Source organism: Hemitrygon akajei, chromosome 3 (assembly GCF_048418815.1).
Source record: "Hemitrygon akajei chromosome 3, sHemAka1.3, whole genome shotgun sequence".
NCBI classification, from domain to species: domain Eukaryota; kingdom Metazoa; phylum Chordata; class Chondrichthyes; order Myliobatiformes; family Dasyatidae; genus Hemitrygon; species Hemitrygon akajei.
This window is the reverse complement of record NC_133126.1, coordinates 147,365,076-147,437,164: the sequence shown is the minus strand read 5'-3', so window position 1 is coordinate 147,437,164 and position 72,089 is coordinate 147,365,076. Positions and strand designations below refer to the sequence as shown.

General features: G+C 39.6%; 1 protein-coding gene, 1 long non-coding RNA gene and 1 other non-coding gene across 4 annotated transcripts; 2 read left to right on the top strand and 1 right to left on the bottom strand.

The window, feature by feature from the left end:
- The first annotated feature begins 21,640 nt into the window (after nt 1-21,640).
- On the top strand, nt 21,641-36,074 carry LOC140724191 (uncharacterized). Its single transcript, XR_012098059.1, has 3 exons — nt 21,641-21,929; nt 26,888-26,972; nt 35,444-36,074. It is a non-coding gene; the product is annotated as an uncharacterized lncRNA (long non-coding RNA).
- A 2,383-nt stretch (nt 36,075-38,457) lies between these two features.
- slitrk3a (SLIT and NTRK-like family, member 3a) lies at nt 38,458-46,284 on the top strand. Of its 2 annotated transcripts, none has more exons than XM_073041018.1 (3): nt 38,458-38,936; nt 40,420-41,354; nt 42,747-46,284. In XM_073041018.1, exon 3 carries the CDS (start codon nt 42,824-42,826, stop codon nt 45,443-45,445), a length of 2,622 nt encoding a protein of 873 aa, XP_072897119.1. In that variant the 5' UTR covers nt 38,458-38,936; nt 40,420-41,354; nt 42,747-42,823; the 3' UTR covers nt 45,446-46,284. The 2 variants fall into 2 exon arrangements, with proteins under 2 accessions (XP_072897119.1, XP_072897120.1); XM_073041019.1 differs by lacking the exon at nt 38,458-38,936 and adding an exon at nt 39,911-40,031.
- Nucleotides 46,285-48,974: 2,690 nt separating this feature from the next.
- Nucleotides 48,975-49,101, bottom strand: LOC140725840 (U6atac minor spliceosomal RNA). Its single transcript, XR_012098489.1, has one exon. It is a non-coding gene; the product is annotated as a U6atac minor spliceosomal RNA (small nuclear RNA).
- Between the last annotated feature and the right edge of the window lie 22,988 nt (nt 49,102-72,089).

Sequence of the window (72,089 nt, the reverse complement as noted above, 5' to 3'; positions counted from 1 at the left end):
CTGAACAAGAAGGTACAGCAGTGCCACCACTTCCTAAGAAGATTGAGGCAAGCAAGACTCCCATCCCCCAATTTAACTGTTTTATAGGAGCACCATTGAGAGTGTCCTGACACGTCGCATCTCCATCTGGTATGGGAGCAGTTGAGTATCAGACCAGAAGTCCCTACAAAGGACTGTGAGAATGACAGAGAGGATCATAGGTGTCTCCCAGCCATCCACTGGGGACATTTATCAGGAGTACCCTTAAGACCATAAGACACAGAGCAGAATTAGGCCATCTGGCCCATCGAGTCTGCTCCGCCATTCAATTATGGCTGATACTTTTTTCTATCTCCTTCTCAACCCCAGTTCCCAGATTTATCCCCATAAACCTTGATGCCATGTCCAATCAAGAACCTATCAACTTCTGCCTTAAAAACACCCAACGACCTGGCCTCCACAGCTGCACGTGGCAACAAATTCCACAAATTCACCACCCTTTGGGTAAAGAAATTTCTCTGCATCTCTGTTTTGAAAGGGTGCCCCTCTATCCTGAGGCTGTGACCTCTTGTCCTAGACTCTCCCACCATGAGAAACATCCTTTCCACATTTACTCTGTCTAGGCCTTTCAAAATTCAAAAGGTTTCAATGAGATCGCCCCTCATCCTTCTGAATTCCAGCAAGTACAGACACAAAGCCATCAAACATTCCTCATATCATAACCCTTTCATTCCTGGAATCATTCTTGTGAAACTCCTCTGGACCCTCTCCAATGCTAGCAGATCATTTCTAAGATGAGGCGCCCAAAACTGTTCACAATACTCAAGGTAGACCTCCAAGTGCCTTATAAAGCCTCAGCATCACATCCTTGCTCTTGTATTCTAGACCTCTTGAATGAATGCTAACATGGCATTTGCCTTCTTCACCACCGACTCAACCTGGAAGTTTACCATCAGGGTGTTCTGAAAAAGGACTCCCAAGTCCCTCTACATCTCAGATTCCTGGATTTTCTCCTCCTTTAGAAAATAGTCTGCACATTTATTTCTACTACCAAAGTGCATGACCATGCATTTTCCAACATTGTATTTCATTTGCTACTTTCTTGCCCATTCTCCTAATTTAAGTCCTTCTGCATCCCACCTGTTTCCTCAACACTACATGTCCCTGCATCAATCTTTGTATCATCTACAAACTTGGCAACAAAGCCATCTATTCCATCACCTAAATCATTGATATACAGCTCAAAAGTATTGGTCCCAACACCAACCCCTGCGGAACACCACTTGTCACTGGCAGCCAACCAGAAAAGGATACTTTTATTCCCACTCACTGCCTCCTACCAATCAGACAAAGCTTTAACCACATTAGCAACTTTTCTGTAATACCATGGGCGCTTAACTTGGTAAGGAGCCTTATGTGTGGCACCTTGTCAAAGACCTTCTGAAAGCCAAATATTCAACATTTAATGCATCCCCTTCATCTATCCTACTTGTAATCTCCTCAAAGAATTCCAACAGGTTCATCAGGCAGGATTTTCCCTGAAGGAAACCATGCTGACTTTTACTATCTTGTCCTGTGTCACCAGTTACTCCATCACCTCATCTTTAACAACTGACCCTAACAACTTCCCAACCACTGAGGTCAGGCTAACTGGTCTATAAATTCCTTTTTGATGCCTTCCTCCTTTCTTAAAGCGTGGAGTGACATTTGCAATTCTCCAGTCCTCTGGCACCATGCCAGAGTCCAATGATTTTTGAAAGATCATTTCTAATGCCATCACAATCTCTAACGCTACCTCTTTCAGAACCCTAGGGTGAAATTCATCTGGTTCAGGTGACTTATGTACCTTTAGGTCTTTCAGCTTTTTGAGCACCTTCTCTCTTGTAATAGTAACTGCACTCACTTCTCTTCCTTCACACACTACAACATCCGGCATACTGCTAGTGTCTTCCACTGTGAAGGCTGAAGCAAAATACTCATTTAGTTCATCAGCCATCTCCTAGTATCCATTATTATCTCTCCTGTCTCATTTTATAGTGGTCTGATGTTCACTCTCATTTCTCTTTTATTTTTAACATACTTGAAAAAACTTTTACTCTCCACTTTGATATTATTTGCTAGTTTGCTTTCATATTTTATCTTTTCCCTTCTGATGGTTTTTTTAGCTGCTCTCTGTAGGTTTTTTTTATAAATTTCCCAGTCCTCTATCTTCCCACTAATTTTTGCTTTGATGTATACCCTTTCTTTTGCTTTCACATTCGCTATGACCTCCCTTGTCAGCCACAGTTGTACTATTTTACCATTTGAGTATTTCTTCATTTTTGGAATATCTGTGTCCTGCACCTTCCTCATTTTCCCCAGAAACACACGCCATTGCTGCTCTGCTGACATCCCTGCCAGCAGCTCCTTCCAATTTACTTTGGCCAACTCCTCTCTCATACCACTGTAATTTCCCTTACTCCACTGAAATACTGCTACAATTGGCTTTACTTACTTCCTATCAAATTTCAAGTTGAACACAATCATATTGTGATCACTGGTTCAGAAGGGTTCTTTTACCTTAACCTCCCTAATCGCCTCCGGTTCATTCCATAACACCCAAACCAGTATAGCAGATCCTTTAGTAAGCTCAACGACAAACTGCTCTAAAAATCTATCTTTTAGGCATTCAACAAACTCACTCTCCTGAGATCCATTACCAACCTGATTTTTCCAATCGGCCTGCATGTTAAAAGCTCCCATGACTACCATAACATTGCCCTTTTGAATCACCTTTTTGATTTCCTTTTGCAACCTGTGGTCCACCTCCCGACCACTGGGAGGCCTGTATATAAACTGCCATCAACATCCATTTACCCTTGCAGTTTCTTAACTCAACCCACAAAGATTCAATATCTCCCAACCCTATGCAACATCTTTCTGCTGATTTGATGCCATTCTTTACCAGTAGAACCACACCACCCCCTCTGCCTACCTTCCTATCCCTCCGATCTAACGTGCAACCTTGGACATTCAGCTCCCAGCCATCCTTCAGCCATGATTCAGTGATGGCCACAACATCATACTTGGCAATCTGTAATATTGCAACAAGATCATTCATCTTATTTCTTATACTACGTGCATTGAGATACAACACCTTGAGTACTGTGTTTGCTATTCTTTCTGGCTCTGCATCCCTAATCATTTGATACTCATTGTTGACTGCAGCTACGTCCCATCACCTGCCTGCCCTTCCTGATAGTCTGACTGTATGCTATCTTCACTTTTTTACCATCCATCCTTTCCTGAGTCACTTCACTCCGGTTCCCACCCCACTGCCAAGTTAGTTTAAACCCTCCCCAACAGCTCTAACAAACCTACATGCGAGACTACTGGTCCCCCTCAGGTTCAGGTGCAACCTGTCACTTTTGAACAGGTCATATCACACCTAGAAGAGATCCCAATTATCCCCCACTTGTACGTGGCACAGGTAGCAATCCAGAAATCCATGTCCTGCTTCTCAGCTTTCTGCCTAGCTCTCTAAATTCTGTTTTCAGGACCTCATTGCTTTTCCTTCCTATGTCATTGGTACCAATATGTACCAAGACATCTGGCTGGTCCCCCTCCCTCTCCAAAATTAAGGATCCCACCCATTCATCCAGCATCCTGTTTGACTTTCTACCATCAGGCAGAGACTGTGGTCAGAATGAGAACAGTTTCTTCCCCCAGGCCATTAGGCTTCTGAACTCCTGGCCACATCATACTTGAAGTGTTACTGGTTAATCTGTTCTGTAGTTTACAGTGTGTAACCTTAATTCACTTTGGTTTGTTTTTTATTTGTGATTAAATCTGCAGATTTTATCATTAACCTCATAAGTTTTTGTGCTTTGTGTGTGCTATGTGTACTACTGTGCTTCACACCTGGGCTTGACGAAATGTTGTCTCATTTCTATATAAATTATATGGTTATACACATTATATACATGTATATAGTTAAATGGCAATAAACTTCACTTCACTTGACTTGATTACCAGTGAAGCTGGTACATCACCAGAAGAGCAGCATAGCCACGGTTGTAACAGGCCTCATGCTGCGGGCTTGCCTGTTGCAGCAGTCCAGTAGGTGAGCTGCCAGAGGTGGTGCAGCATGGCATCCATGCTGGTTTGAGGCCTGGCCCCTCCTGATGGTGCTACTCTCAAGTGCTCACTCGGTGATTGTGTGCATGCGTATGCTCATCTGGGGACTACTGAGAACGACTTGTTCTTGCTGACAATGCCCATGCACCATCAATTTACAAAACATGTCACTTAGGTACTTGGGCTATATTTTTTTTTGTGTAACTGCATGTTTTCTGCTATCTTACATGTGCTATATGTACCTTGTGCTGTGTATGAATCTTAGTATTGCATTTTGCAACTTGGCCCCAGAGGAACACTGTTTCATTTGGCTGTACTCATGGGTATTCATGTACATTTGAATGATAATTAAACTTGAACTTGAACATAAGTCCTTAGGGCCTGATGAAATATACCCTAAGTTATTGAGAGAGGCAATAGCTGAAATTGCTGGGCTCTTGACCAATATCTTTTTGTTCTCCTAACCGCAGGTGAGGTATTGGAGAACTGGCAAGTAGCTAATGTTGTTCCATTATTCAAGAAGGGAAGTGAGATGAAATTGAAAAATATAGACCAATAACTATCACATCAGTTGGAGGGAAGTTAATGGACAGGATTCTTAGTGACAGGATTTTTGAGTACTTGGAAAACTATGGCTTACTTAGAGACAGTCAGGGCAGCTGTGTGCAGGAAAAGCCATGTCTTACTAACTTGACTGAGTTTTTCAGGAGGGAAGAAAGATGATTGATGAATGTAGAGCTGTGGGTGTTGTCTGCATGGATTTTAGTAAGGTTTTTGGTAAGGTACCTCTTGGGATGCTCATCCAGAAGATTAAGATGCACAGGATCTGTGGTGAATTGCCAGTTTGGTCTGTTTGCCCAAAGAAGAGAAAGGGTAGTGGCTAAAGGGACTTACTCCAGCTGGAGGTCTGTGGCTAGTGGTGTTCCACAGCAATCTGTACTGGGATTTCTGCTGTTTGTAATATATGTAAATGACCTGGATGAAAATGCAGATGAATGAGTTAGTAAGTTTGCAGATGATATGAAGATTAGTGGCATGGTGAATAGCATAGAAGACTGCCAAAGGATACAGTGGGACATAGATAAAGTGAAACATTGCACCTTGGGAGATCAAATGTAAAGGGACAGTACTCTTTTTGCGGCAAGACCCTTAACAGCATTGTTATGCAGAGGGGTACAAGTCTCTAGCTCACTTAAAGTGTCTACACAGGTTAATAGGGTGGTAAAAACAGTATATGCCATCCTAGCCTTTATTAGTCAAGGAAATTAATTCAAGAGTCAGGAAGTTATGTCGCAGCTTTATAAAATTCTACTTAGGCTCTGTCTGGACTATTGTATATTTATCAGGTTGCCCCATTGTAAAAATGATGTCAAGTTTTTGGAAAAGATGCAAAAGAGGTTTATCAGGACACTGTCAGAATTAAAACTAGATTATAAGTAATTTTTAAATTAAAGCAAATGTTGATTCACATAATTAAATGGAAATTAACAACAAACAAAAAGAAACCCTTTGGGGTATGCACAAGTGCTATAAAAAGAGGTTGGATGAACTTGAGTTGTTTTCTCTGGAGTGGCGAAGGCTGAGGGGAGATCTCATGGAGGCTATGAGATTATGAGAGGTGCAGATAGTGAAGACAGCCAGTATCTATTTCCCAGGGTCAAAATATTGAAAACCAAACGGCATGCATTTAAAGTGAGAGGCCTTAAGTTCAAGGGAGATGTGCCTGGAAAGTTTTTTACACAAAGAATGATAGGTGCCTGGTGTGTGCTGCCAGGGGTGGAGGCATTCAAAGGCTTTTAGATAGGCATATGAATGTGCAGGAAATGGTGGTATTTCGACATTGTGTAGGCAGAAGGGATCATTCTAGATGGGTACTTGATTAATAACTTAATTAGTCTGGCACAAGATTGAGCACTGAAGTGCCTGTACCTATGCTACACTGTTCTGTGCTCTATGTTCTCACTGCTGATGAAGGTTCTCATCCCAAAATGTTGACCATCCTTCAGCCTCCATAGATGCTGCTTGACCTGCTGAGTTCTTCCAGCAGTTTGTTTCTTGGTTTGATAGAATTGAATACATTTAACAAGTCAGTTAATTCAAAGCAGTCTGAATTAGTTGGAACTTACCTGCATAGCTCAGGGGTGTTCCTCTCCACTGAAATGAATGGAGTCACTGAACTTGCATCTGGTCTAACATGGCAAAGATTCAGCCAACATCCAGAGTTTGGAGTTTCATCAATGACCTAAACAGCCCATAGATTGTCTTGAATTGCCAATCTGGCCCTTCCTTCAAAAAGACTGTGTGCCAGTGTACTCAATGATGGGAAAGGCCCCATGGCAATTCTCATTCTGAGGACTGAGGAAGCAGACAAGTGCAAAAGACTAGGTTAAAGCATTTCCAAATATATTCAGCCAGAAGTGTCAATTAAATAATTCATTTTAGCCTCCCCCTGAGGTTCACAGATGCCAATCTTCAGCTAATTCAATTCACTCCATGTAATGGAAAAAATGTTAAGAACACTTGATGCTGCAAAAGCAGTAGATTCTGACAGGACCTTAGCTGGATGCTGATATCTTCTACTCCAGAACTATAATAAAACTGGTTCCTGTATAGCTACATAACTCACAACTATTCAACAATGTTCAAAATAGTCCAGGTATGCCCTGTCTACAAAAATCAAATAAATCCAAATTTGGCTTGTGCAGTTCAGCTTTTCAGCATAACACCTACATTATTAAATGCCTGCAATCATGGAGGCTTTATAATGAAGGACTTACTTACAGCCAGGAAGGAATGGATGGACTTCAACTTGCTTGTGATGTTATTTGGCAATTCTAGGTGCCAAGAATTATATCAATCTAATGTCAGACTGCATACTCTGCATGAGCATGGCCTGCTTCTTTACAAGAAGAGTTATGAAAAAGGCTGAACTTAATGTTTAGCAAATACCTACACTTCCGATTTAAAAGTAAAGGAAAAATCAATGATGAAGGAGCTGAAGTTGGTGGGATTTATCAACTCTTCAGGAGGAACTCCTAAAGAATTGTCCAGAGTTTGTAATGATTGCCACTCGCCAGCCACTAATGCTTCCAGCAAGGCAGGTATGGCTGCAACCATTGAATTTCTTTCTCACTCTCATTAACTTTATTTCTGCAAAAATTTGTAGATTAATACCAGATTGTATCAGGTGATATAGAGTCATTAAAAAGTACAGCACAGAAACAGTCCATTCGGCTTATCTAATCCATGCCAAAACCATTTAAGCTGCCATTCTCCCATCTATCTACAATGGGATGACAGCCCTCCATACTCCTACCATCCATGTACCTATCCAAACTTCTCTTAAATATTGAAATTGAGCTCACATGAACCATTTATTCTGGCAGCTCATTCCACACTCTCACAAACATGTGAAGAAGTTTCCCCTCATGTTCTCCTTAAACTCTTCACCTTTCAACCTTAACACATGACCTCTAATTGTAGTTCCACCTAACATCAGCGGAAAAAGCCTGCTTGCATTTATCCTAACTATACTCCTCATAATTGTGTATACTGCTATCAAATCTTCCCTCAGTCTTTTACTTTCTAAGAAATAAAGTTCTAACCTATTCAATCTTTCTGTCATGGTCCCTTCTGGCAATCCCCCACCTTGCTATTCACCTCAGGAATTGGGCCTCAATCCCCTCATTTAGTTTCCAATCATTCCCAGTTTCCATTAACTACACACACCTGCTTTCCATCAGAAATGCAGGATAAAGACCCTGTGATCACAACAAGGAGCTACCAGTTCTTTGGTTGACTCCGGTGTGAGTAACCTCATTCCATGGTTCTTAGGATGGTCAGGTCTAAGTCTAGCATCATTCCTGGATTCTCTCCTGGATACCGATTCCATGCTTGCTACATCAATAATGCCTCCTGTCTCTGTCTCCACGCATGTGTCCTGCACTTGGGTTCGTCCACCTCCACGCTCGTTTAACATTTTTCTTATAATTTATGTCTTCCAGATCTGGCAATGTCCTTGCAAATTTTCTGTGTACTTTTTCAACCTTATTTAAATCTTTCCTGTAAGTAGGTGATCAAAAATGCACACAATACCCCAAATTAGGCTTCACCGGCATTTTATACAACTTCACAATAACATCGCATCTTCTGTACTCAGTTACTTAATTTATGAAGGCCAATGTGTCAAAAGCTTTCTTTATGACACTATCCACCTGTGATGCCACTTTCACTGAATTAAGGACCTATCCTTTTGTTCAAACACACCTCTCTGTGCCCTACCATGATGGGTCCTATCGAAGTGCAACACCTCACACTTGTCTGCATTAAATTCCATCTGCTGTACTTCAGCATTTTTCTAGCTGATGCAGACTCCTTTCCAAGCTATATAGCCTTTCTTGCTGTCCACTATACTCCCAATCTTGGTGTCATCCACAAATTTGGGGATCCAGTCAACCACATTATCATCAAGATTGTTGATATAGATGACAAACAATGGACCCAGCACCAATCCCTGCAGCAATTCCACTTGTTACAGGCCTCCAGTCAGAGAGGCAACCATCTACTACCACTCTCTGGTTCTCTCACAAAGCCAATGTCTAATCCAATTTACTACCTCATCTTGAATATCATGCGACTGAATCTTCTTGACCAACCTCCCATGTGGCTCCTTGTCAAGTGCCTTGTAGACAATATCCACTGCCTTGCCAACATCAACTTTTCTGGTAACTTCCTTGAAAAACTTTTAAAGAATAGTTATATATGATCTACTGCGCATTAAGCCATGCTGACAATCCTTAATTAGACATAGAAACAGAAAACCCTACAACACAATACACACCCTTCAGCCCACAATGCTGTGTCAAACATGTACTTGTTTTAGAAATTAACTAGGGTTACCCATAGCCCTCTATTTTCCAAAGCTCCATGTACCTATCCAGGAGTCTTTTAAAAGACCATAAGTATCTGCCTCCACCAGCATCGCCGGCAGCCCATTCCACACACTCACCACTCTCCACATAAAAAACTTACCCCTGACATCTCCTCTGTACCTATATCCAAGCAGCTTAAAACTATGCCCTCTCGTGCTAGACACTTCAGCCCTGGGAAAAAGCCTTTGACTATCCACAGTATCAATGCCTCTCATCATCTTATACATCTCTATCAGGTCACCTCTCATCCTCCATCACTCCAAAGAGAAAAGGCCAAGTTCACGCAACCTCTCATAAGGCATGCTCCCCAATCCAGGCAACATCCTTGTAGATCTCCTCTGCAACCTTTCTATTGTTTCCACATCCTTCCTGTAGTGAGGTGACCAGAACTGTGCACAGTATTCCAGGCTGGGTCTGACCAGGGTTCTATACAGCTGTAATATTACTTGTTGGCTCTTGAACTTAGTCCCACAGTTGATGAAGGTCAATGCACCATATGCCTTCCTAACCACAAGTCAACCTGCACAGCAGCTTTGAGTGTCCTATGAACTTGGACCCCAAGATCCCTCTGATCCTCCATACTGCCAAGAGTCTTACCATCAATACTATATTCTGCCATCATATTTGACCTACCAAAATGAGCCACTTCACACTTATCTGGGTTAAACTCCATCTGCCACTTCTCAGCCTAGTTTTGCATCCTATCAATGTCCCGTTGTAACCTCTGACAGCCCTCCACACCATCCACAACACCGCCAACCATTGTGTCATCAGCAAATTTACTAACCCATCCTTCCACTTCCTCATCCAGGTCATTTATAAAAATCATGAAGAGGAGGGTTCCCAGAACAGAATCCTGAGGCACACCACTGGTCACCGGCCTCCATGCAGAATATGACCCATCTACAACCACTCTTTGCCTTCTGTGGGCAAGCCAATTCTGAATCCACAAAGCAATGTCCCCTTGGATCCGATGCCTCCTTAGTTTCTTGATAAGCCTTGCATGGGGTACCTTATTAAATGCCTTGCTAAAATTCATATACACTGTATCTACTGCTCTACCTTCATCAATGTATTTAGTCACATCCTCAAAAAATTAAATCAGGCTCGTAAGGTACGACCTGCCTTTGACAAAGCCATACTGACTATTCTTAAACATATATAATGCCTCTCCAAATGTTCATAAATCCAGCCGCTCAGGATCTTCTCCATCAACTTACCAGCCAGTTAGTCCATGCCTATCCAAGTACTTATATATCCAGTCCTTTAGAATACTTTCCAATAACTTTCCCAGAGCTGATGTCAGACTCACTGGCTTATAATGTATATAGCTTGTATCATACAAAGTCATTGTTGATGCCTGTATCATTTGGCAAATATGTCCTTGATAACTCAATAAGCTTGGTTTGGTTAATGGCAGTATTCCTGAAAGGTTGACATTGAGTTGCTCCACAAATTTGCATTCTGTGTCCTTGCTTCCTTTAATGTCCTGTCCAAGTGTTATTGAGGTATATTGCTATATCCTGTTTTGTATTTGAGTTGATAGACTCCACCGGGATCAACATCAAAACTGCTCTCATTGTATATGATCACATTTTAAACAAATCTCTGTCAATATATTCTCTTCTTACTTCTACATTGTTTGTTCAAGTAGCTACAAAGGACTTAGCTTTGCTTCATCATCTTCCTCAGTGACTTGATGCCCTTGTTAAATAGCATCCCTATAAATAGGATTAGTTTCGCAGAGGGCATTTTGTTTTCCAGCTACCGTACTTACTCAAATCCTGCAAAACTGTCTAAGATCCAATAAATCTATAAACCCTCAACTCCCCCACACAACTTCGAACATCCTGTGCTACTGCTAGCAAATCAGGGCAAAAGTGCAGTGACAAAACACCTTGCAATACAATGCTAAAGAGAAACAATTTACCTTTATTACAAAGGCTCATTACCATAGGTTAATGACTGCATGCTGCGATGGATGAAGCCTCTCTGTTAGACTTGAACTTACAAATGATGCTGCTTAATTTGCTGAAATGTGAATTCATGCAAGAAAGAAGGAATCTATTAATGGTGTGAAAGACAGCTTTGGTTCAGCTGCTTCAACTATCACAATTATTTCAATATAATTTGCACATTTTTGAACTGATGTAAAAGAGGTTAAGAATACTGTACATTTTGAGTCAATGATTTGCTGTTTTCTGATTAATTATTTTAACTGAGGCATCAAATCTTTTAAAAGAAACATATCAGTGCTTTCATTAGAATAGTGGTACAAATGCATAATGTGGTATTTTTCACACAGTCATTTCTATGTCTTGATTTCTATCCACCACAAGACATTAGGAAGAAGATCTCACTTATATAAATTTGTGTCAGGATTTAGGGGAGAAGTGGTGAAAGCTCAGGACAAGTCATCTGAGTCTGTCAGAATATGAAGGACTGAAGTGGGGAGGGGGCAGAATGGACCATCACCAGTATACAGGTCATTATTGTTGGTGGTGAGGAACTAGGGTTCATACCACCAGTGTTCGAACAATGGAACAGACTCTAGGTGAAGCCATTGATAAATTTTTTGGACCATCAGCAAGTCTATAATGCTGAAGGAAAAAGTTCAAGGAAAGTATCCCTATGATACATGGTCCACACAAGAACACCCTAAATGAAATAAAAACCCCATCCTATGTGGTTTCGAACTCTACTCACTCTAGCAATTGCTGCTGGGTTTGTGACACTACTGGTCTTTGTTAAACCTGTAATGAAAATGCTAAGCATGTGCTAATCAGAATGAATTTAACCTTTTGAGTAAGCCTTCTGTTATTCTTTGGCAGGTAGATTCCATGTGTCTGTTTTTAATCCATTTAAAGTCAAAGTCAAAACAAAATTTATTTTACAAAGTACCTTTTGCAAAGTTATTTTACATTACCATATACAACCGTGTAATTCACTTTCCTGCAGTCATTTATAGGAAAATAAGTAAATACAATAGAATTTATGTAAAAATTATACATAAACAAATAAGAAAAATAATACTGGGAACATGAATTAGGAAAGATTTCCTGAGAGTGAGTCTGTCATTGTAGAATCAGTTCAGAATTGAGATGAGTGAAATTATTCACATTGGTTCAGGAGCTTGATGGTTGTTGAGAAATAACTGCTTGTGAACAGTGTAGTATGTGACATAAAGTTTCTGTACCTTCTGTCCAATGGTAGTAGTAAGAAGGGAGCATGACTTGAATGGTGAACATCCATGATTATGGATGCTGCTTCCTTATGTCAGTGCTCCATGTAAATGAGCTCAATGGTGGAGAGTGCTTTGCTCGTGATGGACTGGGCTATGTTCTCCACTATCTGTAGTCTTTTCTGTCCCTGGGCATTGGTGTTTCCATACCAGGCTGTGATGCATCCAGTTAGGATTCCTTCCACCATGCATAATATGGTCATGTTGGGTGCCATCATTCTTTTTCTCCTACACTATTCCTACTTGGTGGAAGGAGGTAAAGAAAACGTTATACCTAAGTGAATCTTCTCTGGTGTTGTTTATAGTACATCAGTGTGAAATTGATTTCAAGGTAGAAGAATATACGAGGCAAAATACAGAAGCCTTGTATTATTTTAGTTATAAATAATAGTAAAACTAGGAAATATTAAAAATTTATATGTAACATTAATAATGATATTCAAACAGATTAATGTAATTAACTTAATCCAGTGCTGATGTTTATCCATAAATCTACAATAATAGATTTAGTGATAGATATAAAATATAGTTTCTCCATTCTGCACTTATATTTTGCAATCAGCCTGTTTAAAGAGCGGGAAACAGATTAATATGGTGACAACACAACAGAATGGAGCTGGGTGCTCAACGTCAACTGGAATATCAAAAATCTGTGTATAAAAGGAGTTCCAGGCAAACAACCTTTGTGGTTGAAAACTATTAAAACCAATTGCTGCCGCTTTCCATGACAGGGTTCTGATTTGCACTTTCCAGCAATTCATTATCCTACCCTAGACTATTATCTTAAATTCTTTCTTGTTCCTCTGATTTTTCTTGAGTTGCTAGGAGTTCCCTGCTTATGTTCTCTAATCTACTCCCTAACTTTCTCTGCTAACATTTCAGCATCTTGATTTTAATCACTTGCCAAGCAAGCATGCTGCTTTATGGAATAAAGGCCTGCTGAAATTTGAAAGACCGATAGTAAGTAGGTTAGATTGGCACCAAATGTCATGTATTTTTAACTTGTATCTGAGATATAACAATAACCATTCCTAGTTGCCCTGAAGCCATTAAGTTGACAATAGAGTATGGTATTGGAGTCAGAGTTAGATGTGACCAATTCTCCTCTCTGAAGGATGTGAATGAATCAATATGTTTTTCTAAATAAAATATGTTCTGACACCAACTCACACATTATCGAATTCATTGAACTCACTTTATCGAGCAAATCTGCAATAAGAACCCAGAGAGGATGATGAGGAAGATCCACAACCATGCTATTCAACATTTTAATTAAGTTCATCTTTAAAAACAATGTAGGGGGAGAATTCTGACCTGTACATTTCAGCTAGGAAGTTAATACGTTTTTATGATAAATTATTTTACATAAATTATATAATATGAGTTTGATACTTTTCAATTATATCTCAATGAATGGTTAAAAGTTCTCCCTAATTTTCTGTCTAATTGAGATTATCAAAATTAACTTATATTAATGTTATATTATACTGTAGAAATGGCATTGATCAGCAAGCCTTAATACCCTGACTGATTTAACTATCATTCAAATTACTAACATACTATTCAGTGTACATTAGAACTTACATCTATCACTTTTTTAAAAATTTAAATTTAATATGCTTTACACTTCAGCCTGGCTAATGTAGCAATATCTCTAAATATGGAATTATATTACACTCTTATGGACTCAAATCAATGCAGGTGTCCTTCAGGAAAGGATCTCACACCACAGAACTCTCTGTCTTTGACAATGTTCCATGTAATATAACAACTTTTACTGTAATGGATGGACCATATTATTATCCATGGGTTTGAAAGTGCCAATGCATCTGCAAATAACTAAACTATGATAACTGGGAAGGAGGAAGGAAAGGACAAAAAAATCAGAAGACATAATGAAAATTCAACATTAATTCATGTTTGACAAATCTTATTGAATTTTTTGAAGAGGTTACTAGGAAAGTTGACTAGGATAAAGCAGTGGATGTTGACTATATGGACTTCAGAAAAGCCTTTGACAAGGTTCCACATGGAAGGTTAGTTAGGAAGGTTCAATCGTTAGGTATTAATATAGAAGTAGTAAAATAGATTCAACAGTGGCTGGATGGGAGATGCCAGAGAGTAGTGGTGGATAACTGTTTGCCAGGTTGGAGTCCGGTGACTAGTGGTGTGCCTCAGGAATCTGTACTGGGTCCAATGTTGTTTGTCGTATACATTAATGATCTGGACGATGGGGTGGTAAATTGGATTATTAAGTATGCAGATGATACTAAGATAGGTGGTGTTGTGGATAATGAAGTAGGTTTTCAAAGCTTGCGGAGAGATTTAGGCCAGTTAGAAGAGTGGGCTGAAAGATGGCAGATGGAATTTAATGCCGATAAATGTGAGGTGCTACATTTTGGTAGGAATAATCAAAATAGGACATACACGGTAAATGGTAGGGCATTGATGAATGCAGTAGAACAGAGTGATCTAGGAATAGTGGTGCATAGTTCCCTGAAGGTGGAATCTCAGGTAGATAGGGTGGTGAAGAAAGCTTTTGGTATGCTGGCCTTTATAAATCAGAGCATTGAGTATAGGAGCTGGGATGTAATTTTAAAATTGTTCAAGGCATTGGTGAGGCCAAATTTGGAGTATTGTGTACAGTTCTGGTCACCGAATTATAGGAAAGATGTCAACAAATTAGAGAGAGTACAGAGGAGATTTATTAGAATGTTACCTGGGTTTCAGCACCTAAGTTACAGAGAAAGGTTGAACAAGTTAGGTCTTTATTCTTTGGAGCATAGAAGGTTGAGGGGGGACTTGATAGAGGTATTTAAAATTATGAGGAGGATAGATAGAGTTGACATGGATAGGCTTTTTCCATTGAGAGTAGGGGAGATTCAAACAAGAGGACATGAGTTGAGAGTTAAGGGGCAAAAGTTTAGGGGTAACACGAGGGGGAAATTCTTTACTCAGAGAGTGGTAGCTGTGTGGAATGAGCTTCCAATAGAAGTGGTAGAGGCAGGTTTGATATTGTCATTTTAAAAAAATTTGATAGGTATATGGACAGGAAAGGAATGAAGGGTTATGGGCTGAGTGCAGGTCAGTGGGACTAGGTGAGAGTAAGCGTTCGGCACGGACTAGAAGGACCGAGATGGCCTGTTTCGGTGTTGTTATTGTTATATGGTTATATGGTTAAGAATTTGAAATGACAGAAAACAAAGATGTATTTGATGAACAAATTGATACAAATTAGGAAACATTTTGATGCCAAGTAATTCTACTTTTCAACAATACTTGACTGAACAGTTAAAAGCTGATTAGATGAAATCTATATAAGCTTTACAATTCATATTAATTAGAGCTTTCACAGCATGTTCCTTCCATTTTGGCAATATCAGTTTTTGAAACCTCAGTTCCAAAATCCATAAGCAACATTGACAAACTCAGTGGAAAATTTAATGCACTACAATTTTTTTGTTTTATCTTTAGGAATGGACTGAAGCTTATTGAAAATATTTAACTTTAATTTTTCACCAAAGCTAATCCAGACTGCAACTGTTACTTAAATTAAGCTTTATTTCAAATGCTAAATGTATTAACACAAGAAATGTCAGGTTGCTAAATAGTGACTGGTTGTTGTTATTAAAGAAAACAAATTCTATTGCTGTTATTGCAGATGGGACTCCCCGCTGTTTGCCAAATGGTAAACCTTTGGCTGGGTCCTCCTCAGTAACCTCCTCCCATTTGCAGACAGCTGCTTCCTCAATCCCAGTATGGATCACAGAGGCAAAATAAATATGATCTTCATTGGATCAATAGAAATATAGGGAGCACAATTAATCACCTTTTTGATTTAACAAAACCTTTTGATTCTGTCAATCACTCAAGAGAGATTGTGGAGGAAGTGACTAAATATATTGCTGAAGGTAAAGCAGTGGGTGTGGTTTATATAGATGTTAGTAAGGCACTTGACTAGGTTCTCCATGGGAGGCTCATTTAGAAAGAGGCATGACATAGAAGGAAATGGCTGTGTGGATTCAGAACTGCCCACAGAAGGCAGAGGGTGGTAGTATGTGGAGTGTATTCTGGTGGCAGATGACCAGTGGTGTTCCCCACGAAGCTGTTCTGGGACCTCTACTCATTATGGTGTTTAAAAATGACTTGGTTGGAGAAGTGGAAGGGTGGGTTAGTAAATGTGCAGATGACATAAAGGAGGGTGGTGTTGTGGATAGTGTAGAAGGCTGCCATGGGTTACAACAGGACAAAGTAGGATGTAGACCTGGCTGAGAAGAGGCACATGGAGTTCAATCTGGAAAAGTGTGAAGTGATTTACCTTGGTAGGATGAGCTAGAAAGCAAAAAGCAGGGTTAGTGGCAGGATTCTTAACAGTGTGGAGGTACAGATGGATCTTAGTGTTCATGTCCATAGATCTCTCAAAGTTGCAGTGCAAGTTGTTAGGGTGGTTAAGAGGCAGGTGGTGTGTTGGTCTTCATTAGTCAGGGGATTGAGTTCAAGAGCCACAAGGTAATGTTGCAGCTCTATAAAACTCTAGTTACACCATACTTGGAATATTGAATATTCATTTTGGTTCCTTCTTTACAACAAGGATAAGGAAGCTCTAGAGAGTGTTCAGAGGAGATTTACCAGGATGCTGCCTGGATTAGAGAACATGTCTTATGAGAGTGTGTGGAGTGACTAGGACTTTTCTCTTTGGAGAGAAGGCGGATTAGCAGTGACTTGATAGAGTTGTACAGGATGATAAGAAGCATAGGTAGAGTGGGCAACCAGGAACTTTTTTCGAGGATGGAAATAGCTCATATGAGGAGGCATAAATTTAAAGTGTTTGGAGGAAAATCTTGAGGAGATGCCAGATGCAGGATTCTTTCACAGTGTGGTAGGTGCAAGGAATGCACTGCCAGGGTGGTGGTAGAGGCAGAGGCATTAAAAACATTTAAGAGACTCTTAGAGAGGCACATGAATGAAAAAAAAATGGAAAGCTATGTGGGAGAGATTAATCTTGGAGTAGGTTAAAGGGTCAGAAAAACATAGTGAACTGATGGGCCTGTACTATGCTGTACTGTTCTATGTTCCATGTTCTAGAGTCCTTTTCAAATGTGACTGCTGTGTGATATTCCTCTGAGTGCTGAGCTTTTGTGGCTTCATTGACTTTTTTCTGCAGCATGTAAGAGAATGGAGCTTGCAATAAATATTCAGAATGGTAACGTTTTCCTTCACAGTACCTGCATTGCAAAATACCATAATGGGACCCTGGAAAACAGCACTATCTTTTCATCTGGAGGTACCTCTGAACAAAGGGGACAGCAATGTTGAAGTTCACTCACAGAGGTTTTGGCCATCTGAGGTAAAGAATGTTTGAAGAACAAGAATTCACACCTTGGGCAAATGTTAAGGTCCACCATGTAGCACTAATCCCTGTCCTCACATGGTTCAGAGACAAAGACAACAGGCCCCTCAGAGAAATGAAGGTGTCTCCACAAAATCTTGCAAATCCACTTCCAAGAACAATGTTTACTGCCATGCCAATTACCCTGGTCCCAACTTTTAATTTTACACACATTGCTTGTCAACTGTTAGTCACAAGAATGAGGTACTTTACACTGCACCCCACTGTGGTCGTGCATTTGGAAAATATATCTGCAGTGGTAGAATAACTTGCGTTCAAAGGTTCAACTTTCAAAGGTACATTTAATGTCAGAGAAATGTATACAATATATGTATGTCCTAAAATACCTTTTCTTCACAACCATCCATGAAAACAGAGAAGTGCCCCTAAAGACAGTTAAATGTTAGAGCCCCAAAGCCCCCCCAGCTCCCCCTCCCAGACGTAAGCAGCAGCAAAGCAACTGGTCCCCCTTCCCCAACAGCAAAGAAAGCATCGGCACCCACCACTGAAAACTCAAGTGTGCAGCAAAGCATCAATAAAGACGCAGACTTGCAGTACCCCAAACACTACTCGTTCACCCGGTACTTGACATACCACAGGCTCCCTCTCTCCCGAATAAGGGAAAAAGAGATGTCACAGCAAGAGGGGAGACATAACAACTCACTGATTTATGATGTTAAAAGTCTGTTGCGTTACTTTTTCTGAGCTCTGTGTCCAAAGAACTCGGGTCTCTAGATATACAGACAGCAGCCAGCTTGCTGCTTTCGATCTTCTGTCTCCCACAACACACCAAGTTGCTGCAGAGGCATTGACTTTTGGTCTGCCCATCTCCAGAGCCACGAGATCCTGGAACTCCAAAGGCAAACTAATCTCTTAGGCCACATCCTTGGCATATCGAAAAACAGCCAGTTGTGAAACCCCAAAAGCAGATCCTAAACCCCAAAGAACTGAAGTCATTGTGTAACTCCAGGTCAGGGTTTCAAAAGAACCCTGAAAGGGAAAAATAGAGATATTAAAGATGGTAAGAGAGCTGTTTCTGAAGATGTAAGCAAAGGAGTTGCCGGTAGGCGCCATTGCCTCTCCTAAGCTCCTCCTGCTTAGTGTGCAGGTTGTAATATGTGACGGTGAAGCTCAATAGTAAATGTGTGAGGGTAAGGTCAAGTATATGAAGATTAGTCCCAAATTGATAAAAAGCAATGGTAGGAGAGAGATGGAGTGTAGTGTACTGAACAGTGCATGAGTCAAGTTGTGCATTTGGTGGGAAATCTAGAAGTATTCATTGACTTTGATCATTGATGTGTTTGGGTTTTTGTATTTCTTCCAATGCTTCATCCATGTCCTTGGGCTTTGACTTTTTGTATTGATTCCTCAAAAAAAAATTCCTTCCATTGTCACTTTAGTTAGATGGCTTCTAACTCCCTTCAAGCATAAGGCCTATCTCCTCCCAACCGTCTCATCTGCTAAGGTCACCAGTAATTAATCAGGAAATCTCACTACCAACTCTCGCCAACCTTCAGTCATTTCTTCCAGCCAGCAACTCCTCCAGAGTATCTTCCATCACCAGTTTAACAAATTAACTCTACCTCTGAGATCTTACTTTGCTTTAAGCAGTGCCAGCTGTCTTGAATTCCTGCCGGTTATACACAAAACCAGGCCGTGTGATTTTGCATTAAGACATTAAATGCATAGTACATGCTGACTGATGTCTGAATTCATTATAATTAGCAGGCAACATGAATTCTGTGAACAACATGCCCCTGCTGCATTGGCACATCCCAGATGAGGTACATTCTACACCATTGTCCACTTTAGTTCCATGATATATCAGAATTCAATGCATTTTTGAATGTACAGTATGATGAGGCTGAACTTTTTAATAAAAGCATACTTCCCTTACGGCATTTCAATTACACATGTGCGAATTGTGAAGGCAGAAAATAACTAACTAAATGCTAATTAAATAGTAACTTTACATTCATCTACAGAAATCCATATGTAGCCCTCCTTTCTCCTACCCCCACTATCCTGCACCTGACTATACACTCCTTGCACATTTCCACACACACACACACACACACACACACACACACACACACACACACACACACACACACACACACACACACACACACACACCTGAATACATACACACACACCCAAACACACAGATACACACACACATCCAAAAACACAGACACACACAAATACACATACACACACACGCATCCATACACCCAAATACACATTCATACACATACATACATGTACACACACCCAAATACATATTTATACACATACCCACACACCCAAATACAGTTTCATACACATCAGACACCCACACACAAACCCAAATACACATATATGCACACCCACACACATACATACCCACATAACCAAATACACATTCATACACACACACACACACACACACACATAAATACACATAGGTATACACACACATACACATACACAAGCAATTGCACTAACACATTTATTTGGTTTCAAGGTTATTGATAGAAACATAGAAAACATAGAAAATAGGTGCAGGAGTAGGCCATTCGGCCCTTCGAGCCTGCACCGCCATTCTGTATGATCATGGCTGATCATCCAACTCAGAACTCTGTACCTGCTTTATGTCAGTGATATGTCAATGAAGCACAGTATACCAGAAACAAAAACTAATTTTGCAGTGACCCTGAGCAAACTTTATGAGTCTGACACTAACCAATGATAGTTTGAATATACATATGTACTTACTAATCTAAATATTAAATAACCTTGGTTCACACGTAACTGTCCCTCATGTATGATGAAATTAATGACATCCACAGGTCATATTGACTTTTTTGCCACCCCTTCATATTCCAATTCCTTCCAACAATCACTTCTCATTCCGGTTATATTTCCACATTTGAACAGAGTTAAGGTATGGGTATCACAATATAATGATCTCAGTGTATAAATACATTGAACATGATAACATGATTTACAAAGCAGTGAAATTCAGTTTGATGAATTGACTTTTATGTAATTAAAAACAAAAAATGCTGGAATTGTCGTTATATGGATTTTAAAGGCAACAGAAAAAACACTTTGCATTGTTATATGCCATTATTATTTGCACAGCAATTTAGTAATAAATAGTTCAAACATTCTGGCCAACTCAGGCAAGCTGCTCTGAAAATTCACTGGTGAGAAATAATATTCCCCTTCTAAATGCACTGTGCAGAACATTTTGGTTCAACAACGTTTTACGATTGTTGTCAATCACTCCATCTGGTGAAATGTAGCACATTCTGCAGACAAATATGTTAGTAATACAACAAACTATGGATGCTTTGTAGCTTGAAGGTGATAATGCTTTGGGAAAAATATCACCAAATGAAGACTTTAGGGCCGTGGTCCAATATGCTTTAACATGACTCAAGATGTTTATGAGATGTTGGCCACGTTGATGTTTCAGGGCACTATTCTGAAATAACATAACTTGCATTGTCACATCTAGGGATGCTTCTTAGTATTCTGGTTAAGCAGTGAAAGTAAGCAGAATCTGAATAAAGCATGCATTGCCCATTTGTATCAAAAATAACATTTCAATTCTACCTCCAGATTCAATCATCTTTCTTATCTGCTTCAAGTGATAGGGTTAGACACATTCACAATTGTATCCATTCCATCTTCAGTGATAATGGGCAACATAGGTGCCCCTACCACAGCCTTCAATTACTGGCCATGCAGTATTCAGATGAGAGCCGGTATGGATAGTAGTTGAAATCAATCTATGTATATGATTTCAGATCAGTTCAATGCAAATAATTGTAGATAAGAATGATCTAAAATCTAGATAAGAAAACGAAACCAAACAAAAATAATGAAAGGTGTTGAAAAGGTGGGTTGATGGCTGGGGGTACAATGGTGGTAAAATACAAATACCAGAAGGAAGGTAGGATGACTTAAAAAGCACTTAAATAGAAAACAGGAGGTGGTTAAGTGACTGAAGTGATATTAATGTGAAACAGTAGGAAGCAGCATTAGAGAAAGTAAAGACATTAAGAGAGCTCAGGGAAAGTGTGAAAAGTGAAGGCATTTTTTAAAAATATAATTGTACATGTGATGTGCCATTTATTTTCTGTCCCAAATTGCTTCAAAATATACCGAAGAGGCTGTTGCAAATCAACCGCATAGAGTGGATGAAATCATATTTTATCTGGACCAGGCTAGGTTGGGAGCTTCTCTTCAATGTGTGAACCAGAAGGAGGTCGTGCGTGATAAGGTAGGTGGAAAGGCATGCAAGGGAATGAAAGGTTTTTTTTTGGTTTCTGGGTTTGAATCTGTTCAGCCGGTATTTCCTCTTTGCTGTTGCTAACTTATACCTGTCTTCGACCCACATAAACTATCATGACTATTCAGACATTTTCTACATTGAGTTTCTGCACACTACTGGTTATTTTATTTCTATCCAGTCCGGAAAAGTGAGTGTTTTTCTACAGGTTTGCTCCTCTAAATCCCGCAGACTGTTGGGTGGTCTGTAATATATTCCCATTGTCATGGTCATACCTTTCTTATTCCTCAGTTCTACCCGTAAAGCCTCACTAGATGTGCTCTCCAGTCCATTCGGTCTGAACACTGCCATGACACTTTTGCTGACTAGAAATGCCACCCCTCCCCCTTTAATCCATCCTGCTCTGTCATGTCTAAAATGACAGAACCCCAGAACACTGAGCTGTCAGTCCTGCCCCTCCTGCAACCAAGTCTCACTAATGGTTACAGTGTCATGAATCTACATGCTGATCTGTGCCCTAAGCTCATTAGTCTTTCCTACAATACTCCTTGCATTGAAATATACACAGCTCAGATCATTAGTCCTACCATGGTCAATCTTATGATTCCTAACCTTGCTTCTTTCTCCATAACCACTCTACTGTCTGTTCTGGTGCTCTGGTTCCCATTCCCCTGCAATTTTAGTTTAATCCCTCATCCCCCTGTGCAACACTGACAAACATTCCCACTAGTATATTACTCCCCCTCCAGTTCAGATACAAACTGTTGCTTCCATACAGTTTCCACCTTCCCCGCTAGCGAGTCCAATGATCCAAAAATCTGAAGCCCTTCCTCCTGCACTAACTCCTTAGCCACGTGTTAAACTGTATGATCTTCCTATTTCTGGCCTCACTTGCACATGGCACAGATAGCAATCCTGAGATCACAACCCTGGAGGTCCTTTCCTTTAACTTAGCACCTAACTCCCTTAATTCACTTTGCAGGACCTCGTCACCTATCCTACCCATGTCACTGGTATCAATGTGGACCACAACCTCTGGCTGCTCACCATCTCACTTAAGAATGCTGTGGACTTGATCCAAGATGTCCCTGACCTTGGCACCCAGGAGGCAACAAACCATCTGGGAATCTCATTCTCATAAACAGAACCTCCTTTCTGTTCCACTAACCAATGAATCATCTATCACTACAACTCATCTCTTCTCCCCACTTCCCTTCTGAGCCACAGAGCTAGACTCAGTGCCAGAAACCTGCATACTGGTAGTCATCCCCTCAACAATATCCTGCATGATTTTGTGATCTAGGGGAAAAACCAGAGCACCCAGAGGAAACCCATAAAGCAACAGAGAGAATCTGCAGATCCACAAAGCTCTGAACTGCCCCATTTTGCCAAATTTTCTTCTCAATGGAGTAGCAAATGTAGAACCTAAGAAATATTTTCAAGACAGAACAACAAAGGGAGAGTAGAGTGATACATCAGATGCTGTGTAAAAAGGTACCAAATAAAATATTGCTCCTTTAAAGAGAGGCTCATGGGTGTTGGGCAACAAATTAGTATGAGAAGCATGTCCATTAAAGCAGAGAAAATGCACAGTAGGAATAAACAAGTTGTTATCAAATTGTCAGCCTATTGCTGGTGGGGTGCTGCAGGAATAATTGATTGGATAAGAAGTTGGAATGTATCCATGTTTACTGATAATATAAAGCTAAGCTGGAAAAGGGGACAAAGACACGGGGTTTCTGCAGAAGGGTATATACAGTAAGTAAGTGAGCAGGAAGATGTTAGATGGAGTATAAGGCTGGAAAAGTAACATTATATATTATGATAAGAAAATGGAAAAATAAAGTATTCTTAACTGGTATGAAACCAGTAAGTGTTAATATACAGCAGCATTTTAAGACAGGAAGTAAACACAAGGAGAAAAGAAGCAATTAGGGAGGCAAGTGACAGGTTAGTATTACTGCAAGAGAACTGAATTACAAAAGCATGAAAGATTGGCCAGGCTTTGTTGAGAGTACATTTGGGGTTCACTGCACAGTTTTGGCCTCACACATAGAGACAATGGAATTTCATTGGAATTCCTGCAGCATTGATTCATGTTTTCCTGAAAAGATAGTGCTGGCATGTGACAAGAGATTCAATAGCATTGACCTATAGTCAATGAAATTTTGAGAAATGAGACATGATCTCACTAAGACATCAAGATGCTGAGCAAGGTTGACAGAATAGGTGGTGAAAGGCAGTAATCCCAGATGGAGAGTTTACAAATAACCTCAAGGAAAGGCATCTACTGCCAGCACAGATGTGATGTTTTAAAGACTCTTTAACATAGTCAAGGTTGAGATCAATTGATTTTTATCAACTAAGAGAATCAGGATTTGGGTATGAAGCGGAAAAATGGATTTTCAGAGATGAAGGGTTCCTTTCTTATGTAGTTATGAGTAGGCTTTCAGCCCTGCTAACACAATGGTGTGATTAAATTAAATGACTGATCTGTACTACAACCCCATTTACTTATCTTTCTCCTTAAATCTTCCAGTAGAAGAGTCTATCAATCTTGAAAGTTTTAGTTGATTTGATCATCTGCCACCATTTTGGAAATGGAGATAGATTTACTCTTTTTTTTGTGATTCCTGATTTTAATCAGAAATTCTCCAGCTTCACCTTAGAATTGTGTCTCTCTTTCCTTGTCAGAAGCAATAATTTATCTCTGTCTAGGGTCTAGGCTGTCAAATCTTTGGTCATTTTCAATACTTCATTGGATCAGCACTTAATCTTCTAAATTTAAGGGATGACACTCTCATTGTTTTACACTTTAATTATGGTAATTTTATTCCATACCATTCCAATGCCAATATATTTTGCCCAGATTTGGTGCTCAGACCTAAAATATGTGCTCAAATATGTCATCTGCTCAGTATTGAATTCCCACTTTCCTGACATAAATAAGAATAACTTGTTAAGATTTTTGTTTATTTTTATGCCTGTATACCATTGTTTGTCTATGTTTAATTAGGCACCTATTTGTTTTTAATGATTCAGTACATTTAATTTCTCACTATTAAAAGTAAATCAAATTTAATTTTGTGAATGACTGAATACTGATAAACCAAGCATTCTTCTGAATCTATTATTATCTTGAATTCTTGCAAGATCTTTTTCTTTAATATATAGTATATCTGGAAATGGTTTTCAAATATCACCAGTGCTTTTCTCCAACAATAAAAATTGAAAAATAAAACAAAATTCATTAAAGTTAATTGATTTTTAGAGAAAGTAAAAGTAAAAATTAAATCATTTCATTTGTCTGACAGCACTGAGAACATATGTCAATGTCAATGGTATGGTGTGTGGTAAACAATACAGTATCATGTAATGATGTTCCTAACAGCTCCACTCATTCAATCCGCACTATTAGTCAATAAATAGAAATGCTCAAAGAAAATATTAAAAATATATGTATTTTAGTGTCTATATCTTTCCAACTTGTGCATGCGAAAGCAAAGCACAATTAATCAGTCTTCAATCGTATAACAATATGGTGTCTAATCTTTTGCAGATAGGAAGGAAATTCAGTATATAGAACCACCTAGTGTTCACATTGTGCAATTACAATCTATAGTTAATAATTATCTGCTGACTTGCAGCATTTTAAGAATATATATGTTAGACATTAGAACTTATATTGGGAAAGAATAGTTGAGAAAATTGCACAAATGTAACACAAAATAATAAAAATGAAGCAAATTTGTAGTTGCAAATTACACATCTGCTGCAAAAATTGCAATGTTTGTATAGTTATATGACTTTTTCATTGCATCAACATGATTTTTTGTTTCTGTATTGGACTAAAATGTGTATTTCTGTGCTTTTCATATACATAGCATCACACTGATGAGATATACATATTCATTGCTACTGAATAGTGTTTAATACTGCATAATAAATGGATGTATAGTAAGTATCTGGGGTCATGTTCCAGAGTAATGGATTTTTAAATTAATGGTTTTTAAATTATTCTCCTTTAGCTCTTGCTGGTTGCAATACATTTCATTCAGGTAATCAGGTAATGTTGGTAATCTGTCACTTCAAAAACAGTATTGAAAACTCTAGTTAACAAACTCTCACAATGAATAAGCACATAACTATCTTTCACAAGTAAGTTAAGTCACAACATTAAAAGTTTCAAGTTCAATGTGTTGTAATAGGGTTACTGATGAAAATGTCAGTGACTAGAAGTTTCTTGTCTGAGAGCTGAAAATAAATGTTGTAATATGTTAATGTCTTACCCATTATTAATCATTATCAAGCAGAGGAGTTGAGTGGGAATGATTGGAAATCACTTGTAAACCATGAATTTGCAAGCACAATCAGAGCAAAATATCACCACTTGCCATCACAGTCACTGGTGTCTATCCATTGGAATTGAACTGGAAGTCCTGTTCTTGGTCTCACTGATAATTTCTTTCATAAGATTTGCTGTTGAAGTTATTTTCCAAGTCAATCTCAACAAGTCAATGAATTAATGTGAATTCAGTTTTTATGTTCTCACTGTAAAGAAAAGCAAAGTGCCATGTTAACTGCCATAATTGAGCTTTTATTTGGGCACTAATACATAATTGTTGCTGAACAACTTTCCTAGTCTCAATAAAGTTAATTGTGTATGTGTGTTCTAATTTTGTTATTTTAAAATTTTAATTTAATTTAAAAATTGTTGTGTAGTATTTCAACCCTATTCATAATCTACTTGTATGCTAAAATTTTTACTTTACATTTTCATACTATTTGAAATGTTAAGGATGAGATTTTACTTCCATCTTTGCTCTCTGCCATAAATATTCAATTGTCTCGGTTTAACCATCAAGTTAATGTCATCCCTATTTCTGCATGCTGCACATTTTTTGCAAAAGGTGACTGGCAGCCAATTGATCTTTGGTCTTTTATCACAGGGTATCCAGAAATGAGATTCAGACGGCTTTCAACACAGTCCATGGCGATTGCCAACCCTTCAGGACTGGCAGGAAATTCTGAGCTGTAAGGGTTTTTTTTGTACAAATTCCTTCCTGTCACTTAAAAATTGCCAGTTCTAGTTGGATATATTCCCAGAGGTTTCATGTCATGACATTCTGTTCCCAACTGCTCCACCCACTCATGTAACACTTTTCCTATATCTAATATACTGGATTAGCCAGTAAATAAACTAAAATATTCAAAGAAAAATTAAGAATACGTATAATGTTAGTGCCTTTATGTCTTTCCATCTTGGGCATCTGAAAGCAAAATACAAATGGTGCTTCTTGAAGATTGGAGGGAAAATGGCAGGTCCTGGAAATACTCAGCAGGTCACACCACATCTGAGGATAGAGAAACACAAACAAATCTTCAGGACAGTGTTCTTTCAACATAATCCAAGGATCACTTGGTTTGCCCATTTAAAAGATTCCTCTGGACAGTAGACAGGGGCTGTCAGCAGAGGACTGTAATCAAGCCATTGAACATTGTCAGAATATGACTGGAAGACAGTTCATTCATGCTCACAGTCTAGACTGGCGAAAAGTACCCAATTGCTCTGGAAGATGGTGACTCCCTCAAAAGCACAAGCTTTCACAGTACCGTAGATTCCGGACTACAAAGCACACCTGATTAAAAGCCGCTGGCTCTAATTTTAGAAAGAAAATCAATTTTGTACTTGTACAGGCCGCACCGGATTTTAGGCCGCACCGGATTTTCGGCCGCAGGTGTCCCACGTTGTAATATGAGATATTTACACAGAAAGATATTACACGTGAGGATTTTTTAACTTTTAATTAAATCCATATGGTAACATAAACAAATACATATTGCAAATGCTTTTTTTCGAACCGTGCCTGTAACGCGGCTACTTTTAAATATACGTTGCGTATACTTTTTTACTGAACAACATTCCAATATCTCCTAACGACTGGTAAAAAATATATATACTGCAGCCTACCAGGAAAAGTTATTGATCGCCTTTAACTTAAAAGTAGTGTTTTCGCTCCGCCGCTCGCCCCCCGCCTTCCCGTTTATCGCAAATGGCATTTTTCCCACAAGACGCGGCGAAACCGGGTGTGACATCATAGCATCCCGCGATGTAGTACAGAAAACAAATATAGTTAAAACACTTCTAACTTTAACTAGAAAATGAATTACTAAGTGAAAATATTATAAACTAAATAACTGCCATAAAGGCAGCACAATGCTTTTCTTCGAGTGTTTTCCATGTTGATGAGGGTGAGTACAAATGACTGATTTACAGTAATTTAATTGTGAAAATGCGCTTGATTTATCGTACAATTTCATTGGACCTCTGTGAATTACTCATCAATTTTATTGGTCTACTGTTACGAGGCAAAATGTTTTTGGCGGCATGAAAAAAATCATGCATTAGCCTCACCGTAGTAAAGGCCGCAGTGTTCAAAGCTGTTCAAAATGTGGGAAAAAAGTAGCGGCTTATAATCCGACATCTACGGTAGTTTGTTCCAAAAGACAGTAAGCTGGGGTGGGGTGGGTTTTAACGGTTCAGATTTCAAAACACAAAGAATTGTGAAAAGGGTTGGGGAAAAGCAAGTTTAACGGTGAAATTTAACATCACAATCATCATAAAAATTCTACTATTATTCCGCCATTACAAGCAACACCTTGGGCAGTATGCAAACTGATATTTGCTGTTTTATTCCTGTTCAACTACAACAAACCCTGAATAAAGTTTGCAATCACCAGGTAAAGGTGTCAACTATACTTGATGTTGGGTTGAAAAAAACAGATGCAGTATCGAAAAAGACCGTCATTAACACTCGCAGAACTAGTGTTATCCTATGGCTTTCCCCGACATTTGAAAATGCTGATGCCGCTATTTATTCCCTTTTCAAGGCATTATAGGTATGGTGCAGAAATATGCGTAGAAGGTGGGTGTGATCTGAAGTGAATGTGTGATGAGATCGGCTACCGGGAGATTTAGCAATTATTAAAATGAAATACAGGTTTATTTTAATTAAACCCAAAGCGATTAAACTATCACCTCATTTCGTAATCCGGGAGTTCCCGGGAGCAGACGGTTCATTCATCAATCTGGATCAGTGCCTTTGGGTTAGTGGAGTCTCCAGCTCCCTGTCAGCAGAAAACCCCTTTAGATTTAATTGTGAAACATCTGCACAGAATCGCTTAAGGGTCCCCAGATAATCGATTTCATTTCTCGCTGAGAGGGTGGAAATGATCATTTCTTGTTCTCAGAACACTGACAGAAAGCTTTTGCTTGGAACTGCATTACGCCTGGTAACATGCAGCAACTTTCAATCCGTGATGTTTTAGTGGGTTCGTGGGTGTCCATGGGTTGGGACAAGTCATAGGACAACGTGAAACTGGGGATTTGCTTGTGTTTTCGGTCCTGCCCCCTGCCGAGGTGATTAAAATACTCGGAAGTTGTGACCATTGTGAAAGGGGCTGTGTTTAATTCCGAACGGGATTTTAAACACAATGTCGAAATTATTTTATTTTGATAGCTGGAATAAAATGTTGACCGTATTCAGGATTTTCTTTGCAAAATGGGAAAGCGATGTTCTTTATTTATGAGCTGTGGTGGGTTTTGTCTGCTTGCCTGAACGCTTGCCGGCGTGTGCTGTTCGTGCCTTTGCTTCTCCGGCGCCATGAACAACCTACGTGAAATCAGTAAGGGTCACCCTGGGAAATGAATGCTTCACTTCAGTAGTGTTCTCAGTTTCGCGTATCGTTTAGCTAATGGCAAAACTAAGCGAGAGGGGGTCGTTTCCGCTTGTCATTCTCTTAACTCATCCGCAGCTCAGGTCAAGTTCAAAATCTAACGCCGGGCTGCCGAGATAGCTGCTCTCGGGCTGAACGCCCTTCTCTTTGCTAAAGTGGAACCAAACCATACCAATGATATCACCCAGAACGTTGTATTGGGTGAATACATAACGCCGAATAGGCAAATGGTTCCAAGAACCTAAAATAACGCGAGCTACCCGCGCTTTGCTGTGTCTGTGTGCTTGGCTCTTAGCAATTCCCCACCAGGTGTAACTGTCGACGCACCGATCACTGGCTTCCTGATCTAACCAGAACGCTGTAAAATCTAACCGTACTGTGCAAGAGGATCACGCCCCGAGTGATTTTCTAAACAAGTAGAGTTGTTGCTGACTTCGCTTCCCTTGTCATAGGGAGAAAGAGAAATATTTCTGCAGAAGTGATCCGATCGTCGTTGTTCGGATACTCACATCTGACCCAACTGAAGTTTACAGCCTCAAACTGCCTGATGTTAATTCGGTATGCAAACCTCAGTCCCCGTTTAAATTTTTAGGTAATAAATAGCATTGTTAAAACCAAATGTCCACAATTCTGTTCATGTGATGCAAACTGTTCACAGTGATGCAGGCTGTGGAAATTTTGGAGCTCGGAAATTCAAGAAACTAGGAAAAGCAAAGGATAGAGCAATATACTACAGGAATAGTGCTTTCGGCCCATCAAGTCTGTGCCGACCATGAAACCAATCAAAGCTAGTCTCATTCGCCTGCCGTAAGGTCTTCGCTCAGCCATTCCCTGTCAGATCTCGCCTGTCTAAATGCTGCTAAAATGTTGACAGTATTAATTTCCGGTGATCCATAAAAAAGATACGAGTCCAGTTTTAACCAATCCCCCGACAACGCGAACATCAGAAATGGAGGCAGAACCAGACCGCACGGCCCTTGCAGTCTAATCCAATACTGTAACTAAGTCATAGCTGCTCTGATGAATGGTCTCAGCTCCACTTCTTTCCCCTGCTCCCCATAACTTTGATTTTTGTTTTTATCCCGTTGTTTTGCTCCTCTATAGTCTGATAGTCTACGTGAACTTGAATACATCTCATCAACTCAAGAGCACAGGATTCCTAAGATGCGTAACCCTTTCGAGGAAGAAATTCTTCATAGTATTAACCATAAATAGAATGTTAATAATCAATGTTTCCTTCCTACTCAAATCAACGCCTTCGGCGATACCGTAGGCTCTTTCCTTCTATTCAGCAAGAAACGTTGCCAATACCAGAACATATAGGTCGGCATAACATTGTGGACCGTAGAGCTCTTGCCATGCTATACTGTTCTATATTCTATACCGCGCGGCCGTGATAAAAATATCGAGTAGACAACTATTCTTATTTCGATTAAAATATGGATTCGGAGTTGGTTCCAGATAAGCGATGCTTGCCGGTATAGGGTGTCACAGAACTCGGTGAGGCGGCTCTTTCTACCGGCTTTCCGTTGGAAAGAAAAGCCTAAGTACGAATTCCTTGGTCAACACGTAAGATTGTAGGACCATAGGGGCAGAATTAGATCATTCGGTCCATCCAGATAGCTTCATCATGACGGATTTACTGTCCTTTACAACCGCTTTCTCTTGCCTCTCTCTGTAACCTTTGACCCCCCTGCTAAACAAGGACCTATCAACCTCCACTTTAAATACACCCGATGTTTTGTCCTCCACAGCCGTCAGTGGCAATGATTTTTACTGATTCAACACCCTCTGGCTAAAGAAATTCCTGCTCATCTTTGTTCTAAATGGACATCCCTCTATACTGAGTCTTAGACTCCCCCAGTATAGGAAACATCCTCTCTACATCCATACTACCTAACCCTTTCAAGATTTGATAGGTTTCAATGAGCTTCCCCCTCGTTCTGGTAAACTCCTGCAAGTAAAAGCACCGTTAAACGTTCCTCATACATTAACCCTTTCATTCTCAGAATCATTCTCACCAACCTCCTTTAGACCCCCTTTGATACCGGCACATCTTTTCTTACGCAAGGGGCCCAAGATTGCTCACAATACTCGAAGTGCAGTCTGACGAATGCTGTACAGAGCCTCAGTATTACATTCTTGCTTTTATCTTCTAGTCCCTTTGAAATGAATGTTAACATTCCATTTGCCTTCCTCACCACAGACTCAATCTGCAAGCTAATTAATCTTCTATCCTGACCAGTATGGACATATTGTCCATATGGGGGGGAATGTCCAGTGTTGGTAATTTGCATAAATGCTGGATACATCCAAAGGAACAGGCAGCATATGTAGAGAGAGGGGAAGGGTTAACAATTCAGGCCAATGACTTTTCAGCAATGTAATAGACATTAGGTAGAACAGATTAGCTTAAAATGGTGAGTTCTGGGTCTATTTCAGAGGTTGAAGAGAAAAGTTGCAAGTCAATGCCCAATGATTGAAACCCCTGGGTCAGCATGTCTGGAAGTCAGAGGCCCAATGTCTGCTACTCCAGGCCAGGTATTGGAGGTGGAGGGTGCAGACCAAGAGGCAGCCTGTCTTGGGAATGGAGGTATATGTGTGTGAGAGAGAGATGGTGAGTGGATTTGCAGAAGGAAGGGAGATAGGGGGTTTGTTTTGTTGTTTTGTTTTGTTCTGTTGCTGTTGTTGCTGCATGTGTTGTTCTGCTGAACATTGTGGACATGCTGTGCTGGCTGGTACCAGAATGTGTGGTGGTACTTGGAGGCTGCCCCCAGTACATCCTTGGGTTATGTTTGTAGTTATCGTGAACAGATTTTACTGTATGCACATGTGATATTTGAATAAATCTGAATCTGAATTAAAAACCATTTTCAAGAATGACCCAATAGCTGTCTAGCTATGATACGAAAGACTGGATTATGTTGCAAGTTAGAGACAGGAAAAATGGCTTATAATGTGTTCTGCAATGAGCTGTTTGAGATTATTTGCACACTTGGATTCTTTAGGCAATCAAGTTTGTATGTTTAGTTAGTATTACACTACAATAAAAAAAAATTTCATTGAAACTCAAGGGATGAATGAGTAATAAATAAACATTTTCAAAACAGCAAAGTGATCTGAAAATGTGGATGATTTGTACTATTTCAGTTGTTTAGGAAAACTAGGGCTAGGGGTGGAACAATCATTATCTAAAATCTAGAGCTGGGTCTTTTGAGATTGGCCAATAAACACTTTTATCTACCAAAGGAGGTGGAGTTTTAGAACTTGCTTCATCAATCAGAAAGTGATGGCGCGCCAACTAATAATTTTAAATTTTGAAGGTGGAGCTTTTTATTTTATTCATTTTGCAGGCAAGGCCAGCATTTCCTGCCCATCACTAATTGCCACTGAGAAGATAATGGTGAGCTGCTTTGTTGAAATACTGCGGTCTATCTGGTGAAGGCAGTCCCACAATGCTGTAGGGGAGGGAGTTCCAGGACCTGGAGCTAGGGATGATGATACAGTTTCAAATGAGGATGCTGTGTTGCTTGGAGGAGAACCTGCAGATCCTGATGTTTCCATGTGCCTGCTGACTTCATCCTCTTAGAGCAGCCAGGGTAAAGTGCTGCAACATATTTTATAGATGAAATGCTCTGCAGCCACTGCATACTTGTAGTAAAGAGAATGAATGCTTGAATGTATGGGGAATCAATCAAGTGTATGGTTGGGTCCTATATGTCATCAAAGGCCATGGTGTTGGAGCTGCACTCATCCAGGCATGGAGTGAGTATTCCCTCACATTCATGATTCATGTACTGTAGATGGCAGAAAGACCTTGCAGTGTCAGGAGATGACTCACTCACCACAGGACACCCAATCTCCCACCTGCTCTTGTAGCAGTGGTATTTATATGTAGTGATTTAAATAGCACAGCTACAAGAGCAGGTTCAGAGTCAAACTAACCTGGTATCTTTCCTTGTGCTATGGGTTTCTTTACAGAAGTAAATCTGTGCCATACAACGCACCAAACTTCTACTTGTGATTTTACAATATATTGAGAACTTGGATTTCTTCTAACAGAACCTTATCATTCTTCCCTTTTTATATTATGTAATTGGAGAATGGATATAGTTGACTTAAAGTCACATTTAAAGTAATGTTTTGCTATGCCGTGAAATGAAACAGTCAAACTAGGTAGTAAGCAAACTGCATTTGAGTGCTTAGTGTCCACACATGTTGTAAGAAAGCATGAGTTCAGATCTGATTACCACAAAATAAGCAGCTCAGTGGAATGCAGGGTTTAAAAAGAAGGCTAAAAGTGAAGTTGACATTGAGATGTTGACACCTTTGCACCTAGGACCAATTGGGAGTCCAATCCTTGACAGCTCCCAGAACCAACAATATATTAACAGACAGAGAGAATGGAGCCAAGATCAGTGAATCTTCCAACAGAAATAATTAAAGTATTGACAAATGCCATCAATTTCATACCATTGATGAAGGGAAAAGATTTTTTTCTCATTATGATTTTCCTATTTTAGAGTGAATATTTCTGAAGAGTCAAAATTGAGATAATATGTTGTGAAATTTGTTGTTTTGCAGCAGCTGTACATGGCAATACATAATAAAACACTATAATCTCAATAAAAAGGATATAAAAATTAGTGGTGCAAAGAGAGAAAGAAAAATATGTTAATGAAGTAGTGTACATGGGTTCATTGTCCATTCAGAAATTTGATGGCAGAGGGGAAGAAGCTGTTCCTAAAAATGCTGAGTGTGTGTCTCCACACTCTTGTACACTCCCCCCCCCCCTTTAATAGTTGCAATGATGACAGGACATGTCCTGGATGATAGAGCCCTTGATGATGGATGCTGTCATTTTGAGGAATTGCCTTTTGACGATGTCCAAGGTGCTGGGGAGGCTAGTGCTCTTGATGGAGCTGGCAGAGTTTGCAACTTTCTACAGCTTTTATTCTGTGAAATGTCCTCTCCATACCAGATGGTGACACAACCAGTTAGAATGCTCTCCATAATACGTATGCAGAAATTTGCTTGTCTTTGGTGACATTCCACATCTCCTCAAAATAATCATGTCAGGATTTTGGAACTTGTTGATTGGTACTGAGGGTATGATAGTGTTGATCACTGAGCTGTAATCAATAAACAGTAGACTGGTATAGATATTGCTATTATCCAGCTGATCCGAAGCCCAGTGGAGAACCAGTGTGTTCTGGACCTTCCGTATTAATAGGCAAATTGCATTGGGTCCAGATTCTTGCTCGTGGGAGAGATGATTCTAGCCATGACCATCCTCTCAAAGCACTAGTCTTTGTGCAGCTCACCCTACTCTTCTTGGGCACTGGTATGATTGTCGCCCCTTTGAAACAGGCGGGAACCTGTTTGCGGCAATGAGAGATTGGAAATGTGTTTGAACGTCGCCGCTAGTTGGGTGGCACAGGTTTTCAGTGTCCTACCAGGTTCACAATCCAGACCTGACGCCTTGCGAAGGTTCACCCTCTTGGAAAGATGTTCTGACGTCCGCCTCCAAGACAGAGATCACAGCATCACCAGATGCTGCAGGGATCCGCACGGGTGCGTTTTATTCTCCCGCTCAAAGCGTTTGTAAAAGGCGTTGAGCTCATCTGAGAGTAATGCACCACAGCCATTTATGATGCATTTATTCGCTTTGTAGAATGTATTAGCCTGTAAACAACCTGAGCTGACGTGTATCCGCTTCCTTCTCTAACCCCAATATTTTTTCTCGTTTTTAAATTGGTCTTCCGTAGTTCGTACCTGGACTTCTTGTATAGTTCTGGACCACCGGTCTCGAATATCATGGCCGTTGGTTGGGATATGTCCGGTATGTTGTTGAAGGCGCACACACATCCACACGAGTCCTGATGAAGTCGGCGAAAACTGTGGGATATTCATTCGGATTCGAAGATGAATCTCTGAAGATTGTCCAGTCCACCGTTTCAAAGCAGTCCTGTAAGCACTCTTTCGCTCCCCCACCCCCCGGACCACCGGACCACCGGACCATATCTCCATGGTCCTCAGCACTCTCAGAAGCTTCCCCTACGGCGGGAGCAGATGTACAACCAGGTAATCGGACTTGCCAGAGTGCGGGCGTGCGACGCCACAGTAAGCGTTCCTGATGAACATGTAAAATATGCTAACGGAATTTTTTTTTTTTTGGTTGCTGAGAAATAAACATCAGTCTGAAATGAAGAGGAACCTAAATGCTGTCTAAAGCTTACCCGCAGGGAAGGGGGTCCGACATGGTGAACTTTCAGCAAAATACGTTCGATAACCTGCATTGTCATCAACATCGCACTCTGGCAGACGGTGAAATCGGATAAATACGTTTTAAAATATGATAAATCGTTGTCAGCTATTGTTTTAATACCACTAAGTGTCAAGTTGTGTGGACAAATAAAACTAACTGTTCGCAATCACTTTGGTGTCAGACTGAATCATTGCGCCCCGCCCCCTCTCTCTCACTTTCTCCATCTGTCGCTCTCTTTGTCTGAGGCCCTCCGTTGGTCGGGGTCGACCATGGATGTTGCGTGACAGCTGTCTACGTGATATGCAAACCAGTACGCAAGCACGCCGGGGCAGTACGATATGGAGAGCGAGCTGATGCACCTGGCTCCCTCTGTCCACGCAGCTCATCCAAACGAACGGCAGAGACCGATACAGTTTGGCCCCAGTCATCGTTGGAGCCCTGGGGACTCCAACTCCAGATTTTCCCCAGGGTTTGCTCCCGAAGTATTCCCCATGAGTGGGTATAACCTCAAGGCAACGGAGGTTTGAGATCAGAGTTTTCCTTCTCCTTGATCAACTGCCCCATCCGCCTGAAGCAACGGGTTTTAAGGCGCCAGCAACCTGCCTTTACCCCTTCTTCTGTCAGTAGAAACGGTTCCGCCGGCTAAACCACACATGAAGGTCGGGAGTTGCATTTGGTTGTCAGAAGCTATTTGAGGCGCACGCCATTGGGAACATAGTGGAAGTCTATCCTCATTGCCACCCCCGGCTGTGACAACCTTAAGGAACCAATTGACCTCCACACAAACTCTACTCTCACGTCGCTCACGCGATACATAAAATGGTAAACTTAGTTTTATTCTTCCCTTATTGTAGCTTGTGTTTTCTAGCACACGCCGCCACCATTCTAGGATATGGTATCCTATTATAGGATATATAGGATCCTACTCAATAGGAAACCATTTCACGAAATCCCAACGAGCAGTTGTATCATATACGTAGGGCCTCAGGTCCGGGTGAAAAAGAATTCGGGGGTTGGGGGGGGGGGGGGGTTCCGGGAGATCTCACCCTGCCGATGCATCCCATCATTGATTTAAAACATCCACTGCCTTTGCCTTACTCCTTAAAAAATAAAACAAACTCTTCATTGACAAAAAATAAACGACTTGAAAACCTGTCATTACGCTCATTTCCCACTGATTATGTTTATCCGCATAATGATATATTCCTCATTCTCCATTGCTAACTACCATTGAATAGAGCAGGCAATTGACAATGGATCATGTTGGTGGTTATGGAGTCGCGTTTAGTCCCGACTCCGCAAGGACAACAGATTTTTTTTTTGTTAAGGACGTATTAAATACACTTTATTTTTTAATGTCAATTCTGCAATTTTAGGAGCTCCATTACTGTTATTAACTTGATTTTAGATTGCAAGATTATTTAATGAGCTGAATTCAAATTCGCCATTTAGTCCTTATGATGCCGGACCAATTTCTGGACCATTGTTTATTAGTCCACTATGCTACTGTACCCAATCTATGACCAATAAATGTAAAATATAACATATCCATGGGCTTTTCCTTTCTTGGATTTCTGGATCAAGTGCCTTGTGATTAATCTTTAAACCCTGTAAAATCCAAACGTTCCCGCGCTTCGTCCTGTCATATGCGACTGTTATTTGTCCGAGCACTCAGTACCCAAGTACAGAATCCAGACACTGTTAATAGTTTGTTTCTCCTTGTGGTATTTGTAATGGCTAAGTTGCAATATTTGTGTCATGAAATTATTTTAAATAGTATATAAATATTGTAGAAAGAATATACGTTTTCTTCTACGCTGGGGCGGGGCACGATCCAGCGTTCATTAATTTTGATTTTATGTCTGGCGTCAAGCCCACTGGAGACAAATGGCGGCTGAATTACTTATTTTCATCCACCGGCTGTTATATCTGGTCAGCATAACTATTTATATCTATGCGAAAGGCTAGTCAGGATAAAATGACCTAAAACGATGGTTCAGGATTTAATCCTTAAAACAAAAAAAGACTTTAGCTACCACAGGGCATGTTTTGTGAAACTGTCGTTGAACTGTTTGAAAAAAGGGCGGCAAATCTCGACATTTCTTATCGACAGAAATGTGGATTTTCAGACTTTTTGAGTTTGCTACCTCTGCATTGTATCCTGCTCGGATTTGCAAACGGAACCAATGAACTCATTGCCCTCTCCAGTGCAGATTGTCAGTTCTGCCAGCGACAGAGGCCGCGGTCGGTGAAATGTGATTCAAACATTAGGTGAATCTCCGCCAGTTCCGATGGCGCTCCGTGCCACCGTGCAGCGATGCAGCGCCACCTGCCCGTATCCGCAAAACTCTGCGCATTGTCCCATTCTCACCGCATCTTCACTCAAATCCACGGTGGAAGCTCAAATGAATTGCAATACTTGTTCTGTGCATTTTCATATTAAAATATAATCAATGAAGAAATATGAAGAAATAAATTTTACATATGAATTTTATGTAGTATTTTATACTTATATTGCACATCATAATCTAATATCACGTTATCGATAGCAATAAGCAATTCCAGTTTGCTTTTCTCAGGAAACAATCAGTTGTGATGATATAAACTGTATTTGCACCTGTTCCTGCCTTTCCAAGGATGTGCCTGGAAACTCAATTGAAAGTTCCTAGTCTGACGAATTGAATGGCTTGTTTTAATCGACGAGGTTTCATGAGTGGTCCCGCCGCTGGGTGATTCAAACAACCTTCTGTAAGCACGAGAAATTTTTATTGCTCAACTGTACAGCCACCTCGCCGCGGAGAACGGAGAGGGTGTGTGGATTTAAACTAAACGCAGGATGTTCCCGGCTCTCTGAAACGTTCCATCGACCCCCGAAGATGGCTTGCTTGCTCTTACTTTACCTCCACTCCACAAAGTACCTTCTACCACAGAGCGAACTCAGAGCATCTGCCATGCCGAAAAGACACCCATCAATCTGGGGAACCGCCAGTGCCGTAAGTTAACATGCCGCATCTTGACGATAAACATGTATCCCATAATTTGGCAGAGAGTAGTCTCGTTTGGCGAGCACCGAAAGGGGCGTGTTATATTTATTTTGTGTTATATTATTTTGCTAATGGATGCATTTAGCCTTTGAACTGAATACATAAAAGACTAGCCTGGGCACTGTTGTTCAACCAGGTCCGCGAATACAGTTCATGTGTATCCAATTGTGATCGTTAATGTTAAAAATGTGCAGAAGTTCTGAAACGGCAGTGGTTTGGTGCGTCCGAGTTAATTTCTCCAGCACACTTACAGATTTCTTGGCCCAATATGCACAGCGAAATCTTGGGTGAGCGCGAAGGATGGATAATGTTTCGGCGACCCTCATAGCTTAGACTTATGTAAGCAATATTTCTGAAGTCACCATTTTTGAGCCAGGCTTCCCCTCGCCAGCTGATCAGTGCATTCAGTGGCAACCTGCATCCCCCTCTCTGAAAGTGAGGGTAAAGGGAGGGGGAGGGGAACCAAGTTCATTATTCTCCTGAAAAGCTGCATACTAATCGGCTAGATCTATGCATCAGCAAGTTGGGCATGGTTCTTTGCCAGTACTGTACTGGAAAGTGTCCATCCTGTCAGTGAATGGGCTCGTTTCACGGGCATTGATGCACTCAATGGTGCATCAGTCTCAGGATGAGTGCGGACGGGCCACTCGCCGCCATTCTTTCATTTATTAGTTTCGGGACAAGAAGCTTTGCGATTTGGGAAGCATAGCTAGAGGGGGTGCGCCACAGTGCAATTATTCCCCATTAGTTTCTCGGCTCTTTAAGGCGCGGCGTGTCACCGGGAGAGTTTATTTTGGATTCACCAATCAGGACCGGAGCTGCCAGAAAGTCTTTCGGTCCTTTCCTACAATTCGACGTATTTTAAATAAACCAAACCTTAAATAACGACACCAGCGGTGCAGAATTTGCCCACCATTTTGATTTACAGGTTCTCTGCCACACTTACTCAGCCCCAGAGTGGTTTCTACTCGAGCGTCCTGCAGCTCACTGAGAGGCTGCTGACGTCCCGCTTTATTTTTCTGCTCTCTGAATTCACGGTCCTCGGTGCGGCCTCTTTAAGCCTCTCAGACTCTCTCCCTGCCAGTGTTTAAACAGAAAAAGATTGAATTGGTGGTTGGGGGAGGGGAAGGAAGGGAGGGCGGGGGAGAGGGAGATAGAGATTGAAAGAGAGAGGGAGAGAGAGAGCGAGAGCGAGAGCGAGAGAGAACGAGAGAGAGAGCGAGAGAGAGAGAGAGAGAGAGAGAGAGAGAGAGAGAGAGAGAGAGAGAGAGAGAGAGAGAGAGAGAGAGAGAGAGAGAGAGAGAGAGAGAGAGAGAGAGAGAGGATGTAAACTGCTGTTGTAGCCGAAATTAGTCCGAATCGTTGAACAATAATTTCGCGCGTGCTCCTTAAGGACGAGGGTAACTGGTTCTCTTTCTTTATTATAAAAAAGGAAAGACGACGTTGAACTGCCATCATCTCCGCTTTGAACAATGTTCATTTGGCGCAGGGGAGACTGAGCATGGTGTTAGCAAGATTTAAGTGAATAAGATTAAAAAGAGGAATGGTGCGACGCTGCCGGCTGCATCCTCCCGTCACTCTGGAGATCAAACGGGAAAATGCTGGAGACTCCATGCACAGCGGGGCAGTGAGTTCGTGGGCAATTACTGCAAAGCACTGAGTGGCGATAGCATCAGAAGAGCAGATCGACGTGGCTTTATTGGGCAATGGATCTAATCTCCAGTCAAGTGTCTCTGGAAGCGCAGCATCTGTGCCTGGCTATCTGAACGCTCCGATCGTAAAATGCCGTTGGTGACCCACTGAACAGGATGATATTATAGGCGCTGCTGATTTCTCGGGATCGGCGAAGTCCTGTCCATTGCTTCGAACTCATCCCACGGAAGGAACCGAATCCATGAAATCCGATTTCCCCCCGAGACTACACGGCAGAAGTGAATGCGCGCGCCCGGTTTGTGCCGGCGCACCCTCCACATACTCCTCGAGGCTCGCTCCAGTCACCTGTGAGTCCTCAAAGCTCATCCCATGACGTAAAAGGAAAATAAGGAATCTGATCGGGAGACAAGTGATTTTCCGATGCATTCGAGCATCCCAAATGTGCTGGTGCATTGGCTGAAAGCGGCAACCTCCAAAGGTCCCCGCAGCCTGCAGTGAGCTAAAGGCAGACTTTTCTCACAACCATCATTGAGAAGGCAGAGACAGGGAGCGAGGAAAAGAGAGAGCAGGAAGAAGAGCGAGCTGCATTTTAAATATTCACTTACATTCCTGTCACGTCGGCATTTTCCTCAGACTCTCCAACAGCGGGAGTGAAGACAGCTCCAGCAAATCTTCAATACTTTTCACTTCTTCCACTAAAATCAACTGAAGAGGGTGAGTGAACTGCTTTATTACAGACTTCGCTCACGGTTTAAAGCTGCTAAAAGCCCGTTTTATTCCGCGGTAGGCATGTTTAGGGACGGTTCTTGGAGGCGTTAGTATAATCGAATATTTTTGGGGGATTGTACCTGCCTTTTAAGGTTGTTAAAATAGCTTTATGTAAATAGCGCCTTTGCCTTTCTCACTTCGCCCTCACACTTGATCAATTTTCTCAATATCACCGGTGGAATTTTTATTTCTGAACTTTCCTTCCCATTGTCCTCATTTTCTGGTCCTTGTAGTTAACCTTTTGATTTTATGTATTGAGCTGACATTGCTCTACAGCTCTCGATAGGGGATTTTTTTTGCTCTCTCGTTTTAAATCCAGAACTTGTTCAACTATAGGTCGTCCAAAGAAGATGAAAGTCATTTATTATTTGTATCTCTTGTATCTGGAAACGCTTCGCCTTAATCTTGGTAGATTATTATAGGGAAATTCATCAACTGGAAACGATGCAATGCCATCGTTATGCGCAGAGTCGTGTTTTTTTTACTTTCTCTAATTAAATCCAATGAAATGGACATTAAACGGACAGCATCTATAATTGCAAACACATTTGAACCCTTTGAAGAACGATCCCAATTGACAATCTGTTACAAATTTATCTGCAAATTTCGCTACCTGGTTAATCATTGAGGTTACGATCGTTTTGGTGCGACATTATTCCACATTTGCTCTTTCTTATTTGCTCAGTCTTTCCACCCATAAGGTGATTGTGGTGAAATGTTCGAGTAATTTCTGAACCACAAAATTAATAGATGCTGTCCTGTCCAGTATCCGAGAAATCGAGTTTCCACACATTCTATGGTTGTGTTGGGCACTCCGATTTGGAGAGTGCAAATGATTGGATTATATTTTGAAATACAAGAGTGCTGTTTATATAAGGGGAAAATAGGGCAACTAAAAGGGATTTTGTGCCTACTGAACACAAGTAAGTCCATATATCCCCACCTTAGTTAGCCTAAACGTTTTGATGTAATTTTTGTCATTGGAAACAATCAGTCACCGATTAAAAATGTAAAATAATTGAGCAATGAGAGAGAACTACTAATCAATCCAAAATCAGCAGCAATACTGCAGAAACACCGCCGTTATCACAAGCACTTCAGATGCTGTCAAATTCCAAGACATTACTAATATATTTGTGTTTTGTATTGCTTAATTGGTATTTCTATGTGTATAATATGTGTAGAGCTCTTTCATATGAGTTAGTGGGAGGTATGAAAACTGTATGTTTTGCCATTCTTTCTATATTGGCAAGGTTGTGTCCAAATTGCTAGGGCGCACACGTTTGTTCACGGGAATTTTAAAGTCTAATCCATTTTCTACGTGTCTTCTGTATGCAGTCTTTACATCTCGAGGAGGTCCCATACGGCAATCGCAAGAGCTGCTGTACCTCCAGCTACACAGAAAAAAAATAAGGATGTTCTGGATAACCCTTTTAAGCACAATAACTTTAGGATGGAGTACGACGATTCCACTGATGGAGGACTCCAAAGAGTTTAACGAACCTTGCATGGAGCCATGTTACTGCGAGGAAAAGGAGAGTTTTTTACATATACACTGTGAAAGTAAAGGTTTTACAAACATTAGTCAGATTACTGAGTCATGGAAAAGACCATTTAAACTCTACCTGCAAAGGAACTCTATGAGGAAACTCTATGCTAACAGTTTTCTTTTTCTAACCAACGCAGTTTCGATTAACCTTGGAAACAATGCTTTGCAGGACATTCAGGCAGGTGCCTTTAATGGCATGAAACTTCTAAAACGTTTATACTTGCATGAAAACAAGCTGGAGGTTTTCAGAAATGATACCTTCTTGGGGTTGGAGAGCTTGGAATATCTACAGGCCGATTACAACGTGCTCAAACGGATAGACGGAGGTGCATTTAGGAACTTCAATAAGCTGAAGGTGTTGATTATCAATGACAACTTGATACCGCTGCTTCCTTTCAATCTCTTTAGGATGGTTTCATTAACGCACATAGATCTGCGTGGTAACCGGTTAAAGACGCTGCCTTACATTGGGACGCTGGAATATATTGGCAGAAGCCTAATGGAGATTCAACTGGAGGAGAACCCTTGGAACTGTACCTGTGATATTATGCCATTAAAGACCTGGTTAGAAAGTATACCGTATACTGTCCTAGTAGGTGAAATCACTTGCGAGACTCCATTCCATCTCCATGGCAAGGACCTGAGAGAAATCAGAAGCAGTGAATTGTGTCCACTTTCTAACGTGGAAGTGGAAGTCAGCTTGGGGGTTCCACAACTTGCTTCCAATAATGACAATGCGTGGCCTACCAAACCTTCCTCCATGTCTTTATCTGTTACTTATACAGCTTCTTCGGCTGAATATAAGGCATCGGGTAAATTACCAAAATCAACGAAGACCCCGAAGACTTTAAAAGCACAGCCAACTCTACGCAGCTTTCATTCAGGTCAAAATCAACCCATTATTGCTGGCTACCAGACCAGACCACCAATCCCTATCATTTGTCCCGCTAAATGCTCTTGCAGTCTGCATATAAACGATTTGGGTTTAACCGTACAGTGCAAAGCTAAAGGGATTGAAAACATGTCTGAACTCATACCAAGGCCGTTGAATGCTAGGAAGTTGTATTTAACCGGAAACTTAATTCAAAAAATCTATAGGTCAGATTTCTGGAACTTCTCCAGTTTAGATCTACTACATCTGGGAAGCAATGGTATTTCCTACATACAAGACGGTGCATTCATGAATCTTCCAAATTTAAAAATCCTTTACCTGAACAACAACACCATCGAACGCCTCACTCCAGGCATGTTCAGAGGGCTACAAAGTTTGCAATACCTATATTTTGAATACAACGTTATACGAGAAATCCAGCCAGCGGCTTTTAGCCTGACGCCTAATCTCCAACTATTGTTTCTGAACAATAATCGCCTGCGGACTCTTCCAAACGATGCTTTCACGGGCACTTCTCTGGCTCGGCTCAGTCTAAGGAGCAACCACTTTTTGTACCTACCAGTGAGCGGAGTGCTCGAACACTTGGACTCCATTGTGCAGATTGATCTGAACAACAATCCCTGGGATTGTTCCTGCGATCTAATGGCACTGAAACAGTGGGTGGAAAAGATCAGCACGGTTATAATGGTTGGCGATGTGCTCTGTAAGACGCCAGAGTTCCTGAGCGGGCAGGATCTGAAGAAGGTGGACTCTGAGATATTATGTCCCGAATTAAAGCATGCCGCCGCTTCTCCAGCTCTGCCTGGCTCGGGTGCGAATGGTAACGTAATTTCCACAGCGACAGGGTTTGGATTCTCTTCACAAGGTGGCGCCATTCCCCTTTCAGTCCTTATTCTGAGCCTCCTGATTATTTTCATTTCCGCCGTATTTATTGCAGCTGGACTCTTCGCTTTTGTGCTCAGGAGGCGCAAGAAATCGCCCTTTAGCAGAAGGCAGGACGTGGATTTGACTGGTATGCAAATGCAGTGCAGGATCTTCGAGGACAGAACTGCCAACTCACCCGAGAAAGCAGCCAGCCATGTCTATGACTACATTCCCCATCCTGTCACTCAGATGTGCAACAACCCTATCTATAAACCACGTGAGGGAGAGATTGAGGAGGAATTCTCAGAGACTCAGGAAAACAACGCAAATTACAAAGCCCTGGAGAAGGACAAGGAATGGAAAATGTCACTGTCCAATAGCAACCTTAACACTATAGTTACAATCAACCAGACGAACGATTTTGCCAGTTTTCCAGAAAATGGGGTGATTTATCCCAGCGTTCTGGAAAGAGAAAGGCCAGCTCACACCGTTGGTTTTGTAGACTGCCTCTATGGCACTGTGCCCAAGTTAAAAGAGCTGCATGTCCACCCCCCTGGCATGCAATACCCTGATTTACAGCAAGATGCCAGGTTTAAAGAAACGATTCTGTTTGGCTCCTCTGGCCGGGGATATCCTGACCAAACCCAAAGCGAATACCTCGAGTTAAGGGCCAAACTTCAAACTAAACCAGACTACCTCGAAGTCCTAGAGAAGTCGACGTATCGATTTTAATCACTACATCAACAGAAATTGAACCCAAACATCGCATGTTTAGAAGGTAAAGGGAAATAACTCACCGCCCCCTCATTAGGTTGCTTTGGACGAAAGGCCATATTCAAATCATATTCAATGAAGTGCCTTTGCAGACTTTAGCCAGCAATGATATCAGTCATATTTTTTTATGGAAACGAAATCTGACTGTGCCGTCTATAATAATTTCGAGGCCTGGTTATCGATCGCCATATAAATAACCCCATTCATTACTGGCAGAAACTTTGTTCACTTTATTTGGTAGGAAATAATGGCTCCTCTTTCTCTCTTGCTCTCTCGTCTAAGTAAACGTCGAGGGCATATTCTGTAAAACATTTGACTGCAGTCTTGCTGCATGTGTGAAACTGCCGGGGTGTGACTTGCTCAAACGACAAGACGTAAACTTGGTAATTAAAATGACTGCAACGCTTTATCGTTCAGTGTTATTTAATTTTTTATATATATTATATATATAAATATATATTATACTCGAGAGGAATATAAAGACTACGATGCATCTAAGGATTTCAATTTGTCAATATGACGCGAAGATTTTATTATAAACACGCACTTTCTTAAAAAAGCTCGTCAATGTTGATGCTTAAACCACTAACAGCTTTGTAAGAAGCACTTTTAATGTTTTCTCTCTCTCTCTCTCTCACACGCACACACAAATACACACACAAATACACACACAAAGATTACAAAATGTGCATATTTATTCTGTAATTTCCGTGAACGATCAATGTAAAGTTAATAATGTTAACTCAATGTAGTGACTGCGTCTGGTAAAGCTTTCATAATAAAAGGTGTTCAAACTATGCAGTGACATGTAGACGTTGTGTGTTAGTAGATTATAGCCGGGTAAAACGGACAAAGAATGCTTTAGAACCAGCTACATTTTAACTTATAAATGATGCTTCCCCGAATCTAAGAATATTGTTGCATAATTTAAACCCAGTCTCAAACTTTGTCTTGTAACGGGTCGCTTCTACCACCTTCCCCCGGTATCTATAATTAGAAACGTTGCTGGGAAACAATCTATTCCCCCTGGGATGACACGAACGGTTTCTGAAATTTCAAGCACAGGTTAGATAAAATGTTTCAAATGCAGTCCAGCTTTCGGCTTTGCAGCAAGCCGACTAAAATTTAGACCGGGCATTCTGGTTCTATCAGATTGTGGATATGGTAAAGATGGCCAAAACAATATGCTGAATTTTAATGTGAATACAATTTCCCCTGATAAACTGTAAGTAATGCTTACAATAAACAATTCGATTGAGTAAATGTCACATCTCCATCTTATATAGTTGAGTATTATTGTGTCAAAACAAATGCAAAAGAAGCATCAGCTGTCAATTTTGGACGATTTTAAGGGATGTATTCCTGATGTCCTCAGTTATAGAAATTGAAGAATGTAGAGAAATAACAACATAAGCATCCCCTGCTAGTTAGCCGGTTGTAATCTGTTGGAAAGGATAGCTGCAATGGGAGCCAATTGCTAACTGCAAGTGTTGTAGCAGTTGGCAGGAAAAGAACGTGCTAACTCCAGCAGAGGGCATCGCGTTTCAGACACAACGCTTTGATGCAACGACTGCATGTAATAATGCAAAATGTAATCTATTTGATGCATCTTGACGTCTGACTCTTTTTCGAAGCAAATTGCTGACGCATTTCCATTCTCTCCCTGATGAGTTACGATCCAAATGTGAAATTGTTTTCTAGTGCCACTCCAACTTGAAAATTTGCTGCTCCCTAATGGCAGATATCCTAAACGAATCTGAACTTCTGGCTTATTTGTAAATCCAAATAAGCCAGAAGTCAGACTATATTTTAAATATTTTACTGCAATTGTCGGCATTATATTTTTGAGAGTGCAGCACCGTGCTGCCAACAGGGATTTCACATTTGCGTTGAAATTAACACAGCAGTTGTAATCTTAATCTCTTTTTAGTTCTGTTTTTGCTGCGGGCATTTTGTACACTGATGAACATTAATCAGTTTCTAAGGACCAGGACCAAAATACTTTGGATATTGTTTTGAGATTTATTATTTTATAAATCCTGTTACACTACTGCGTACTAAACTGTGTAATACATAGAGTTTATCTTTAGCATCAGCAGTGAGGCTGAAAACGAACTTGCAATTTGCTTTCCCAGCTTCTCCACCACCTTACTGATGATACTGGCACTTTCTTCTAATCTGTACAGTTGTTCCTAATATGAGAGTGCTGCTTACTGTAACCACTGAACTATGGATTTTCAAATGAAATGTACCTGCCTGAAAGGCTACGTGTTGTGCGTGCTGATGGCTGTTCTGTTTGATTTCAGCTCTTTCTACAGTATGTGACTTGTGCTTTGAATAACAGCACGATTTGTTTAACAGTTACAGGTTGACTCTTCTGCTGTGGGTTATGTTTTCTTCAATGGTGCCGTAACTGCTCACATCTTCTGCCGCTGACATTGTTAGAACTGTAGAAAACACTGTTTGTTAATCTTTTTGTATGCACAAAACGCCCTCTCAGAGAAAAGACAAGGCTGCTTTATTCTTCTTATCGTCCTTACTTTATTCAGGGACTAAAGCAGGGGAGTTAGTTTGACATTCGCATGAAGAAAAATCTTTTTTTGACATTTAGAAATAACATATTTCATTCCTTCATTGTAAGTGTTAAAAAGTGCACAGAAATCCCTACCCATTAAGACCATTGCACCCTACTGCCAGTTATTGTGAACATAATTGGTGCTGGCCTGGACGGAGGAGGAGATGGAAGAAAAGTATGCGTGTGTATATTAAGGTAATATTATTTTAACATTTAATTTATTGTGGCAGCTTCTCAGGCAAGATACAGGCAAGAAGTTTTCTTTGGCTGCGGAGCTTAGAAGCAGTGTCAAAGTCTGAAAGTAAGGAGTTGACCACTTAGGACAGAACAGAAAGATGTCTTCTCCCAGTGAAGAGTGATCCTTTGGTATTCTATCTAAAAGGGATTTGGAGGCTCAGTCACTAAATATATTCAAGAAAAAATATTGACGGATTATATTTTATAAAGGGATTCAGGAAACATTGTGTAGTCCAGATAGATGTCGCTGAGGGAATACTTTGGCCATGATCTTACCTGAGTGACAAAGCTGTATGTGGAATTGTGGCATGCTTCTGATTTGTATGTTCATAAGGTGGCAATACTCTACCCAGTCATAATGGAGGTAACAGGTAATAGTTCCTTCTCAGTCAAATTTGTTGACCCCCACTCTCCTGACTGTTTGAGTGACTGAAAACTGGAATCTGAATCAGGTTTAATATCACTAGCATATGCGGAGGTCTGTTGTTTTCAGCAGCAGTACATTGCAATACATTATAATAAAAGAACTATGCATTACAATAAGAAATATATTTTTAAAATAAAATAAATAAGAAGTGCAAAAAGAGAAAAGAAACATATATTGAAAAAGTGTACATGGGTTTATTATCCTTTCAGAAATCTGATGGTGGAGGAGAAGAAGCTGTTATCTTTTTTTAAAATTATTTATTAGATGCCACTAAGTAGATGGCAATGCCTTAACCATTTGTGTGTTGTAAGGCCACTAGGGCCCCTTCCATCCTTATCAAGGGGAGTGCTAACCTTCTCTCCTTTCATACAACACTAGCTGTTTTCTAAAGTGTTGAGTGAGTGCCTTCTAGCTCCTGTGGTAGCAATTGATGGTAGCAATGGCAAGAGGGCATGTCCTGAGTGATGGGGGACCTTAAAGATCGTTGCTGCCTTTTTGAGGCATCCCCTTTTGGAGATGTCCTCGAAGCCGGGGGTGGGGAGGGCACGGTGGTGCTGGTGCAAGTGATGGAGCTGGTTGAGTTTGCAGGTTTCTGCAGTTTTACCGATGCTGTGCAGTTCCTTCTTCATAACAGGTGGCGATGCAACCAGTTAGAATGCTCTCCATGGTACATCTGTCGAAATTTGCCGGAGTCTATGATGTCATACCAAGTTTCCTCATACTTCTGATGAACCATATACATTATTTGTATGTAACTATTTTCCAAGCACTGTATACTTCTGAGGAAAAATGCCCTTGTTTTAATTGAGAAGTCGCTGTACTCTGTTTCTCTCCATCTTTAAGCTGACCTCGCTTTTTCAATACATTAACTTTTCAGTGCAATAGACTATTTGCTTTGTCATATCTTCACCTCAATTTGATTGGTTAACACTGTTATAATTAGTTTTCTCAGCCCCACTGGTAAAAAAAAAAGTAACTTCTAGAGCTATCAAGTGTCTTAAAGGTTAATCAGAATATTGCGGGCATACTTTAAACCCTTGAATCTTGCCGGGTGATGAGATGCAGCTGGAAAAATCTTGAGTTATTCAGAATCCAAACCAAATTCTGAGAAGTGGGGTTAGATTGAATGCCTTCTTCAGTCAGCATGACAAAATTGAATGAATGGATTCCTCCAGAATGACATACTTTCAGGATTCTCTTACGTAATAATTCAGTGCAGATATGTTTCAATTTGTGGTGTAATATATTAGAAAAACCATGCACAAACATCAAAATGCAGTCTTTTAAGTCCTGAATAATTAGATTGTTATTCTTCTTCTTCTATATCTCAATCTATGCATAAAATGTATTCAATATTTTAACATTAATAATGAATAGATGGAAATTAATTGTTTGTACATTGGTCACAAATGTAATTAAGTGGCATGAAGTGTTACCACAGAACCATATACTTCAAATGTTTTCCACTTACTGGAGTGGGTAGAAATCATCAGTGAATATACTTAGTAGACAAAAATACTTGCATTAATGCATTAGAAGCAGCATATTTATCAAAAGGTTCAAAAGGTTTCTGTTTTGCTGTATCTTACAGGAGCCATTCATTAAATTCAACTATCATGATGCAAATTGTACACTATAGATGCCCAGTCTTAAAAAATGGTTTCAGCCTGAGTCATTAATTTTTATTCATTTCCATAGATGCTGCCTGACCTGCTGTGTTCCACCAACATTGAGTGAGTGTGTGTGTGTGTGTGTGTGTTGCTTTGAATTTTCAGCATCTGAACCAGAATTTCTTGTGTTTACCTTATGGATTTACATTGAAAATGATGACAGTTCAGGATGAAGTGAATAGCTGCATTCTGGCTTCAATGCCTGATGATGTTTATACCCTTTTTTATTTGACACACAGTTGCAAGAAAAAGTTTGTGAACCCTTTCAATTCCCATCAGACCATAAGATATAGAAGCAGAATGAGGCCATTTGGCCCATCCAGTCTGCTCTGCCAGTTCATCATGGTTTGTCCAATTTTTCTCTCAGCCCCAGTTTCCTGCCTTTTGCCTGTATCCCTTCATGCTCTGACCAATCAAAAATCAATCAACCTCTGCCTTAAATAGACATAAAGACTTGGCCTCCACAGCTGCCTGTGGCAACAATTTCACAGATTCACCACTCTATGGCTAAAGAAATTCCTCCTCATCTGTGTTCTAAAAGGGCACTGTCTATTCTGAGGTTGTGTCCTCTGGTCTTAGACTCTCCCACTATTTGAAACATCCTCTCCACATCCACTCTATCAAGGCCTTTCACCATTTGATAGGTTTCAATAAGGTCACCCCTTGTTCTCTGAATTCCAGTGAATACAGGCCCAGAGCCATAAAACGCTATTCAAATGACAAGTCATTCAAGCCTAGAATATTTTTTCTGAATCTGCATTGAACCCTCTCCAGTTTTGGCACATCCTTTCAAAGACAAGCGATTCAAAAGTGTTCATAATACTCCAAGTGAGGCATCACCAGTGCTTTATAAAGTCACAGCATTACCAACTTGCTTTTATATTCTAGTCCTCTTGAAATGACTGCTAACATGGCATTTGCCTTCCTTACCACAGACTCAACCTGCAAATTAGCCTTTAGGGAATCCTGCACAAAGACTCCCAAATCCCTTTGCGCTTCAGTTTTTTGTATTTTCTCCCCATTTAGAAAATAGCCAACCATTCCATTTCTTCTACCAAAGTGCATGACTGTATACTTCCCAACACTGTATTCCATCTGCCATTTCTTTGCCCATTCACCTAATCTAAGTCCTTCTGTAGCCTCTCTAATTCCTTAAAACTACCTGCCCCTCCACCTAGCTTCATATTGTCTACAAACTTTACAACAAAACCATCAATTTTATCATCCAAATCATTGATATATAACATAAAAAGAATCGGTCCCAACACAGACCGCTGTGGAACACTGCTAGTCACTGGCAGCCAACCAGAAAATGCTACCTTTATTCTCACTCCTTGCCACCTGTCAATCAGCCAGTTTTATCCATGCCTGAATCTTTCCTGTAATACTACGGGCTCATAGCTTGTTAAGCAGCCTGCTGTGTGACACCTTGTCACAGGCCTTCTGAAAATCCAAGTACACAACGTCAACCAATTCTCCTTTGTCTATCATGTTTGTTATTTTTCAAAGAATTCCAACAAATTTATGAGGCAAGCTTTTCCCTTGAGGCAACTATGCTGTGCTTCCAAGTACCCTGAAGCCACACTCTTAATAATAGATTCCAACATCTTCCCAACAACTGATATCAGACTAAATGGCCTATAATTTTCTTTCTTCTGTTTCTCCCCCTTCTTGAAGAGTGGAGTGACACTTGTAATTTTTCAGTCTTCCTGAGTCATTCCAGAGTCTAGTGATTCTTGAAAGTTCATTACTATTGCTTCCACAATCTCTTTGGCCACCTCTTTCAGAACCCTGGATTGTACACCATATGTCCAGGTGATTTATCTACTTTCAGACCTTTCAGTTTCTCCTCTCTATTTATGGTAACTTCATACACTTCATGATCCCTAACATGTCGAATTTCTACCATACTGCTAATGTCTTCCACAGTGAAGACTAATACAAAATACTTATTCAGTTCATTAGCCATTTTGTATTCCCCCACTACTGTCTCTTCAGCATTGTTTTCCACTCTTATGAGATCCACTCTTGCCTCTCTTTTACACTTCATGTATCTGAAGAAACTTCTGGTATTATCTTTAATGTTATTGACTAATTTACTTTTGTATTGAATCTTTACCTTCTTAATGACCTTTTTAGTTGTCTTCAGTTGGTTTTTAAAAGCTTCCCAATCCTCTAACTTCCCATTAATTTTTGCTCCATTATATGCCTTCTCTTTGGCTTTTATGTTGGATTTGACTTCTCCTGTTAGCCAACTTTCCAATGTGCCAACTTTCCATTGGAATACTTCTTCCTCTTTGGGATGTATATATCCTCTGCATTCTGAATTGCTTCCAGAAATTCCAGCCATTGCTGCTCTGCCATCATTCCTGCCAGTGTTCTTTTTTGTTTAATCAATTCTGGCCAGCTCCTCTCTTATGCCTCTGTAAATTCATCTGACTTCAGCTTCTTCTTCTCCTCAAATTTCAGGGTGCATTTGATCATATTATGATCACTTTCCCTGAAGGGTTCTTTTACATTAAGTTCTCCAATCAATTTTGGTTTATTGCACAAAACCCAATCCAGAATAGCTGTTCCTTTGTGAGTTCAACCATACGCTGCTCTAAAAATCCATCTTGTAGGCACTCTAGAAATTCTCCCTCCTGCAATCCCATATTAACCTGATTTTCCCAATCTACCAGCATATTGAAATCTCCCATGATTATTGCAACATTGCTCTTTTGGTCTGCATTTTCTATCTCCCATTGTAATTTGTAGACCACATCCTTACTACTGTTTGGGGGTCTGCATACAACTCCCACCAAGGTCTGTTTACCCTTGCAGATCCTTAGCTCAATCCACAATGATTCAACACCTTCTGACCCTATGTCATCTCTATCTAATGATTTGATTTCATTATTTTACCAACAGAGCCACACCACTTCCTCTGCCTTCCTGCCTGTCCTTCCGACACAGTGTGTTTCCTTGGACATTAAGCTCCCAGCAATCTTCTTTCAGCCATGATTCATTGATGCCTATCTGCCAATTGGCAACTGTGCTGCAAGTTCAGCTATCTTATTCCGTAAGGATCTATAGTCCGGTATTCACCTTGTCCACCTTTTACATGGCAACTCATGTTGTTGACATGCTATCAACAGTCTCTCCTCCCTGCACATACCTTGTTTGTAAACCAGCTACCTTATCTTCAGCACTATCATCCGTCTTTCCTATAATATTTCTTGCATTGAAACATACGCAGCCCAGAACACTCATCGCACCATGCTCAACCTTCTGATTCATAACTTTGTCTGAGATCTTACCAACATTGGCTTCCACAACCTCTCCCCTAACTGTTATGGCACTCCAGTTCCCATCCCTCTGCAGCTCTAGTTTAAACCCCACTGTGAGCAGTAAAAGCCCTTTCTGCTAGGATATTAGTCCCCCTCCAGTTCAAGTGCAAACTGTCCCTTCTGTACAGGTCCCACCTTCCCCAGAAGAGAGCCCAATGATCCAAAAATCTTATGCGCTCCCTCCTACACCAGCTCCTTAGCTACATATTAAACTGTATAATCTTCCTAGTTCTGTTTTCACTGGCACATGGCACGGGTAGCAATCCTTCGATCACAACCTTCAATGTCCCGTGCGTTAACTTAACACCTAGCTCCCTGAGCTCCCTATGCAGAACCTCGTCAATTGTCCTACCTATGTCTTTGGTACCTACATGGACCATGACTTCTGGCTGTTCAGCATCCCATTTAAGAATGCACAAGAAATTAGCTGGTTTTCTGCATTAGTTACTCATAAAATATGGTCTGATCTTCATCTAAATCACAATAATGGACAAACACAAGCTGCCTAAGCTAATGACACACAATTATTGTACTTTTCATGTATTCCTGAACAGATTGTTTAATCTTTGCAGTCCAAGCTGGAAAACATATGAAAACCCTTGTATTTAATAAGTGGTAGAACCTCCTTTAACAGCAAAAACCTCCACCAAACATTTCCTATAACTCCCGATCAGATTTATACAATGGTGAGGAGGAATTTTAGACCATTTCTCCGTAAAAAAAACATTTCCAGTTCATCAATATTTCTGGGATACCTTGCATGAACAGCCCTCTTCAGGTCATGCCACAGCACCTCAGTTTGTTAGAGTTTGGACTCTGACTTGGCCATTCCAAAATATGAATATTCTTCTTTTTAAACTTTTTTGTTGTTAATTTACTCTAGTGTTTCAGATCATTGTCTTGTTGTATCAACCAACTTCTATCAAGCTCCAGGTGACAGAATGCTGCTCTGACATTCTCCTGTAAAATGTCTTGATACAATTTTGAATTCATTATTCCCTCAATTATTGTAAGCTGTCCAGGCCCTGAGACAGCATAGCAGCCCCAAACCATGATGCTCCTTCCACCATGCTTCACAGTTGGGATAAGGTTTTGCTGTTGATATGCAGTACCCTTTTTCCTCCAAACGTAGTGGTGTGTATTTTTGTCAAAAGTTCAACTTTTGTCTCATCCATCCACAAAATATTGTCCCAGAAGTGTTGTGGAACATCCAGGCAGTCTTTTGCAAACTTGAGATGTGCAGCAGTGTGTTTTTTTGGAGAGCAGTGGTTTCCTCCGTGGTGTCCTTCCATGAACACCATTCTAGTTCAGTGTTTTTTTATATAGTGGATGCATGAACAGAGACTTTAGCAAGTTCTAAAGATTTCTGCAGATCTTTTGCTGTTACCTTTGGTTTCTTTTTCACCTCCTTCAGCATTGCACATTGTGCACTTGGTGTGATCTTTGCAGGATGCCCACTTCTAAGGAGAGTAGCAAGAGTACTGAATTACTTCTATTTCTTCTCTTACTGTGGACTGATGAACACTCAGGTCTTTAGAAATGATTTTGTAGCCTTTTCCAGCTTCACGCACCTCTACAGTTCTTCTGAGGCCCTCTGAAAGGTGTTTCAATTGAGGCATGGTGCACATAAATAGATCTTTCTTGCGAAGAGCAAGCTCTGTCCGTAACCTGACTTTGCAAGTCTTTTTTATAGAGCACGGCACCTCTACAACCCACACTTTAAATCTCATCTCCCTGATTGGAACACTGAACTCCAAATAGCTTTTGTGGAAGGCATCAGTCCAGAGTTTCACCTACTCTTTTGAACCTAGACAGTGATTGTTGAAATGGTGTACTCAGTATTGACAAGAAGAAATACAATTGGCTGTGTCTTATTCATTTAGGCAGATTGTGTTTGTCTATTATTGTGACCTAAATGAAAATCAGACCACATCTTATGAGTAATTAATACAGAGAACCAGGTAATTGCAAAGGGTCACAAACTTTTTCTTGCAACTGAACTTCAGTCAGTAAAAAATATTGCATCTTATTTTTTGCAGCTTATTATTATAACCACACTGGATTGAAGTAACTTTCAGTGTATTATGAATCAGTTTTAAGCTTAAAACATAATGTGATACAATAAAAGCCTCTGTGTTTGTGATAGTTGGTAGACTCTAAAAACAAATTCAACCATTTTGTGTTCCATGTTTTTTTTGGCATGTAGATAATCTTCTGTGAAATAAAGTGTACATACTTTCCGTGTTGGTGCGTGGTCAAGTGGTTAAGGCGTTGGTCTAGTGATCTGAAGGTTGCTAGTTCGAGCCTTGGCTGAGGCTGCATGTGTGTCCTTGAGCAAGGCACGTAACCACACGTTGCTCTGCGATGACACCGATGCCAAGCTGTATGGGTCCTAATGCCCTTCCCTTGGAAGGTGGCATGAAGAGAGAAGACTTGCAGCTTGGGCAACTGCCGAAATTCCATAAAAAAAACTCCTTGCCCTGGAATACCCTGGAAACTTTCCAAGGCACAAATCCATGGTCTATCGAGACTAACAGAGGCCTACAAACCTACAAACATACTTTCCCCATCAGAATACTCTGAATAGTGAATTGAAGCTGTAGTTCAAATGGTAGTTTGGTAATTTTACTGTTTGTTTTATGGCTGTCGGTTTCATTGAAACTCTCAAGCAGGATGTATCCTTGAAAGCAAAAAGAGAAAAAAAATGCAGGGAAAGGAGTGAGTGAGTGGACTTAGTTTTTCATGACCTGACATGGTCACAATGAGCAAAGTAGCCAACTCCTGGTTTTGGACTTTAACCTTCCACATAGAGAACTGTGTGAATATTGTTGAAGATGGAAATATGAGGTTAAAAATACATAAAATTGAAACTTGAGCCAGTCAGGCAGCTTCCAGAGAGCTAGGAAGAAAGACTTTTCACAATGACATGCATATAGTTCTGAACAACTTGGCACAACATTGTGGGCCGAAGGGCCTGTAATGTGCTGTACTGTTCTATGAAGTGAGAGCAGTGTTGGAAAATGAGAAAAATTACTCCAAATTAAACTTACAGTGTTAATAACAGTATGATTTTTGGTCCACCATTTATTTGAAATCCATTTGAGCATCAAATGGAAATCTACTTGTATGAGGCAGGCTGTATATTTTGAAGACTTGGATAAATTGGCCTTATTTTAAAACCAAAATGAACCAATTTAATTCCATTTGAAAAGCCATGGTATTATTAAGGTGCAGTTTGCTACTTATATCTGTTGATCATCATGCAGTTTTATGCTTGGCATAAGACTCCTGTCTTTCTAGTATCCTCTCCTTACTCAGTCATCACTAATATTTTATGTTTATGATTGCATATTGTATAATGCATCAGTAGTGTCCTAATCCTGTAGCTTTTCATACCTTGCAGCATACAAAGTTTGAAATGCATGGATATTATTTAATTCTATTGATTCAAGCTCTTTAAATCTGTAAAATGTTGGAAAGTCACTAATTCTGAGTGTGAAATGCAGGCGAGTAATGAACTGGCAATTAATAGAGATGAAAAGCTTTGTCTGCATTGATATCATTCCAATTCTGAGCACTAACTCTTGGATTTTCAGATATTTATTAGCTTTTTGATTGTGTAATTTTATAATGTTAGGAGTGTTCTGAATAATTATATTAATAGCCTTAACATAATTAAAATTTCCAGTTTTTCTGAACAAAAGGGATGAACTTATCTATTTTTATTAATTGCTTTAAATAAAGAATGCAGTACAGTCATAGCAAAATTTAAATTTATTTATTGCAGCAACTGTATTCTCAGATTACTAATATGTTTTTGTTTGTGCTGAGAAAAGCCTTGGGGAAATTTAGCATTAGGGGGCCCAGTTAAAGATTTAGCTCACACTGTACACAAATGTAGCTCCTAAAATTAATATCACAGGAAACCTAGGTCCACATCTTAATTATAGTGAAACAGCCCAAACTTAATTATTGAGGCAGTAAAATATTTCTTTGGTGCTGGAAAATAAATGATTTAAATGTATTACATAATTTTTAGTGGATATTTACTCTAAACTGAAGTCACAGAGCTGATAACAAACAGATATTTGGTCAGCCATTTGCTACTTTCCATTCAAGCAGTCTCCTTTGTTTATGTATATGATATTGACATATTTTGCAACTGATTCTATCATACCTCGAGGCTAGTATAGTGGGAGGCAGTGGGGAGGGGTAGGGTGGGGAGATGAGATTATAGATGACAAGAGTTACCACTTGAGGGAGACACAAAAGGTTTTGTTATTAATAATTTTCATTTATTATTGTAAATAATAAAGGAGAATAGTTTCACTATTATTTAGCCCCCCTGTACCCCAGACATAAATTCTATTATTTTTCTGATTTAAATGATAATTAATATGACAAGACAGCTACTAGAAATTTTAAATTGGTTTGTTATCTTTGTAGTTAATTTCACGTTGTTGGTGAACAAAAATCATACAAGTAGTATGTAAGTTACAAGTTTCTAGGTAACAAAAGTGTTAGTAACTGAAAAGGTATCAACAAATATTTTAGATTTATTAGTTATTAAACAAGTTTACTTTGTTTAACTAAGGACATTAAGCATCCAATTTAATCATAATATCTTATATTTTAATTCAGAATCTTGTTCATGAGGGACATCTGCTGCCCCTTTCACCCTATTCTGACTGAACTATGAATTTACCAACTTCTCAACCAGTATCCAATGCAAGAAGGGTAGGTGCTTTCTCCAGTAGAATACTGGAAAGAAATTATTCTCTTTGGCCACAACCACCATTTCTTTGTCACTTCTACCTGATAACTTGCTGAAACTGGAAGTTAAGTTTTTGCTATGTATATTTCAACTTATTTGTATATTCTTTCATTTACCCTGAATAATTTAATGGCATTATTTATATAATATTTGAAATATTTTAAAAATACTGGAAATTAATTTTATCTTCTAATCAAATGGGATAGTTATACTTTTACCTTTAGACCTGCATTTTAATTATGGAGTCATAGGTTCAAACAGCATCGCAATATGCCTTTTGGCCACCACATTTACAGTGACCCATTGGCACCCATCTATTTTAGCCCTATCTTCCAGTTCTTTGCCCATAGTCTTCTATGTCTAGGTGATTTAGATATTCGTCAAGACATTTAAAAAAATTCTATTAGTGTCTCTTTTTCTAAAGATCTCTCAGGCAGTGCATTTCAGATATTCATCACTCTCTGAGTAATAAAAGGTCCACCTTAGTTCCCCTTTATCCCTTATCTCTTAGCCTAAATCTGTATCTTCTCTGATATGGGGGAAAGTTACTTGCAACCTACCTTATATATAGCCTTGTAAGTTTACATACTTCTGTTATATTCCCTCTTGGTCTCCTCCACTCCAGGGAAAACAGGGCAAGCCCTTCATAATTTAATTGCTCCCTCCTGCAAAAAATCCTGCTAAATCTTTTCTGCACCCTCTCTGTCTATCACGTCTTTCTTTTCCTGTGATGACCTGAATTGCATGCGTACTCCAACTGATGTCTGACTAAGGATTTATAAACTCTCTGCTCCTGTCCTCAGTACCCTATTAATGAAGGCTACTATCAACATGCCTTCATAACCAAGTTATTTGCTTGAGATACCACTGTTTTGGCTTATATACCAATGTCCTTCTGTTCCTCGGTACTCTCTTGAATGCTACTACTGATGGCTTATGCCTCATTAGTACTCCCAAAATGCATCACCTCGGGATCAAGTTCCCACCTGCCATTCTCTGCGCGTTTCACCAACACATTGATGTCATCACGTAGCACATTGTCAATAACTCCACCAATCATTTGTCTCCTCTGTGAACTTTGTAATTATGTCTCCTGTATTCACAACCTCATTATTTACATATTACAAACAGCAAGGAACTCAGCACCATTTCCCATGGAGCACCATTAGTCACATATAACTACTACTATCAGCCATTTACCTCTGTATCCAACCGCTACACAATTTTGGATCCAACTTTCCAAATGTCCTTGGATCCTATGGGTCTTAATACTTTGGTTCAGTCTCCCATCTGGGACATTATCAAAGGCTTTACTGAATTAAGTACTTGTTAGCCACATCCACTGCATGGCCCTTATCAATAAACTTGGTTAGCTCTTCAAAATATTCCATCAGAATTGTCAGAAAAGGAGTTTTCTTAAGCAATATGCTGAGAAGAGACAACTTATCTACCCAGGGGTGAATAAATTACCAGAGGTCATTGGGGGAAGCAAGGGAAGAAACTGCCAGGGAACAGACAGAGGTGTTGGTATTTTTCTTATCTATATGTAAAATATCAGAGGACTGGAGGGTGGCTAATGTTGTGCCTTTATTTAGGAAGATTTACAAGGACAAGCCAGGGAACTACAGGCCAGCAAGCTTAACATCAGTTGAGGGAAAGTTAATGGAAGGGATTCTGAAAAACAGGATCTATCTGCATTTGAAAAGACAAGGACTGATAAGGCATAATCTGCATGGCTTTATGAGTGATGAGTAACGGCTCATAAATTTGACTGCTTTTTTCGAAGAGATGATGAAGAGGATTGATGAGAGCAGGATGGCAGACATTTTCTCCATGGGCACATGAGATTCTGCAGGTCCTGCTGAAGGGTCTCATCTTGACATGTCAACTATTTATTCCCCTCCATAGATGCTAGCTGACTTCAGCATTTTGTGTGATTTTCTACATGGACTTTAGCAAGGCCTTTGATGGAGTTCTGCATGATAGGGTGGCCCAGAAGGTTAGATCACAAGTAATCCAGGTGAATTTATCAACTAGACACAAAATTGGCAAGGTGATAGGAATCAGCGGGTGGTACTGGGACATTGTTTATCAGACTGGAGACCTGTGACCAGTCACATGTTAAATGGTTTCAGGTTAGGTCCTCTGTTGTTGTCATATATGGTAATAAATTGGATGTAGACGGGTCATATTCTGCATGGAGGTCGGTCACCAGTGGGGTGCTTCAGGGATATGTTCTGGGATCCTTTTCGTGATTTTTATAAATGACCTGGATGAGGAAGTGGAGAGATGGGTTAGTAAGTTTGCTGATGACACAAAGGTTGGAGGTATTGTGGATAGTGTGGAGGGCTCTCAGAGGTTACAGCGGGACATTGATAGGATGCAAAACTGGGCTGTAAAGTGGCAGATGGAGTTCAACCAAGAAAAGAGTGAGGTGGTTCATTTGGTAGGTCAAATATGATGGCAGAATATAGTATTAATGGTACGACTCTTGGCAATGTGGAGGATCAGAGGGATCTTGGGGTCTGACTCCACAGGACACTCAAAGCTGCTGTGCAGGTTGACTCTTTAGTTAAGAAAGCATATGGTGCATTGGCCTTCATTAATTGCGGGATTGAGTTTAGGAGCTGAGAGGAAATGTTGCAGCTATGTAGGACCCTGGTCAGACCCCACTTGAAGTATTGTGCAGTGTTCTGGTTGCCTTACTATAGGAAGGATATGGAAACCATAGAAAGGGTGAAGAGGAGGTTTACAAGGATTGGGGAGCATGCCTTATGAGAATAGGTTGAATGACGGAGGATGTACAGTGACATGATAGAGGTGTATAAGATGATAAGAGGCATTGATCATGTGGATAGTCAGAGGCTTTTTCCCAGGGCTGAAATGGCTAGCATGAGAGGGCGCAATTTTATGGTGCTTGGAAGTAGGTACAGAGAAGATGTCAGGGGTAAGTCTTTTATGCAGAGAGACGTGAGTGTGTGGAATGGGCTGCCAGTGACAGTGGTGGAGGCGGATACGATAGGGTCTTTTAAGAGACTTGGATAGGTACATGGAGCTTAGAAAAATAGAGGACTGTGGGTAACCCTGGGTAATTTCTAAGGTACGGACATGTTTGGCACAGCTTTGTGGGCTGAAGGGCCTGTATTGTGCTGTAGGTTTTCTATGTTTCTATGAATTGCAGATGATACTAAAATTTGTGGTATGGTGCATAGTGAAGAAGACTATGAACGTTTATGAAGAATCTAGATCAACTGAGAAAGTTTGCCAAGGAATGGCAGATAGAATTTAACTCGGCCAAATATGAAGTGATGTACTTTGGGAAATTGATCTAGGGCAGTATTGTCAGAGAGTTAACTCAGCAGAGAGCATTTGGGGTACAAGTATATAGTTGTCTGAAAGTGGTGAAACAGATAAGATAGGATTGTGTAGAAAACATATGGTATGCTTTCCTTCATTGGATGGGGCACTGAGTACATGCGTGGGATGTCACTTTACAGGTGTACAAAACTTTGGTGAGACCACACCTAAAATATTGTTTGCAGTGCTTGTCACCATGCTACAATAAGGATGTGACTAACCTGCAAAGGGTGCAGAAAATATTCACAGCAATGCTCCTGGGATTGTAGTTGTTGTTTATAGGAAAGATTGGACAGGCAGGGACTGGAGTGAAGGAGGCTTTAGGTGACCTTATACGGGTTATAAAGTCATGCTGGGCAAGGTATGATAGATTGTGTCTGTGTTTTACCCATGGTAGAGAGTAGATGACTATAAAGAGAAAGGGAATAGGTTTATGCAGAGAGGGAAAAGATTGAAAAGAAGCCATAATTTCACACAGAAGGTGACAAGTATAAGGAATGAGCTACGAGAGGAAGTGTAGAGACAAGTACAATTAGAATACTTAAAAGGCATTTGTGCAGCTGCTTGAATAAGGAAGCTTTAGCATTTATAGGAAGCAAATGTACGCAAAGGGGATTAGCTCAGGAAGCTTGGTCAGCAAAAACAAATTGGGCTGAAAGGCCTGTATCTATGCATTCTCTGTGCCTATGAATAATGTTCTGAGAAAGCTTAATGCACAATCTATTTTCATACCATAGTATGTTGTTCCATTACTTATCATAAAACTACCCAACCAAATTTTTCAAATGTTATGAAAATAAATCAGAAAGATTATTTTCATGCATTCCATTGCCTCAATGAACATTTGAAGCTTTATCCAGTAAATTGTACTCTGTAACATCAATCACACACAAGAAAACTGGGAGCTAACAATATATAATCCTCATACTAAGCAAAAAGTAACCCAGAAAACTTTAATCATGTATGATTAAACCAAATTCTAATCTGAGAATCCTCTGCATTCTTAAGAACAGGATCTTGCAGTGGGATTAATATAATATTTATTATTAATAAAAATTAAAATGCCCCTACATGAAATGATATTATCCAAACTATTAAAATTTAGAGCACACAGCTCTATTTACCCCTTCATCTGACAATGATTGGTTCGTAAACTGTAGTCAAATATATGGAGACCTCAAGCATAATAGGTATAGACCACCATTCTAATAGAATAAGGATTATTTTCTGGGGATGAAATTGAGGTGAAGCTATAAAGTAGGGATTTTATTAAGGGAGATTTACTGGTCCAGAATCCATTAACTTTTCCCAAGTGGTGTTCCCCATGAACCAGCTTGTTTCGGACCTCCAAGCCTGTACGTTACATGGGAGCCCAAAGCTTGCTGGAATTTGTATGCTAGCTCACCGTACTTCTGTTCAATTGCTGGGCTCAGTGCTGACATCCTGAGTTCAGAGACCTGATGATCTTTCGGCTTTATACCAATACATGGCATAGACCCATTCATTCATATGCATTTCCTGACCTTGGTTGAAGTGCAGGGAAGTGAATAATTTTGTCTCTTAATTTTGCTTCACTTTCATGTTTTAACTAGTTTAAGTCACTTAACTATATATGTAAGTTTATTATTTTGTTTATTTTTAGTTTGCAATTATTTAATACCTTTGAATTGATTTTACATATCTCTGATTATTTGGGTAATCTAGGAGCAGGACCTCCAGATTTAACATCTAAAGCCTAGTTCATACCTTTGCTTCTGAGCAAAGATGCAGCAGCTGGAACTCAATTGAATCATAGAACCAAAAAATATAAGTGGAACCAGTTGTTAAAATGTAAGTTATAATTGTGAATCACTATTTTTGGAATTCCACCATGGTGGGGGAACATGATAGGATAGTTGTCCTTTATGGTTTGTTCCATTCATACCTCCAAGACTGTGTATCCATGGCTTGGCATTTCTTTTTCTAACTTCCGAATAATGATCTTAATATCTTTCAATTTAGAATCTCATCCCCCAAAAGCCCGTCACCAAAGTAACACTGACCACCCAATAGTGAAACATTGCTTTTAGGTGTTGGTTGAAAGATGACTATTGGCTTGGACATTGTAAAAATATTGTCTTCTTCAATATTCTGCTATGGGAATGTTTCCCTCCAACTGAAGATAGTTGGAGCCTTGAATTAGTGATTGCTTTAAGTAAAGACACGTTCATTTTTTCAGTACCATGCTGAAGTTTCAACTGTGATTTTATTCCAATGTCTCGAGTGGAACATACTCCAAAATACTAATAAATTACTATTGACTCAGTATTATCTATATGGCCATATAAATGTTTGTTGAAAAATATTTTTAAAAAGCTTGCAAACTTTCCAGTGTTGGTATATTACGTTTATTTTCCTTTTAATTTGACAACGTGTATTTCCATGGGGAGCTGCAGTCATGTAATATCATTGCCACAATTTCTGTTGCTGCATTGTAAGCACTAGACATGTATGTTTCCAGAGGGAGGTGGAGTGCATTTCCAGATAATTAAAAATAGGAAAGGATTACAATATAATAATTATTTGGTTAATATTGGAAAAGTATGTGGAGTATAATGGAGCTGCATAATGTTGTGTCCTGATTTGGTCAACGGCATTAATTCAAGATCCTTCAGTGTCCTAAGGGGCAGGTTCCCAGCATAAGAAGACAAAACTACATGAACATAGGAATTAAATGGAGGATTTGATAAGTTAAAACACTCCCAGCTCTGCCTCCCATGGATGAGATCAGCAATTTATGTCCCCCTTCAGACCCTGAAGCATAATTTAAGTAAGCACTGCATTAGAGTTCCGAATGCTGCAATGTGCAGTATTAAACCATGGCATATTCTTCTTGAGTAGCACAAATTCAAAGAAAAGTAAGGCATTATTCTGGTATCCTCAGCCAGTTTTTAGCACTCATGTAACTCTACTGAGAGAAAAATAACAGACTATTTGCTCATTGTTCCACCGTGGGAGCCTGTGTGAAAGCTGTGTTTTCTAAGCTGGCTTTCAAAAAGCTGTTTGTCCTCTTACAATGTAAAAAAAAATCCATGGTAATATGAAAATAAGGAAAGGTCAGTTATCTTTGCATCCTGAACAGCATTCATTGACCAACAACTCAAAAACACTGCCATGATTTAACTGCTAGTTTGTGACATTTCTGTGTGGAAATTACCGGCCCTGTTCCCTCTATTAGAAAAAGAACTACACAAGAGTTAGATTAATTGCAAAGCACATTGGCATAACCTGAAAGCATGAAGGGTGCTCTGTAAATATGGTATTATTTCCTTCTGGGAAGAAAATTGTAAAATATTAACTAGAATAGGAATATATTTTAGTAGTGCCTCGGAATAGGAAGGAATTGGACAAAGGATCAAACTGCAAAATGAAGAATTTAGAAATTATTCCAGGATATGTGTCTTTGCAAAAAGCATTGTAAGTTTCAAGATAAAATAATGAAGGTGAAAATACTTGAAAAAGAAATTAAATGCAAATTAAATACTGTGTTTGATAATTTTGGACTGATAGATCTTCATCATTTGTCAATTTCAGTGTTTTAGTATACGTTAGGAACTATCTACCATGGAGTAGTTGAGACAGTAATCTGTTGATAAGGATTCCTATTGGGTACTGCCATTAAAACTTTCTTCTGGTTGACTAAGGAATTACTTTCTATTTACAAGCATGCCATTGGCCTGTTCTTTTCAACGTAGCAGTAAATCTATTCTTCTATTCCCATGTCGTGCTAAGTAGTGTAGGCATTTAGGATATGGAGAAAGAATTCTCTAATTGCTATAAGTTTATAGTTAATAGCATTCAAAATTTTTCTAGTAACAGCAAAAAGGGGAAATCTTTCAATTATATTAGCTTTTTCCTTGCCACAGAATGTGTTTATGGTGCAAATTTCCTCCTGAAATGTTTGGGGGAAGAGACATATATTTATTACCGTATATACCCAGTACAGTTGTCCTTCTGATGACGCATTTTTGTTCAGGAACAAAACAAAAATTTCAAAAACTAAAATGACTGAATTAATTGGTTTATAAATCATTAAACTGTAAAAACTGTGAATGAACTGAACATCTATGTTCATGCAAGATGAACCTAATTAGGTGATGATATATTAGAGCTGAGAACCAAACTTTTATGTTTTGTACCTTTGGATGATTTCATTCCTGGCTCAGTGCATGGCTTTGGCTTTCCTTAGCAACTTTCCGTTTACAGTGTTGATATTAAACCGTAAGACCATTGTTCAGAAATATGAAGCTGCTTTTGATTAACTTAGCTGATGACAGAAATGTTAATTTGATGGAAATGTTCTCATTTTGGTAGGTTCATTACATACTGTATATAATGAATATAAATCTTTACTTATATTTGACAGTTTGATTATATTATGTCAAAGAATATTCAAACATCGCACTAAGCATTAATAAAATTAATTTGTTACAGTTACAACTTACAAAAAAGACTTATAAATCAGGACTTATTAAAGACTTATTAATTTTAGCCCATAAAATTTCTAAATTGCATTGTATACATGGCAATCATTACCTGAATTAACAAAATCTTCTTATGCTATTTCCATTTGCAGTGTATTGCTTTTCACATGGACCTTTTTTTTTGTGATGCCAATTATTATAATTAAACAGCATGAAAACAGGCTCTTCAGTTCAACTTATCCATGCTAAACATGCTGCCCGTCAGGTTAGGCCCCCTTTTTCTGCATTTGGCCAATATCGCTCCAAATCCCTCCCATCCATGTACCAATCCAAATGTGTTTTTAAGCCTCTTCCACTTTCTCTGCCAGCTCTCGCCATAACCCACCACTAACAGCATGAAGCTGTTCCCCGTTTAAATCCTTCACCCCTCAATTTAAAACTATCTTATAACTATATGCTTTATTTTATTAACATATCCTGACAATAAATCAAAGCAACCTTTCACAAGATTTAAATTGTAAATCACATATTTACAAAAGTATACAGTGACTAGATTATATCAATAGCAAATCAAAAATGAATTGTATGCCCATAAAATATAATGAAAGAAGCCATAAAAATGAAATGTAGATCAGTAAGGAAATATGTAGATAACTGCAGCCATCAGGCAGAGATGCATTAAAAAATCTATTATCTATTAATCATCAGTGGCCTTTGCATTTCAGTCAGCAGTTGGTAATGGGCTACCACTGGTAGTAAATCACCTACCTAATGCTTGTTTCTAACTCCCAGCAGCAGAGTCACCACCCACAGTAAACAGAATCTGATAGCTCTGTACTCTGCTATAATAAGGAATATTTAATTTATGTAAAAGGCTAATGTTCATTTCTTTAAAATAAAGTGGTGGGGGGATTAAGAATAATCTACAGCTGTATACACAAAAACATTTAAAATTGGCTAAGTGAGCCAATAGTTTCACTAGCCTGAAAAACTACAAGAGGTTGTTGCTGATTTCTACTATAAAATTAATTTGTTACAGTTACAACTTACAAAGAAGTATTTGATGGCCTGGATTTTGATGAGCGGGGAGGGTATTGCCCTCTGTGGACTCGTAGCATGGATTTCTTGCTTGCCGATGTGATCAAGATGTCAGTCAGACTGAAGAATTCTGACAAAACAATAAATGAGGAAATAAAAGGCTTAAGCTTAAACTTTCAGAGGGTAGAGATTGAGATTGGATTAAGGCAGGTTTGGAAGTATCATAAAAATGCAAAACCCTACTTTCTCATGTTTTAAGTGGAGACGTGTTCCTGTAGGATGTTTTTCTCTCAACAGTAATGATGAGTACCACAGCTGCTGGTTCACAGCAGAGCCCACTTAAGAAATTTGTTTTGGAAACTGACAAGCCAATCTCTTAAGTAGCCAACAGCTACCTTTAGAGACACAAGTGACTGCAGATGCTTAGCACCATCTGGCCTTCTGTTTGAACAGAGCCATACACTTTTAAACATATCGCATACGTGAGTGTGATAGTTTAATGATATAACTTAATAGAATATCAGTGGTCATTTAGGTTTACTTACTGACCCTGTTTCAGACAACATGAGAGTACCTAATGTGAAAAACTTAATGAAGAGACAACTACCAGTCAGCAAATAACTTGCTGGGCCAGAAAAACTAGTTACATTATCTGTTTATGGATCAAGAAATGTGAGGTGAAAAAATTAAATAGACTCAATTTTTTGTTGTTTATGATATGTATTTATTTATTTAATATCCTCCCATCTCACACACACACACATAAATTTTGCAAGAGTGAATTTTATTCTGTATCTCAGATTTTACGGTTGTGAATTCTGTAAGGACAAATTTCTGTAATCCAAACAGCTGCATTGCAGAGATTGTATGTTTCTCTCTCCACCACTTTTGACCTGCTGTTTTTTTTCAGCATTTTTAGTTTTCATTAAAGAAATATAATTAAAAAATCACAAATTCTTTGAAATAGTTAAACATTTTTTGGGAGATATCTTCCCAACTCAGAATTTTGGTATTGAAGATTTTCAAGAACCCCACATCTTTGAAGTCATACGTGCCTTTGTCCACTGGCCTTGAAGCGGTACATTTTCTATGCTGGAGTTCCTTCAGATTACACTCATTTTCCATTCATTATACCTGACCAAATTCAGTAGATCCATCTGTATTTGCGACAGGTTATTAAACTTGGCAATTTAGATTCCTCAAGTACTTTCATGCCTGGAAGGTTAATTTCTGATGTTTAGAATACTGTGTAGAAAGCTATGCCTGCCGTAAGTGATTCAAAACTCATTTGTCAAACAGCATAGCATTTAGAATGGATGCTTTGAAGATCCACATATTGATGCTTAATTTTGGTTTTCTGTGATACTACAAAAAAACAATCAGTCAATTGTCTAAATGGGGTTGTTTTCCAATAGGATAATTCAGTACATGTATCATTAAGGAGTATAATTTATGTAAACCTTCCTGAATGGTATTACCTACTGAAATATTGGATGCTGACCGGTTAGCATACTTACTCTATAATCACTGCCTTCTTTAGCATGGTGGTGAGACATAATTCATTTCAAATATATGAAGACATAGCACATTGTTGTTTAAGCCTCACTTCATTGTGTGTATTAGGACTGTGTCATCATCAAAAGCAAGCTCTTACACAACAGATGTTTGATTTTGCATTTTGCTTTTAGGCATGCAATATTAAAGAGTTCCCCATCTGATTGTAGATGAAGTAATTCAGTTTTGGCTCCCAAAGAGAAAACACAGGAAAGCAACAGAAATAACAAAAGAAACAAGGACTATTGGTGCTAAAATACATGCCAGTTCAATGTTTTCTCCAATCATAAAATTCTCCTTGCAGTGATATTTTTAAAAATGGAGATATGTGACTTACCATCATGGAAAGGCATTGTCAGAATTGTTCAGCAACTATGTGCAATCACCAAGAAAGAACCATTCAACTAAGTTGCTAGTAACATCAAGGGGAGATTTCCCCCCATATTTATTGAAATCACTTCAGTCTCACTTGGGTTTGGAAGGTGGCATTATGTTGTCATTACGGCAATGTCTTCACCACTGGCCGATAAATAAGGTCTTGTATGAATATTTAAGACCAACCTATACCTTTCATTTCTGCAGCAGAACTTTAATTTCATCTTGCAACCTTTCAATATGTTTGGGAGGTTGTTGATATTTTAAATTAATTTATGGGCAGCTTAGTATCAAATACATGCATGCTCTGAAATTTGGGAATATTGTACTTCAGAAAGAACAATTTAATATGAGTACCGTTTGGAATAGCATTTTATTCAATATTGCATCTGTTCATATTTCAGAGTTATGTTACCCCTGATGAACTTAAATTGTGCAATCTTCTTGTCTGAGGTTATTTGCTTGTTTTTAATTCTTGCAAACACATCCCTTATTGTTCATTTTCAAAAGATACTTCTCACAACAATTGTGCAATATGATTGCTGTTCATTACAAATTAATTTGGCCACCCTGAGATTTACACATGCCAAGAGGGGAAATGTATTCAATAGCAGTCCATAATTTTGCATAATAGAAATTTTACTTTTTTTAATTTAGTGTGATAACCTTATTGAGTGTAAATAGCATACTTTAGAAGTTTTCTCTTGATGATAATTGAACCTAGTTCATACCTGAGACAGTCCTCCCAAAGGGTCTCGGCCTGAAACGTTGATCGTACTCTTTTCCATGGATGCTGCCTGGCCTGCTAAGTTCCTCCAGCATTTTGTGTGTATTGCAATGAGGAATTCTCATCCCTTTGCATTTTTGCATCTTAACACTACCTGAACTACATATTTTTTCTTTCAATATTAATTTGCTGCTATTATGATTTTATTGTTATTTATTATGCACATATGTGCATTATGTATAATTTATGTTAAATTAAATGTATATTAACATATTCTAGTAACACCTTGTAATGGACTGTGCTGCTGACACAAACATATATTTTAATGGCATATATATACTTTTGTATGTATGCTTACGAACGTGAGCTTGAACTTGATTAATACTTTGTATGATCTGTAAGTTACAATATACACTCAGTGGCCACTTTATTATGTACCTGTGTACCTGTTAAAGTGACCATTGAGCGTATATTTGTTATCTTCTGTTGCCATAACTTATGCACTTCAAGATGCAATGCATTGTGTATTTCAGAGATATTCTTCTGCACAGCACTGTTGCAACGTGTGGTTATTTGGGTACCTGTTGCCTTCCTGTCAACTTGAATCAATGTGGCCCTTATCCACTGACCTCTTTCATTAACAAGATGCGTTTTCCCACACAACTGCTGGTCACTAGATTTTTCTTGTTTTTCACCATTTTCTATAAAATCAAAAGGCTGTTGTGCGTTAAATCCCAGGAGGTCAGCAGTTTCTGAGAGGCGCAAGCCAAATCGTTTAGCACCAACAATCATTCCACGGTCAAAGTCACTCAGATCACATTTCTTCCCCTATTCTGATGTTTGGTCTGAATAACAACTGAACCATTTGATCGTGTCTGCATGCTTTTATGCACTGAAGTGAGATGCTGAAGATGTTCTATAGGTCAGTTGTGGAGAGCGCCCTCTTCTTTATGGTGGCGTGTTGGGGAGGAAGCATTAAGAAGAGGGACGCCTCACGTCTTAATAAGCTGGTAAGGAGGGCGGGCTCTGTCGTGGGCAAAGTACTGGAGAGTTTAACATCGGTAGCAGAGCGAAGGGCGCTGAGTAGGCTACGGTCAATTATGGAAAACTCTGAACATCCTCTACATAGCACCATCCAGAGACAGAGAAGCAGTTTCAGCGACAGGTTACTATCAATGCAATGCTCCTCAGACAGGATGAAGAGGTCAATACTCCCCAATGCCATTAGGCTTTACAATTCAACCGCCAGGACTTAAGAACTTTTTAAAAGCTATTATTAATGCTTTTTGAGATAGTGATTTAGATGTATATCATATTTTTTACTGAGTTAAGTATTGTATGTAATTAGTTTTGCTACAACAAGTGTATGGGACATTGGAAAAAAGTTGAATTTCCCCATGGGGATGAATAAAGTATCTATCTATCTATCTATCTATCTGAATTGCTGCCACATGATTGGGTGATTAGATATTTGCATTAACGAGCCGGTTTCCAGGTGGACACTAAGTGTATATTGTATGGGTTCTGAGTTCCAGTCACATATAACTATTGTCATTAAATGGTATTAATGTCTCTCTATCTGATACCACAATCTCTGATCATTTTTGCATAGTTTTTGATTACCTTCTGCTTGTAACCAAGACCACAAAAGAAACTACATCTAAAAATAGTTTCTTGATGCTGCAATGCTACTTAAATTCTCTGAGCTGGTGAGTTTCTTTGACCCATGTGACCTAAGCTACTCCGTAAATGAAATGGTTGTTTCTTTCAACAATAACTTGACAAATATATTAAACTCAGTGGCCCCTCTTAAGTTTAAAAAGAAACCATGGTTAAACAATTCTGACTGTGAACTCAAGATCAAGCAGAGTAATTGAGAAAAAAATCGAGGAAAACTGGACTAGAAGTCCACCATAACATTTTCAAGGAAAACCTGGCCTCCTTTTATGCTGCTATACACTCTGTAAAAAGAGCCCATTTTGTCAAGATCATTACAGAGAATAGCGGCAATTCATGAATGTTGTGCTCAACTGTAAACTGACTGTTGAACCTTGCCCCTTGTCCTCTGTATAATGT

What these genes read in the sequence shown, in the direction of transcription:
- slitrk3a (XM_073041018.1), top strand. Translation starts at nt 42,824, where the DNA reads ATGTTCTGGATAACCCTTTTAAGCACAATAACTTTAGGATGGAGTACG.